The sequence below is a fragment of the Nicotiana sylvestris genome, chromosome 11 (assembly GCF_000393655.2).
Source record: "Nicotiana sylvestris chromosome 11, ASM39365v2, whole genome shotgun sequence".
NCBI classification, from domain to species: domain Eukaryota; kingdom Viridiplantae; phylum Streptophyta; class Magnoliopsida; order Solanales; family Solanaceae; genus Nicotiana; species Nicotiana sylvestris.
In genome coordinates, this window is record NC_091067.1 from 147,627,618 (window position 1) to 147,699,706 (window position 72,089).

The following is a 72,089-nucleotide window of genomic DNA, read 5'->3' on the forward strand; positions in this document are numbered from 1 at the left end:
AGAATACCTTGCCTTAGGGCTAAGCCCCTAAAGGTTCTGTTTTTGTAAAAATATTAAATATTTTGAAGGCTTTTGTCTAACTTGCGTTTTTGATCAAATGTTGCAGAACATTGATGAAATGAAGCAGAAGCTTATGTACACTAATCTTGAACTTGAAAATTTGAAGGTAGAGAAAAGTGAAGAAATGAGGAAGAACAAAGAATATGTGAAGCAATTAATGCAACTATTAAACATGGTTTGTCAAGAAAGAGATGAAGCAAAAGATCATCTTCAGAAACTACTCAACAACCTATCTCATGTTCAAGTTGATAATAGTCCTAATTTGAAGGCCAAAAAAGCAAACTCAAGCATTACTGAATCAAATAGCCTCTCTGAAACACACAATAATCGGTCACACAATTCATCCCTAGTCGACGCATTTAACGATGCAGTTTCTTCCCCTGAATTTTCCAACAACAACATGGCTGATTCAAATCCAGTAGCCTATGATTGCAACGTTCGATTCTCAGACAATTGTGTCCCAAAAGTTGATGAGGCCACATTGGTTATTGACAATCTTGTAAAGGGGAAAACTTTGCCACAGAAAGGGAAACTATTGAAGTCTGTTATTGAAGCAGGGCCACTTTTGCAAACACTTTTAGTTTCAGGACAACTTCCTCAATGGCGAAATCCGCCTCAACTTAAGTCATTTACTATTCCACCAGTTTCAATTAAAGGGTTTGAAGCTGAGATTGCAAATTTGAGCTATTCTGTTTCAAGATCATTGTGTTCTCAGATGTCATATGGTTCTCAACAGATGTTATCAACATCTATGTTAAACTTTGCTAATTCTGGTTTTGTTTCCTGTTTGGAAAATCAGAGAGTAATATCTGCTGGTGCAAATAGGGACAGTTTTGTACGCGCGGATAAGAGACAAAGATTGCTGCAGTGAAAGATGGATTGCCACGATTTTGAGTGGATATACTGATTTTGAACTATGTACTAGATTACTAGATTTCATTCAAACACCCGTCAGCTGGAAATTGCACAATATATATAAGGTCAAGTGGTATATATATATATTAGAGGTTGAATCTCTTTAACTTTTTGGCTTCTGATCTTTGCTTTTTGAATTTTTTCGCAAATTGAGACTAGTTAGATTTTAAATTTTATAGAGATTTAGTTCTCTTAAAATCTCGAAATAAATGATATATTAAAGAAGTAAATGTAATGTAGGCAACTACTTAATACTAATTAAATAAAATAATGGTGTATGTATCGTGATATAGTAAGAGGTTAATTAAGATTATAAGCGCTCAGTACCTTGACGGAACGGTAAGCTAAAGTCTTTGAGCTAGAAAGTTGTACGTATAAATAATGGTGTTGGGGTTCTACCAAAATCAATGTATCTCTGTTCTCTTATTTAATGTCTCTGTATACTTTGACCCAAATAATTAACCGTTCTTTCCACTCACTCTTTCACTGCATGCGTCGTATTCATCCTCCTCTGGTAGCATGAAAATTAAACCAGATAAATAAAACCCTAGTTTTGCCTAGAATTAATTAGCAACCTCTGCACATGTTTTTACATGTTCTTGGTCTTGCCTTGCGCATGTCAATAAATACCATCCTCTCATCCCATTAATGGCTTTGCTATATATGCGGATATACAAGTTTATACTGGAAATCAAACATTGTATAAACTCTGTAGAGTTAACGCCAAAAGTAGTCCATCTTCAGGAACATCAACACAGATAAATCTATGTTTTTGTATCTCACAAATATCATAATCACTCATTAGTATAAAAGACTTTAACCTTATATCTTCTTCCTTTACCACAAGACTTTTATAACGTTTTTGGAAAATTGCCAGGAAATCCGCGGCCGCTACTATTTGTGGAGTCTCTTCCCCTCCACTTTTCACCTTTAATTTATGCTAAGTGCTCTTTTAACACAATAGTAGAAGATAAACGTCCCCACAAGGTCTAGTCATACATAAGTCCATCTTTGACCACACCAAAATGTAAATAGCTTTCCTTTTCTTTTTTGCCGCCATACGCCTACTTGTGCACCAAACTCTCTCTAGCTAGTATCTATACCATCAATTTTCGATTGGACATTTCAGAAGGAGAAAAGTTCAGTGTCCTTCCATTAGCCAAATCAAAAGTGGCATTTCTCTAAAGTTTAATTAAATAGTTAATAAAATGGTTAAATCAAGTTAGTAGCACAAAATGCATGGATCTATTTTGTTTATTTTATTATTAGTTTAATGTTTTTTTTTCTTGAGCCAAGAATCTATCGGAAATAATTTCTCTATCCGAAACAATATAAAGATAAGGTTTGCGTATATTTCACCCTCGCGAGATCCCATTTGTGAAATCGTTGTTATTGTTATATTGTTGTATTCTTTGGGTTTTCATGGTCCAAATAGTGACTATTTTCTGATGCGTGAAAGCCGGTTGGCTTTTTATCCTTCAGTCTCTCCGGTGATTAAGTGGACAGGTAAAATCGTTACTCGTTAGGATACTAAAAGCAATTTGTGGACCATTGCTTCGATGGGCTCAAAAAAGCACTAATATAAAAGTCATGCAGACAAAGACTAGGATGTAGGGTTAGGTACTTAGCCATGTGTGAGTACTCCACTCATACTAGTCCATCCTTAATGATCTCTTTTAGGTTATGGTATATTTGTATACGTTCATGCATGTGCCTAGACTATTCTAGCTAGTTAAATTACACTAGCGCGTGGATGGATAGGGCGGGCGAAACGCAAAGTTTATGAATGTTTGAGCGGTTGAAAGAATTGGTCTCTTGAAACGTAAATGTTAAGCCAGTAATACTTTCAAATGCCATTTCTTCCCGTCTTCAAGACGATATAGCCATTTTGCTCTTGGTATATCTAGAGATGCAAATATATTCTTTAATATTAGTACATATATCTTTAATTCAAGGTGATGACGGCTCTACCTGAACTTTTAGAAGAATTAATCAAAATAGTTGATCACCTAATATCTTAAATTAAAAATAACCGGTAAATGTATAATATTTGTATAAATTATGTATAATATATATATGTATAATTGTGTATAATTAATGTATAATCTATATATATTAATTAAAAAGAATAAACATTGAATCTAATCTTGCTAGCTATTTCTATAACTATCCCAACTTTTTATCAAGATAAACGAGAGTAGTGTAGGCTAGGCATTAGGGATAAAAAGGCAAGAGGATATTTTGGTACTTTGCTACACATGTTCGTGCATGTGCGTAAAGCCAAATCTCTTTGTTTTCCTTTTCTTTCTTTTTTTGGGACTTCTAGATTTTTGTGAAAAGTTAAATTAGAACATCAAAATGGTTCGAAAACATCAATGAGAAACGAGTGTTGGTACATACTGCATGTATTTTGCTTCTTTGTTTTATTCGTTTGGTAAGCTTCAATACAAAGAGAAATTAACTTCCCCACCCACCAATGGTTGCTTCAAATACGTATTTCAGGGTCTTTCTTAGATAAAATTATTCATTTGGCATTACGACTGGTAATATATATAAAAAATCTAGTAAAAAAAATTATGAGGGAAAACTGCTATATACAATGGGAAAATTTTCTGAACAAAGCAACCGTGTTCGACCTTTTCTCAAGGAAATTGCATATTCACCTCATGTGTGGTTTTAGAGCCAACTATAGCTAGGCAAGTTGAGTTTTAATTTTCAATTGTCATGCCCTTAAAACTAGGAAGCATAAAGATTGTCAAAACTTGAAGAAGTAACTAAATAAAGACACGCTAACTTAAAACCGTAATTAAATAAGGATTTAAATTATATACAGAAACAAAATAAATTTTTTACAACGTTTATTATTGTAATTAATTACTCCCTTCATCCCAAATAGAGTGATGTAGTAAATTTGGGGAGTTAAACGAGTTGTTATTTGACTGCGATATTTTTATGTGCCTTTTAAATATTTTAAATTATTAATTCTTGTGATTTATAGTACTTTTATATAATTTTCAGATATGTACTAATTTTATATTGAAAAAACTTAAATATGATCAAAATTAAGAAATCTGACTCTCGAAATCTTTTTTTTTTTTTTTGGACGGATGGAGTAATTTATTTTGACGGTTTAAGGAGCTGATACACATTTAGTATACAAAATTTAAACTCCATTTCTAAATAATGTAATTGCTCTGATTTTTTTTGGACCACAAAATTTGTAATCTTGAAAAAAAAAAACTCCCTCCGGTCCATAATAAGTGATCATTTTATCTTTGGCGTACCCATTAAGGAAATATGAACTCCTAGAAAAAGAAATATATTTACTAAATTAAACTTAATTAATTATTACCTTGACACATTGAAATATATAAATAAAAGCAAATTCTGAAAAAATAAAATTAATTCCTTCTTGGTTATGTAAATGAACACTTGACAAAATAAAAAGATAAAATGGTCACTTATCGTGGATTGATAATACACTGACAAAGTACATAACCTAAACACATTATTAAATGGTGATCAACTTTTCCAGGAAACCTAGGCAGGTGAGTGAAAATAATACACCGTAATAAATAAATATATGATGCGTGTGTATGCGATTTAAATATCCAAGCACAGAACCATTAGATACATTGCATGGAGATAAACCAATAAAAAAGCCAAAGCAGCTTTTGTCCTTTAATGACATTACTAAATAATCACCTAAGTTTATGATGGGATAGATAAAATTTCTCTATCCTTTATTAAAGGTCTTAAGTTCGAATTTTTAGAAAAAATTCTGATAAAGAATGCTCCTTCTTTTAATGGGTCTTACGTCCTGTGAAACCAAATTTAATGGGGCCGCAATACGGATATTGAACGTACACCTGATGGAAGAAAAAAGGGACAAAGATTACTTTTAACTTGCGATCAAAATTATTTATATGTGGTAGCCTAAAAAATGTGTAAAATTTGTATATAACAAACAACTTCGTCTGCTTCTTAGCCAAAAGTGTAAAACCACGAGAACAAGAAAACAACACAGAAAATTTCTAAGTGTTAGAGAACCAACAGCTGGTCATGGTGCCACGTTTCATACACATCCATGCACCTAACAGTGTTAAAGATTGGATTAGGAGGATAATAAGACAAGATTAGGACGTAAAACAACGCAATCATAGAGAGAAATCTAACGGCTTAGACTTAAGATTGCATATGTTTGTTAATAATGACGGTGTTAATAGTATTGATTATTCCAATCTGGAATAAGTAATACAAATGTAACGTGATGATATGGAAAATATAATGAGTAGGGAAACTGCTTGTCGGGGATATAAAGAAAGAAATTTTCCTGCTTTTTCGTTTTGGGAGAATACCTCATCCATGTTCATTGTCTTTGTCAGAACCTGGTTTTATCCTTAATCTTGTTTATTTTAATTATAAGTTATTGTAATGTTTCCTTAGTTCATCAGATTCTATTTGTGATCAGACATAAAACTTTGTTTTTTGTCTTTTCTCCGTTTGTTCATCCGAATAATTAATGTTGTTTGCAGGTCGAGAATCAAGGTAGATGGTTAGTAGGTAGTCGATAGTATTAGTATTATTCTTGTATTTTTAGCATTACTTGTTGTTTCTTTCGCTTCGTTTTCTTAATATCTTGTTGTTATTACAGTACTGCTTTTCTTTTGGCCTTTTGTGAGTCGAGGGTTTATCGGAAACAACCTCTCTAGTCTCTACCTTCAAGATAGTGGGTAAGTCTACGCATCATTATCCTTCCCAACCCCACTTATGAAATTACACTGAATTTGTTGTTATTATTGTTTTTCTCCTATTATTCTCACAATTAACTTGGTCAATTCTGTGATCATCTAGACATATATGCCACTCCTAAGGTATTCTGCAAAAAATTTGCTCACAAAATATTTAGGAAAAATGATATTTTATAGCTGCTATCAAAATAATAATAGAAAAATATATATTTTTTGTAATTTATATATTTTTATATGCTATACGAAAAATATATTAAGTTTATACACTTTTGGGACTACCGGATGTAAACCACGGGCTAAAAGTGATGTTTACCCAAATATTTGGGTGAAATTAAAAAATAACCAAATTTACAAGTGGTTATTAAAAAATAGCCACAGTTTAAAAGTAATCGAAATTTAGTTACTTTTCATATAAAGATAAATCTGAACGAAAGCACTGTTCAAAATTCGGGAAATATTCCACCATAATATGCTGAAAGTTCATACATATGTGCTCCAATCTCCAGTATGTTATGTTGGAACTTTTCGTGTTGCGGCAAAATAGTGATTATTTGTCACGACCCGGAATTCCCACCCTCGGGAGTCGTGATGGCGCCTACTCGTAGAAGCTAGGCAAGCCACGAACTTAAAAATCTTTAACTCTTCTATTTTAATCTTTTTTTACAACTTATATTCACAAGTGATAAACATCTAAATGACAACGGAATATGAGATTTAAGCGAAAGTCTTAAATAAATATAAAACCAAAATGTTTCGAAAGTCAACACATGCCTCTACCCAGAAACTGGTGTCACAATATCCACAGACTACTAAGAGTACTATATACAATAGTTTGAAGGAAAAATAACACTATTTGTCTCGGATACATGAGATAACAGAACATAATAAAAGGTAGAGGAGACGCCAGGCCTGCAGACGCCTGCAAGGCTACCTCGGTGTCTCGGTGGACTGTAGGCTGGCTCCCCTACTGCTGCTGATCAAGTGCCGCTCCGGTATCTGCACAGAGTGCAGAGTGTAGTATCAGCATAACCGAACCCATGTGCTGGTAAGTGTCTGGCCTAACCCCGGCGAGGTAGTGACGAGGCTAGGACCAGACTCCAGATAAACCTGTGCAGTTATATAATATATGACGGAAAATAAACAGGAATGAGCAGTTTAAAATGGGAGGGGGTACATGCTTCGGGGAAACATATCAAGACCAACAAAAACTTAATAAAATATGAAAGGACAACTCAATATCTACAACGATACAATAACAATATTGTTGCGGCGCGCAACCCGACCCCTTATCATTTAACATTATTGCGGCGTGCAACACGATCCACATATATATAGTTGTTGCAGCGTGCAACCCGATCCAATATAATATCTGTTGCGGCGTGCAACCCGATCCAATATAATATCTGTTGCGGCGTGAAACCCGATCCAATATAATATCTATTGCGGCGTGCAACAAGATCCGATATAATAGCTGTTGCGACGCGCAACCCGTTCCAACTATACAGTCACCAATAATCATAATTAACCGTCTCGGCAAGAAATCAACAATAGACTACATTATCCCGGCAAGGGAACTCAGCAGTACAAGTATATACGTCCCGGAAAGGGAGAATCAGCTATAACCAATCTTAACTCAATTCCCACTCGTCTCAAATACCACAATTTCTCAATCATAAGTAGATTCCACGATAAACAAACTAAGTCTTTGCTCAATGTCAAGGATTTACTAACTATTTCAATCATAGTAACATTCAAGAATACAACAAGTATTAATTTAAGACTCACGGCCATGCTTGACACCAACGTATATATACTCGTCACCATGCCTATACGTCGTACTCAACAAGAAGCAAATAGCAAATAGGACTCAACTCCTAATCCCTCAAGCTAAGGTTAGACAGGACACTTACCTCGATGTCACAAACGTAATTCAAGCCTCAACTATCGCTTTACCTCTTGATTCCACCACCAACTCGCTCGTATCTAGCCACAAGTTACTTAATTATATTAATAAATGCTAAATTTTCCAAAGTTCTACCCAAAAGTTAAAATCGCCCCCGGGCCCACATGGTCAAAACCCGAGGTTCGAACCAAAACCCGATCACCCATTCCCCCACGAACTCAAATATATAATTTATTTTGAAATCACACCTCAAATCGAGGTCCAAATCCCCAATTTGAAAAACCTAAGTTCTACCCAAAACACTCAATTTACCCCATGAAAATTATTGATTTAAAGTTGAAATCATGTTAAAAGATGTTAATGATTGAAGAAAATTAGTTAAAAATGACTTACAATTGATTTGGAGAAGAAATGTTATTTGAAAAATCGCCTCTTATGTTTTTGGAGACTTAAAAATTGAAAAATAACTAAAAATCCTGTCTAAATATACTGCTCTCAGATGCCCTGTGCGGACCGCACAAAATCAACCGCGGCTGCACAAGCTTCCTGTATTTTGCAGTGATAGGTCTTAGTATTTTGGCCATACCTTTCTCTACAGATGTCCAAATTGTGATTTCTTTACCTTTCTGGAAACTAGACACGAAGGGCTACAACTTTCGATTTTGAATCATCTCAAAATTCCTTGTAGATCAAAAGATATAGGCTTCCGAAGTCGGACCAGTGAATCTGTTCTTCACCGCGGACGGCACAGAATCTAGTGCGGCCACACAGGCCCCTCCGCGGCCGTGGTCCATATCGTGCGGACCGCACTGGCCTGTTCAGAGGTCCTCCTCCCCTCTGGGCCTGCAACAGCTCTGTTGTTTAGGCCTAAGACACCCCGGAACCTACCCGAAACTCACCCGAGCCCTCGGAACTCCAAACCAAGTGTACACAAAACTTCAAAAACATCTTACGGATTTATTCATGTAATCAAATCATCAAAATAACATCATGGACATCAGATTAAATCTCAAGATCAATGAAATTTTCTCAAAACTTCTTTAAACATCATTTCTTTGCAATTTAAGTCTGAATCATGTCAAGTGACATCCATTTTTCACCAAATTCCACAGAAACGTCTTAAGTCATATATAAGACCTGTACCGGGTGCCAGAACCAAAATACGGGCCCAGTACCATCATGTTCTAATCAAATTTCATTTCAATTTCCTTGAATAATTTTAGAAAATAATTTTCTTTAAAAATTCATTTCTCAGGTTTGGGACCTCGGAATTTGATTCCGGGAATACGCCCAAGTCCCATATTTTCCTACGGACCCTTCGGGACCGTCAAATCATGGGTCCGAGTCCGTTTACCCAAAACATTGACCGAAGTCAAATTAACTCATTTCATAACCAAATTTTATCATTTTTCACAAAATTTCATATTTAAGCTTTCCGGCTACGCGATCGGACTACGCAAGCAAATTGAGGTGACTCTAAATGAGGTTTTCAAGTCTTCGAAAACACAAAATTTAATTTTCATCACATTCTCCACCTCTAAAACAATTGTTCGTCCTCGAACGGACAGAAGAAGGAAATACCTGAGTCGGGGAAAAGATGGGGATAACGGCTCCGCATATCAGACTCGGACTCCCAGGTCGATGCCTTAGAAGGCTGACCTCTCCACTGAACACGAACAGAAGGAAAATTCTTCGATCTCAATTGACAAACCTGCCGGTCTAGAATAGCCACCGGCTCCTCCTCATAAGATAAGTCCTTGTCCAACTGGATAATGCTGAAATCTAACACGTGGGATGGATCGTCGTGATACTTCCGAAGCATGGACACATGAAACACTGGGTGCACAGTTGATAAGCTCGGCGGCAATGCAAGTCTATAAGCCACCTCTCCTGCTCGATCAAGAATCTCAAACGGACCAATGAACCTAGGGCTAAGCTTGTACTTCTTCCCAAATCTCATCACGCTATTCATAGGCGATACCCGGAGCAATACCCGCTCACCGACCATAAAAGCCACATCTCGAACCTTGCGGTCTGCATAACTCTTTTGCCTGGACTGAGCTGTACGAAGCCTATCCTGAATAATCCTGACCTTATCCAAGGCCTCTTGACCAAATCTGTACCCAACAACCGAGCCTCTCCCGGCTCAAACCATCCAACCGGAGACCGACACCGTCTACAATATAACGTCTCATAAGGAGCCATCTGGATACTCAACTGGTAGCTGTGGTTTTAGGCAAACTCTGATAAAGGCAAAAACTGATCCTACGAGCCTCCAAAGTCAATGACACAAGCTCGAAGCATACCCTCCAAAATCTGAATAGTCCGCTCAGACTGCCCGTCCGTCTGAGGATGAAATGTTGTGCTCAACTCAATCTGTGTACCCAACCCTCGCTGAACTACTCTCCAGAAACACGAGGTAAACTGCGTACCTCGGTCCGAAATGATAGACACAGGCACACCATGAAGACGAACAATCTCCCGGATATAGATCTCAGCTAACCTCTCGGATGAATAGGATACTGCCACAGGATTGAAATGCGCTGACTTGGTCAGCCTATCAACAATGACCCATACTGCGTCGAACTTCTTCCGAGTCTGCGGGAGTCCAGTAACGAAGTCCATAGTGATCCGCTCCCACTTCCACTCGGGAAGCTCAATCCTCTAAAATAACCCACCAGGCCTCTGATGCTCGTACTTGACCTGCTGACAATTCAAACAATGAGCCATATATGCTACGATATCCTTCTTCATTCTCCGCCACCAATAATGTTGCCGCAAATCCTGATACATCTTTGCGGCGCCCGGATGAATAGAGTACCGGGAGCTATAGGCCTCCTCTAAAATCAACTCCAGAAGCCCATCCACATTTGGCACACACATTCGACCCTGCAATCTCAAAACTCCATCATTATCTAGGGTAACCTATTTGGCACCTCCGCACTGCACCGTATCTCTAAGGACAGACAAATGGGGATCATCATACTATCGATCACGGATATGCTCTAATAAAGAAGAACGAGTGAACGTGCAAGCTAATACCCGACTAGGCTCAGAAATATCCAACCTCATGAACCGATTGGACAAGGACGGAACATCCAAAGCAAGCGGCCTCTCACCAACCGGAATATAAGCAAGACTGCCCATACTGGCTGACTTCCTACTCAAGGCATCGGCCACCACATTGGCCTTTCTCGGATGATATAAGATGGTGATATCATAATATTTTAACAACTCCAACCACTTCCTCTGCCTCAAATTCATCTCCTTTTGTTTGAACAAATACTGAAGATTCTTGTGATCTGTGAACACCTCAAATGCCATGCCATACAGATAATGCCTCCAAATCTTCAACGCGTAAACAATAGTTGCTAACTCCAAATTATGAACCGGATAGTTCTTCTCATGAATCTTCAACTGCCACGAAGCATAGGCAATGACCTTGCCATCTTTCATCAATACTGCACCAAGTCCAATGCAAGATGCATCACAATAGACTGTATAAGGCCTTAAACCTGTGGGCAAAACCAATACTGGTGCCATAGTCAGAGTTGTCTTGAGCTCCTGAAAACTCGCCTCACACTCATCCGACCATCTAAACTAGGCACCCTTCTGGGTCAACCTGGTCATCGGGGCTGCAATGGATGAAAACCCCTCCATGAACCGACGATAATAGCCTGCTAACCCCAAGAAACTCCGAATCTCTATAGTTGATGCTGGTCTGGGCTAGTTCTTGACTGCCTCAATCTTTTTCGGATCAACCTGAATACCCTCTGCTAATACAACATGACCCAGAAATGCAACTGAACTCAACCAGAACTCACACTTCGAGAACTTAGCATATAACTGACTATCCCTCAGAGTTCGAAGAACCACTCTGAGATGCTGCTCGTGCTCCTCCTGGCTGCGGGAATATATCAAAATATCATTAATGAAGACTATCACGAACGAGTCCAAATAAGGCATGAACACTCGGTTCATCAATTCTATAAAAGCTGTTGGGGCATTCGTCAACCCGAATGACATCACCAAGAACTCATAATGCCCGTACCTAGTGCGGAAAGCTGTCTTAGGGACATCGGATGCCATAATCCTCAGCTGATAGTAGCCAGATCTTAAATCAATCTTTGAAAATACCTTGGCACCCTGAAGCTGATCAAACAAATCATTAATCCTCGGCAATGGATACTTATTCTTGATTGTAACCTTGTTCAACTTTCGGTAATCAATACACATCCTCATCGACCCATCTTTCTTCTTAATAAATAACACCGGTGCACCCCAAGGCGAAACACTGGGCCTAATGAAACCCTTCTCAAGCAAGTCTTGCAACTGTTCCTTCAACTTTTTCAACTCAGGTGGGGCCATACGATACGACGGGATAGAAATGGGCTGAGTGCCCGAAGTCAAATCAATGCAAAAAGTCAATATCGCTGTCGGGTGGCATACCTGGCAGATCTGAAGGGAATACCTCAAGGAACTTATGAACAATGGGCACAGAATCAATAGATGTAGCCTCAATACTAGAATCGCGAACATATGCCAAATAGGTCAAACACCCCTTCTCGACCATACGTCGAGCCTTCACATACGAGATAACACTGCGGGTAGAATGACCAGAAGTTCCTCTCCACTCTAAACGAGGCATACCCGGTAAAGCTAGGGTCACAGTCTTGGCATGACAGTCCAAGATAGCGTGATAAGGTGATAGGCAGTCCATCCCTAATATAACATCGAAATCAACCATGTCTAAAAGCAACAAATCTACACGAGTTTCAAGACCCTCAATCACCACAATACAAGAACGATGGACTCGATCAACTACAATAGAATCACCCACCGGTGTAGACACATAAACAGGAACACTCAATGAATCACTAGGCATAACCAGATACGGTACAAAATAAGATACATATGAGTAGGTGGACCCTAGATCAAATAACACAGAAGCATCTCTATCACAAACCAGAACCATACATGTAATAACTGCATCTAAAGCCTCAGCCTCGGGCTTGGCTGAAAGAGCATAACATCGGGGTTGGGCCCCACCACCCTGAACTACATCTCTAGGACGGCCTACAACTGGCTGGCCTCCACCTCTAGCATCCTGAGCTCCACTTCTAAATCCTCTACCTCCACCTCTAGCACCTCTACCCCTACCTCTAGCTGGCTGGGATGTCTGTGGAACACCTGGTGCTTGAACCATAGCACGGGAACCCTGCTGCTACGACTAAGTACCCACCAACCTCGGACAAGTCCTCTTGATATGACCATACTCACCACACTCATAGCATCCACCTAAGTGTTGTGGCTGAGGAAACTGAGACTGACCCTGGTGACTTGAATGACCACCCCGAAAACTCTAGAGCGGTGGTGCACTGATAGGAGCTGGTGATGCACTGTAGGACTGCTGATCAGAATACTGCATCTGCAGACCACGGCTACCTGAAGCGCCGTGAGAGACCTGAAGAGCTGACTGAAAAGGCCTAGGAGAATGGCCTTTACCATGTGAATCTCTTCCTCCAAACGAGGCAACATTGAATCTACCTGAATGACGGGGCCTCTTATCCGACCCATGACCACCTCCCTGCGACAGGACCAACTCCACTCTACGGGCCACATTGGCTGCCTCCTGAAAAGTGATCTCACTCACAGTTTCCCTAGCCATCTGAAGGCGAATCGGCTGAATAAGACCATCAATAAACCTCATCACCCTCTCTCTCGGAAGGAAGTATGACAAGAGCATGGCGAGCTAAGTCGATAAACTTGGTCTCATACTGGGTAACCGTCATGGAACCCTGCTGGAGGCACTCAAACTGCCTCCGATAAGCCTCTCGCTGAGTAATAGGGAGAAACTTCTCCAGAAATAGCTGTGTGAACTGCTCCCAATTCAAGGCTGGCGATCTGGATGGTCTAGCTAAGCAATAATCCCTCCACCAAGTCTTGGCGGATCCAGACAAGCGAAATGTAGCAAAATCAACCCCATTGGTCTCAACAATACCCATGTTCCTAAGAACCTCGTGGCAGCTGTCTAGATAATCCTGAGGATCCTCAGTAGATGCACCACTGAAAGTGGAAGTGAAGAGCTTGGTGAACCTATCCAGCCTCTATAAAGCATCGGCATACATATTTGCTCCATCGCCGGTCTGAGCTACCACACCCGGCTAAACTACTCCAACTGGCTAAAATGCTGAAGTCTGAATCTGAGGAACTACCTGCTCCGAAGTGCGAGTAGCAGGAGTCTGGGCCCCTCCTCCAGCCTGAGAGACGGCTGGTGCTACAGGAAGTAAGCCCGCTCGGGTGACACTCTCCATGAGGCCCACTAATCGGACAAGAGTATCCTGAAGGACTGGGGTAGCAATAAACCCCTCTGGGACCTAAGCTGAGCCCACCGGAGTTGCTGGGACCGGAACCTCGTCATCAAAGTCAACTTGAGCCTCCGCTACTGGGGTTGTTGCTCGGTGCTGAGCTCTACCCCTACCTCGGCCTCTAGCATGGCCTCGGCATCGCCCTCTTCCCCTCGTGGGAGCTGCTGTTGGGGGCTCGGGCTGCTGAGCGGTAGATGAGGAAGCGCGTATTCTCGCCATCTACGAAAGAACAGAGTAGAAATTCAATTAGCATTGAGAAACAGAACCGCACGACATAAAAGAACAAATGTGAAGTTTTTTCCTAACTCTGTAGCCTCTGGGGATAAATACAGACGTCTCCGTACCAATCCCTCAGACTCTACTGAGCTTGTCCGTGAATTTTGAGACCTATGCAACCTAGAGCTCTCATACCACCTTGTCACGACCCGGAATTACCACCATCGGGAGTCGTGATGGCGCATACACGTAGAAGCTAGGCAAGCCACGAACTTAGAAATCTTTAACTCTTCTATTTTAATCTTTTTTTTACAACTTATATTAACAAGTGATAAACATCTAAATGATAGCGAAATATGAGATTTAAGCGGAAGTCTTAAATAAATATAAAACTAAAATGTTTCGAAAGTCAACACATGCCTCTACCTACAAACTGGTGTCACAATATCCACGGACTACTAAGAGTACTGCATACAACAGTTTAAAGGAAAAATAACATTGTTTGTCTCGGATACATGAGATAATAGAACATAATAAAAGGTAGAGGAGACGTCGGGCCTGCGGACGCCTGCAAGGCTACCTCGGTGTTTCGGTAGACTGAAGGCTGGCTCCCCTACTGCTGTTGATTAAGTGCTGCTCCGGTATCTGCACCAGAGTGCAGAGTGTAGTATCAGCACAACTGACCCCATGTGCTGGTAAGTGTCTGGCCTAACCCCGGAGAGGTAGTGACGAGGCTAGGACCAGACTCCAGATAAACCTGTGCAGTTATATAATATATGGCGGAAAATAAACAGGAATGAGCAGTTTAAAATGGGAGGGGGTACATGCTTCGGGGAAACATATCAAGACCAACAGAAACTTAATAAAATATGAAAGGACAACTCAATATCTACAACGATACAATAACAATACTATTGCAGTGCGCAACCGACCCCTTATCATTTAACATTGTTACAGCGTGCAACCCGATCCACATATATATAGTTGTTGCAGCGTGCAACCCGATCCGATATAATATCTGTTGCGGCGCGCAACCCGTTCCAACTATACAGTCACCAATAATCATAAATAACCGTCCCGGCAAGGGATCAATAATAGACTACACTATCCCGGCTAGGTAACTTAGCAGTGCAAGTATATACGTCCCGAAAAGGGAGAATCAACTTAACCAATCTTAACTCAACTCCTACTCATCTCAAATACCACTATTTCTCAATCATAAGTAGATTCCACGATAAATAAACTAAGTCTTTGCTCAATATCAAGAATTTACTCACTATTTCAACCATAGTAACATTCAAGAATACAACAAGTATCAATTTAAGACTCACGGTCATGCTTGACACCAACGTATAGATACTCATCACCATGCCTATACGTCGTACTCAACAAGAAGCAAATAGCAAATAGGACTCAACTCCTAATCCCTCAAGCTAAGGTTAGACCGGACACTTACCTCGATGTCACGAACGTAATTCAAGCCTCAACTATCGCTTTACCTCTTTATTCCACCATCAACTCGCTCGTATCTAGCCAGAGTTACTTAATTATATTAATAAATGCTAAATGAATCAATTTGAATGCATGAAAATGAATTTTTCAAAGTTTTATCCAAAAGTCAAAATCGCCCCCGGGCCCACATGGTCAAAACCCGAGGTTCGAACCAAAACCCGATCACCCATTCCCCCACGAACTCAAATATATAATTTGTTATGAAATCGGACCTCAAATCGAGGTCCAAATCCCCAATTTGAAAAATTTAGGTTCTACCCAAAACACCCAATTTCCCCTATGAAAATCATTGATTTTAAGTTGAAATCATGTTAAAAGATGTTAATGATTGAAGAAAACTAGTTAAAAACGACTTACAATTGATTTGGAGAAGAAAGGTTGTTTGAAAAATCGACTCTTATGTTTTTGAGGTCTTAAAAATTGAAAAATAATTAAAAATCCCGTCTAAATATACTGCCCTCAGATGCCCTGTGCGGACCGCACAAAATCAACCGCGGCCGCACATGCTTCCTGTGTTCTGCAGTGATAGGTCTAAGTATTTAGGCCATAACTTTCTCTACAGATGTCCAAATTGTGATTTCTTTACCTTTCTGAAAACTAGACACGAAGGGCTACAACTTTCGTGTTTGAATCATCTCACATTCCCTTGTAGATCAAAAGATATAGGCTTCCGAAGTCGGACCAGTGAATCTGTTCTTCACCGCGGACCGCACAGAATCTAGTGCGGCCACACAGGCCCCTCCGCGGCCGTGGTCCATATCGTGCGGACCGCACTGGCCTGTTCAGAGGTCCTCCACCCCTCTGGGCCTGCAACAACTCTGTTTTTTAGGCCTAAGACACCCCGGAACCTACCCGAAACTCACCCTAGCCCTCGGAACTCCAAACCAAGTGTACACAAAACTTCAAAAACATCTTACGGATTTATTCGTGTAATCAAATCATCAAAATAACATCATGAACATCAAATTAAATCTCAAGATGAATGAAATTTTCTCAAAACTTCTTTAAAAATCATTTTTTTGCAATTTAAGTTCGAATCATGTCAAATGACATCTATTTTTCATCAAATTCCAAAGAAACGTCTTAAGTCATATATAAGACCTGTACTGGGCACCGGAACCAAAATACGGGCCCGATACCATCATGTTCTAATCAAATTTCATTTCAGATTTCCTTGAACAATTTCAGAAAATAATTTTCTTTAAAAATTCATTTCTCGGGCTTGAGACCTCGGAATTCGATTCTGGACATACGCCCAAGTCCCATATTTTCCTACGGACCCTCTAGGATCGTCAAACCACGGGTCCGGGTCCGTTTACCCAAAACGTTGACCGAAGTCAAATTAACTCATTTCATGACCAAATTTTATCATTTTTCACAGAATTTCATATTTAAGCTTTCCGGCTACGCGGCCGGACTACGCACGCAAATCGAGGTGACTCTAAATGAGGTTTTCAAGTCCTCGGAAACACAGAATTTAATTTAAAGTAAGTAATGATCTTTTGGGTCATCACATTATTTTTCAATAACTTTAAAAATGCTGACAATTTTTCAATTACCAGTCCTAAAACTGGTTATCCCGTGCTATTTTCATCAAATATTTTTGTCCAATCTCTCAATAACCTCACTCTTCTTAAAATGAAAAATCTTCCTTAACGTATCCACTGAGTTTTTGAACAAGTATTTCAGAAAATTTATCATCTTATATGTTTCTCTATATCAAAACATAAAACAAAACTGAGAATTCTTACATGCACACTAGGCCTATAGTGGCGTAATAGGTGAAAGTGCAGAAAGAAAAAAAGAAAATAAGGTTATTGTCAAAGTAAGAAGTGCGTCGAAAGCAAAGTTCTACAACAAAAAAGAAAGGATATGAATAATTCTGCTATGGGATTTACCAAATTAATATGGCTAATTATACTAGTAATTTTTTAATTTAACAGTAATGCTCATAGCATAAAACCGTGTGCCAGTTGTATAGGGATATGAGAAAAACTTTATCTAAGTGAATACAATGTAGAAAATACACTTCTGTATAAAGTCAACAGCAATTGAGTTTATTTCAGTTTCTTGGTCAATTCGAACACCGCCCCTTTGGATTATTATTTTATAATGATGAAAAAGTATATATACTTCTTATTCTTTTCCATACAAAACCTGCAAATATTTAATCATTTTTCAAATATACATCTATTACACAATACTAGTGCTTCTCACGAAAAAACTGAAACCTCCAGAAAAAGAAGTACATGATTATACAAGTCCCAAATTAAAAAACTTTAGTTATTTTTTTAAAAAAGATCTGGCTTTTAAATAGAAAAGAGGTTAAGTTCTATGAATGATGATGTAAAAAATAGTATATAGTTAGTGTATATAATTTAAATTCTATTAAAAAAGCACACAAATAAAAATACTATACTATCTCCTTGATCATACCAAAAGTTTGCATTTCAGGGATAAAAAGAGAGTTAACTAAGTGAGAGTTTGGATATAAGAATTGTAAAATTCTAAAAAAAGTAAGAAAAAATTTCAAGTAAAATTGGTATTTGAAAATTAGAATTGTATTTGGACATGAATATAATTTTGGGTTGTTTTTGAAGTTTTGTGAGTGATGAGTGAAAATTTTGAAAAACAGTTTTTTGAAGTTTTCAAATTTTCGAAAAATTCAAAAATTCATCTTTTAAGTGAAAATTAAAAATTTTATGACCAAACACTAATTTCAAAAAAAAAAGTCAAAAATTTTCGAAAAAAGTAAAAAAATTCTTAGTCCAAACGGGCTCTAAAATTCTTTGATGGAGGGGGTTAGGGGTACAGTTCTATTTTCACATCGGTAAAATGTAATAAAGGACATTCTTGCTTAACAAGTAAATAAAATTATTAAGAACCTAAATATGGAAATAGCAGTATGGCAGTAGTACGAGACCAAAAATTCCATTCTTGGATACCGAGTAAATTTAGAAAGAGCTAAATAAATGCCACGATTTCCTCGAAGCTTTACCTTTCTAAAATTTCACCAAAAAGTGCTCATATATTTGCTTAAATATAACACAATGCAACATTAAATTCGTATCCATATTTAATTTATACAACGAGCTTTGTATCTTCTTACATGTAGTATGTATAATACACTTGTACTTTCTATACATAGATTTGTATTGCCATCGGTTGTTTTGTTGCTTCATTTTTCTTGCTATTTTTATTGTTGGAACTGCTTCGTGTTTCTGTTTCTTTTCGATAGTTTATCCCTTTGTTGTGATATAAGATAAGTAGTAGGGGTCAATTTGTAATTAGAGAAAAGTTGTAATTAGTCGGTTAAAAGGGTAGTTAACACTGTTCTATAAAAGAACAGTGTACTCATATATGTTTGAGCTGCTGTAATGAGAAATCTTCTTCTTCCTTCTCTCTAGAACCTTCCTCCATTGTAGAGCATCTCATTGCATGTTTCAATTATTGAAGATTTACATAGAATCTGTGTAAATTGACATGGTATCAGAGCAACGAGACTGAGGACACGAGCTCCAACGAGAGGTTCCTGCGAGTCAGCTGAAGTTTGAAGAAATTTACCGGAGACGAAGCAGAATTTCAGATCGCCATGGCAGGAAATGAGGTAACCTCACTCGAACACAATCATCCTCTATTTCTTCAAGCAGCAGATGCACCAGGTCTAGTTTTAGTTCCAATTAAACTCACAGGGCCAGAAAATTATGCCCTGTGGAGTAGGGCAATGAAACTAGAACTTATGGGGAAAGGCAAGCTTGAATTTGTAGATGGAACATGTGTTAAAAGTTCGTATATAGGAGAATTAGTAGCACAATGGAAAAAATATGATGCGATTGTACTGTCCTGGATTGGAAGCACAGTCTCTAATGACTTGATGCCAAGCATAGTTTTTTTGCACCCAGTGCTAGGAAAGTATGGAGTGATTTTAAGGAGAAATTTGATAGATGTAGTTTAACTAGAATATATCATCTCTGGTCATAGATTGCTAGCCTTAAACAAGACACTGATTCTGTGATTACTTACTATACAAAGATGTCAGATCTATGGAGTGAATTAGATGTATTGGTACCTCTGCCTTCATGTGATTGTGAAGAATCAAGGTCTTCAGTAGAACATCTGAGAAATCAGAGACTTTTGACATTTCTCATAGGCCTAACTAAGAGCTACAACAATGTAAGAAGCAATGTTCTTCTCAAAAGACATGTTGTGACTGTAAACTAAGCTTATGCCATAGTGACATAGGAGGAGAGTCAACGAACACCAGGTGTAGTTGACACAAATAGAGATCCATTAACTATGCTTGCAGGAAAAGGACAGGTTTTTAAACCTAAGAAGTTTGGACTGATTTGTGAACGTTGTGGCTACAAGGGATATTTGAAGGAGAATTGTTACAAAATTGTTGGCTATCCAGCTGACTTTAAAAGCAAAAAGAAACCTCAGACATGAGGAAACAGATCTTTTGCCAATTCTGCAAGAACTGAAGAAACAGGAGGGACAAGAACTCATCCACAAGGGCATTTTCTCACTAAGGAACAATATCAGCAGCTTATAGGGCTTCTGAACAAGCAAGGAGGTGAAGAATGCTCTACAAATATGGCAGTATTATGACTTTATTATCCAATATTCCTCTAACTAGTTGGATAGTAGACTCTCGAGCAACTCATCATATTGCTCATGATAAGAATATAATGAGTGATATAAAACAGTTTGAAGGACATGGAGTTCAATTGACAATAGGAAATAAGGCAGAGATAATGTATATTGGAAAAGCTACTATTTTAGGAGGCAAATGTATAAAGGATGTACTGTATCTACCAGATTTCAAGTTTAATTTGTTGTCAGTTGCAAAACTCACTAGAGACCTCACTTGCACAGTGAAGTTCTTCCCTGATTTTTGTGTGTTGAAGGGACTTTACAGTGGCAAGGTATTGGGAATTGGTAGAGAATCTGATGGTCTATACATACTAAGGGAATATGCACAAGCAGCAGGCATAACAGTAGGAGCAGTAATAAAAGAAGAACAAACACAACTTTGGCACTACAGACTGGGACATGCATCATGGAATTCTATACAACATATATCATCTCTACAAGATAAGATATGTGCAGGACAATCAAGAAATTGTAGTGTTTGTCCTCTAGCTAAATAGAGTAGATTGCAATTTCCTAACTGTGTAAGTAAGTCTAAAGCAGCTTTCCAGCTAGTTCATTTAGATGTATGGGGTCTTTACAAGACACCTACATATGATAGAAAGTATTACTTTGTGACTATGGTTGATGACTTTACCATATACACATGGGTATGCTTGATACAATCTAAGTGTGAAGTGTGTGTTGTATTGAAAATTTTTATTGCAATTTGATACTGGCATCATGACAATTGAGATCAGATAATGGTACAGAATTTTTCAATGGCAAGTATAATGAATTGCTGGCTGAAAATGGAATCATACATGAAAGTAGTTGCTCAAATACTCCTCAACGAAATGGCATAGTTGAGAGAAAACATAGGCACATTCTAGATGTTGCTAGGACACTGAAATTTCACAGTGGAGTGCCTTTGAAATTCTAGTGTGAATGTGTTAGGACTGCTGTATACTTAATCAATAGGCTCCCAACACCAGTGTTGCAAGGCAGGACACCATATGTTATGCTCTATGGGAAGTCTGCTACCTTAGATCATTTAAGAGTGTTTGGATGTCAAAGTTTTGCTTGTAATCTTTCTAAGGGAGACAAATTTTCTCCTAGAGCAAAGAGAGCAGTGTTCATTGGATATTCTGAGACACAAAAAGGTTATAGACTATATGATCTTGATAATCATGTGGTCTTTGTTAGCAGGGATGTCAAGTTTCAGGAGTATGTTTTCCCTTTCAAACAGACTTCTAACAACCATGATGAAGAAGCATTGTTCTCAACATCTATTAAGCCTGTGTTTGATCTCAATCCCCCTTCCCAACATACACCATCTACCTCACAAGATGAGGAAGCCTTCTTTACACCCATCTTGACAGAACCTGAAGTAACATTAGAAGGTTCTAAGAATGTTGTTGTTAGTGAAGGCCAAGATACTCTTCCACAAGTGGAGGAACCAGATCCCCAAAATGATATGCTGATCAACTCACCTTCCTCTACTACCATACCTCCACCTGCTCCAGTTGTTGAAAACCCTAGACCTCATAGATAAACCAAGCAACCACTCTGGCTCAAAGACTATGTCACCACTAAACTACCAGGCAAATATATATATCCTATGTCCAATCATCTCTCTTATACTCAACTTTCAATTACATATCAGACATATCTTCAAGTTTTCTCTGCTTCAGTGGAGCCTACATCATACAAGGAAGCAACAGTAGATCCAGACTGGGTGCTTGCTATGCAACAGGAAATACAAGCTTTAGAAGACAATCATACATGGGAGATTATCAATCTTCCACCAGATAAACAGGTCATTGGATCCAAATGAGTGTACAAAATCAAGTATAAAGCCAATGGTGAGGTTAAAAGGTTTAAAGCTCGATTGGTAGCCAAAGGATACACACAACAGGAAGGCTTAGATTATCATGAAACTTTTTCTTCCTGTTGCTAAGATGGTGACTGTCAGAACTGTCATTATTGTTGCAGCATCTAAAGGCTGGCCTTTTTTCCAAATGGATGTCAACAATGCATTCCTCCAAGGGGACTTATGTGGAAAAGTCTACATGCAACTACCTCAGGTATTTCATAGTCAGGGGGAGTCTAAAGTAGGTAGACTGCTTAAATCCCTCTATGGCCTCAAGCAAGCCTCGAGACAATGGAACATCAAGTTATCACATGCACTATTACAAGCTGGTTTCACTCAGAGTCCTTATGATCATTCACTATTTACCAAAAGAGATAAGGCAAATATTGTCATTGTATTGGTATATATGGATGATCTTCTAATATCAGAAAGTAATAGTAGTTTGATTCAGGAAGCAAAGGAGACTCTATACAGCAATTTTAAGATGAAAGACTTAGGGGAATTCAGATACTTTCTGGGAATTGAAGTGATGAGATCCAACAAAGGCATTTTACTCAATCAGAGAAAATATGCCTTGCAACTGATCTCAGAAGTTGGACTAAGTGCTTGCAAGCCAATATCCACACCAATGGAACAAAATCACAAGCTTACCACAGTTAAATATGACAAACATGCTGGAAATATCAATGATGCAGAGTTGCAGGAAGCAGGCAGCTACCAAAAGCTAATTGGTAAACTATTGTATTTGACAATCACAAGGCCAGACATATCCTTTGATGTCCAAGTGTTGATCCAGTTCATGCAACATCCTAAAGAGTCACATATGGAGGCAGCTCTAAGGGTTGTCAAATATGTTAAAGGAAGGCCAGGTCTGGGAATTTTGCTAAAAGGTGAAGCTACTGATGAGCTCACAGCATACTGTGATTCAGATTGGGCAGCCTGCCCAAACACTAGGAGGTCAGTGACAGGTTATGTGGTGAAATTAGGTGATGCTCTATTGTCTTGGAAATCCAAAAAATAGTAAATTATTAGTAGAAGCTCTGTAGAAGCAGAATACAGAAGCACGGTAGCAGCTGTAGCAGAGCTCATATGGATGAAGGTCTATTGGAAGAATTGGGAAACAAAGTGAAGGAACCTATACATCCACATTGTGACAGTAAGGCAACATTACAAATTGCAGCAAATCCAATTTTTCACGAAAGAACAAAGCACATAGAAATCGACTGTCATTTTATAAAGGAAAAGATCAAGGAAGGAATGGTCACAACTAACTACATTCCCACAAAGCAACAGATGGCAGACCTAATGACCAAAGGACTTGCAGCAGCCCAGTACAAGTTGCTCTTGGACAAGCTAGGAGTGCTCGATGTATTCCACCCTCCAGCTTGAGGGGGAGTGTTGTGATATAAGATAAGTAGTAGGGGTCAATTTGTAATTAGAGAAAAGTTGTAATTAGTCGGTTAAAAGGGCAGTTAACACTGTTCTATAAAAGAACAATGTACTCATATATGTTTGAGCTGCTGTAATGAGAAATCTTCTTCTTCCTTCTCTCTAGAACCTTCCTCCATTGTAGAGCATCTCATTGCATGTTTCAATTACTGAAGATTTACATAGAATCTGTGTAAATTGACACCCTTATTGTATTTTTTTCACCTTCGTTGTGACTATGTTTTTTCTGAGCCCAAAGTCTATCGGAAATAACCCTCTATCTTCGCAAGGTAGAAGTAAAGTTTTGTATTGTTGTTGCAATGAGCTTTGTATTTAATAGTACTAGCTAGTGCAATTACTCTCCTTTTTATCAGCAGCGACGAAGCTTCAAGATAATACTTAACACTATTATTTGAATTGTGATTTTTTTATTTTCTCACAATAATTAAGACGAGCTATGGGTTCCATAACAAATTCAGAACTCATAAACTTTAAATCCTGCCTCCGCCTCTAGCGTTTCATAATAAGTATATTACTAGCAATTTGAAAAATACATTAATATATAGTGTAATAAAATGTAAACCGTCTGCTTATTTGCTTAAGGTAAGAAGAGACAAGGCGCTAAAAGAGTGGAACCCAATTCATATAGTAGAGGGAAGGAGAATTCTTTAGAGAAATGTTTGTTTTTTTATTATTATTATTCCAGTAATACTTTAATGGAAAGTCTTTAAGATTCCATAATAAACTTTTGTTACTATAATAGAGATTGGTTGCTCAATACTGGAGCTTCTTTTGTCTTTTTTGGTTAGCTTCCTTCTATATAAGACTTACAATCCATCTCTCCTAAAACTCCCCTTCCCCTCAAAAATTCTTTTCAAGATTTCATTTCTCCTTTTCCAATTCCTTCTTCTAAGTAATTGTGATTGCATTTGTGAGAGAGAAAATGGAAGAAATGGCTTCTTTATGGTGTTATCAAGAGGTGCTTCCTTCTTCATTTTCATTACAATTTCTCACTTCATGTCTATCTGTCGGTGGTACTGATATTGTCTCTTTTCGTCTTTTTTAGCCGAGGGTCTCTAATCCCTCGGGGTTTGCGTACACACTACCCTCCCCAGACCTCACCAATGAAATTTTACTGGGTCCTTGTTGTTGATGTTATTGTACTCATGTCATCTATGTACCATTTTATTCTGTTTATAACTTCACTTCAAAACTGAAAACTCATACTTTCCTCTTTCTGTGTGTGTGAAGAGTCTGAATGGGGCAGTCCATAAATAAGAAATATCTTGAAATGGATTTAGTGAATATCATTGTATTTTGCTAAAGCTCCAACTTATAAAAACAGTAAAGGGAAGCCCGGTGCACTAAACTTCCTATATGCACACGATCCGGGGAAGGGTTAGACCACGCCGGTCTATTATATGCCTTACCTTACATTTCTGCAAGAGCATGTTTTCACGGCTCGATTCTGTGACCTGTCACATAGCGATAACTTTACCGGTTACGCCAAGGCTTCCCTTATAAATCACATAACAACAACTTTATCGGTTACAAGTCTTCCTTTATAGAAACAGTAAATTTAAGTATTGAGTTTTCTTTTGCACAGTCAATGATCTTGTGCCTTTAGACTTTCTGTAGTTTTTGTTTGGTAAAAGTGGTGCAATCCCTTTTTCTCTAATTCGAAACAGGTTTTGCTTTGATTATTAGACCTTTTCACTGTTCAAGAAGCTATAAGCAAATCTAGAAATTTAATCATTGCAGGGCCCAATGCATCATTTTTTTCTTTAATATAGGTATCCAAGGGTGATCACATACTTTCTACTTAATTCTATATTTTAGTTTTAAAACTTTTGGATTTGACTGAGATGATTTCATCACCTTCCACATAGGCCCTTGTCTAAGATGTCATTATCACTAATAACTTTAAATTACTTATTCATGAAATGATTATGACCAGATAATTACAGTGAATGATTTCTTGATTTCTTTCAAAATCTTTGAATTAGTGATCTTTCATCATTAGCATGCCTATTAACAAAGTTCAAATATTTAAGACTTTTCTCTAACTTGGGTTTTGACCAAATATTGCAGACCATGGAAGAAATGAGACAGAAGCTAGTGTACAGTAATCTTGAACTTGAAAAGTTGAAAGTGGAAACAAGTGAAGAAATGAGGAAGAACAATGAATATGTGAAGCAATTGATCCAACTACTAAAGATGGTTTGTCAAGAAAGAGATGAAGCAAGAAATCAACTTCAGAAACTACTCAACAAAATAACTTCATCTCAGTTCCAAGTTGAGAGTCCTGTTGTTAAGGCAACAAAAGCAAATTCAAGCATAACTGAATCAAACAGCCTTTCTGAAACATACAATTATCAGTCACATTATTCATCCCCGGTCGAGTCGTTTCTTGATGTAGTTTCATCCCCTGAATTTTCCAACAACAACATGGATAATTCAAATGCAGTACCTTATATGAATCAGCCTTTGGATCAGGCCACATTGATTATTGAAAATCTTGTAAAGGGGAAACCTTTACCACAGAAAGGGAAACTATTGAAGTCTGTTATTGAAGCAGGGCCACCTCTACAGACACTTCTTGTAGCTGGATCACTTCCTCAATGGCGCAATCCGCCTCAGCTTAAGCCGTCTAATATTCCACCAGTTTCCATTAAAGGGTGTGAAGCTGACATTGCAAATCAGAATCTTGCTTCAAGAATATTGCATTCTCAACCTTATTTTGAGATGTCATGTGGTTCTTCACAAATGGTGTCAACATGTATGTTGAACTTTGCTAATTTTGCCTCTGGTTCTTGTTTGGAAAATCAGAGGTTGATATCTTCTGGTGCAAACATGAACAAATTTGTTGTCCTGGGAAAGAGACAAAGGTTGCAGTAAAACAAGTTGAAAGATGGATGCCTATGCTTCCAATTTTTGTACAAAGCAGATTGCTGAGTGTTTGTAAATGGGATATACTGATTTTGAGTTTGACAGTATGAGTTCTTTTTGGTTGATGAATTTCATATTTCCTTTGGCTTTTTATTATTACAGTTCTCTTTTCATTATTCAATAAACAATTACTATGAATGTGAATTTTGATTATGATTCAATCTAGGGGTGGCAATTTAATCGCAAACCCATTCAACCCGCCCAAGGTTGGGCGCTCACTGACCCGCCCATTGTTGAACTCAGCCCATCTTGATCCAAGCCATCTCAACCATCTAAAGTTAGGCTGATTTTTAGCCTAAATTGATCCATGAGCAACTTTGCTAAAACATCTTTAAAATAATTTTTTTTGTTTGATATATTATATATGACCATAAAAAATAAAAAAAGTCTTATTTTGTAATTAAACAATTCATTAAGAATATAACACATATTAGTTAAATTTGGTAAGAGTTGGGCGGGTTGGGCTATGACCCAAATCTTGGCCTGTCTTGACCCAGCCCATCTCAACCCAAGTAACTTTTGACCCGCCCATTTATTGATTCAGTCCACTTTGAACCGCCCAAAATCAACTCAACCCTCCCATTTGACAACCGTAGTTCAATCTAATATATTGATATATCAATCAAAACTTAATGTTTGTGGCTCCTTAAATGTGTAACTGAACCTTTTCCCTTTAGTTTTTGTTGTCTAGGAGAACATTTTATGTGTTTCAGAAAAAGAATTGCTTGTCATTTGCACCAAGTAAAAGACCCTCCACCAGTTGAACTCTGTCTAATGTAGACTGAACTATCATTTTAAAACTATTATGACAGCAAAATTCTGGATATAGTATTTGTCCAGTGAGCTGCCTGCAAGATGAAAGCATCTTAGTTTAGTGGTTGCAAAGAAAATGACAAACAAAAAATGTTATAAGTGTCTAGAATCCTTGGTATCAAAAAGAGACTCGCGGTACAGAAAGGCTCAATAGAATTTGATCAATCCTATTTTCCGTCCTTGAGACAGAGAAATGAACCAAGAATTCTCTTTTTTGATCGTCTACAACAACAACCACCATAACAAGCCCAGTGGAGTCTCACAAGTGGGGTATGGGGAGGATAATATGCACGCAAACCTTACCCCTACCCTTAGGAGGTAGAGAGGTTGTTTCCACTAGACCCTCGACTCTTTCTTTATCGTCTGGATAGTAGAAATTTGTAAACTCTTCTTGCAAATAAATAAACTTGCCAGAAAGTTGAGTGTGAGTGTTAAATTCTTGGATTCATCATCAACCTTGTTTGTCTATATTGATCTATAACTTTGATATGACCGTCAGTCCATGTCCTCAAAAGTTTTTCTAAACTTAGAATGCTCTCCAATAACAAAGTTTCTAGACTAAGCTCTCTCTCAAATTTGCTCATAGCAACTTGTCTTAAAAGCCATATCAATTCAATTCAAACAATTCTTTCCTGTTTTCTGTCCAAAAATTCAGAATATCATGTCTAGTCCAAATTCCTCTCCAGGCGTTGGACCTTCGCGTTGGGATCCACTGCTGATTGCCTCAGTTGGTGTAATTTGTTTGATACTTCTTCTATTTAGTTATTTGAAGATAATACAGACACATTGTTGTGGGTATCTGTCTGCGCGTTTGTACAGAAATCCAACTCAAAGGCGTCATATAAACGAGCAAATTCTTGACGATACTGATTCACAGATCCAGAGCCGCAGACTAGACTCCTATATTATGCATTCACTGCCAATCACTCAGTTCAAGAAGGACGACCAACAAACAACCAGACCAAATAATGCAGATTGTGCAGTTTGTTTAGGTGAATTTGTAGATGGTGAATGGCTGAAACACTTACCTTATTGCTCTCATGTTTTCCATGTCGCCTGTATTGACACTTGGTTTCAGATTCATTCAAGCTGCCCGCTATGCAGATCAAATGTATTTAGTGTCAAAATGCAACAAGGACATTCCATTTCTATGTACACATTACTGGAAACTCTGAGAAGGGAAGATTTCAATCGCGAAAGATCAGTGCACAATGAGGATATCCGGTTACAGATACTACAGAATCATTCTTCTAGAGATGTAGAAGGAAGTGCTGACTAGTGGTATTAACATTGTCTCACAACTAATTGGTATGTCTCTCAATCATTACAATGTCTATAGTAAGAGCTCCATAGCATGCTCTCTTCCTGTAGAGAGCTTTACGAACAAGAATTTGAGATATATAACATACTTTTTGGATCAGCAAAAATGGCTCACATGCACGAGACGAGGTTGATAAGAGGGAATGATAATCAGAATGTTTAGCCTAGTCACAAATTGTGGTAACAAAAGAATGATTTTGACCCTTAAACATCTTATTCAACCAAATAAGATTGAAGAGTTTATGTGATGTATGACATTTTTTTTCTTCCTTGTAAAGATGATATCTCCTTGAGATTTCTCTGATTCAATGATTTGGACAAGAGACTAACTATCCCTTTTGCTGAACAGTTTGAATTATCATTCCTAGGTAATGAGGAATTCTTGTAAGAACATAGATAATAAAGTTAGCAGATTGTATCATGACAAAGTAAAAGTTCATTCTTCACATTGCTTTCTCGTCGTCCATCAGTCCATGAAATTTATCGTCAGTGATAATATGTTTGCTTCATCCAATGGAACACAAATAACAAAAAGGGAACACTCAGTATAATAAAATACTGGTAATAGACGTTAGACAAGATAACTGACTTAATAAAACTATACCAATCAAATCAGAAACACAAATTACACCAAGCAAATTTTAACTGTGGTCAAAATTTTTTCTGTAGCTTGTAGCTCCATTGAGATGTACGTACTTGTTTCAGCTTATAGATTGGAACGCATATTTTCACTTCCTTGTACTGTCTTTTTCAGTTGGTTGAACATAGTGGGACTTGGAACTTGCAAAATCCCTCAAATAACAGATCTTTACACATTAAAAGATGAAATGAGATACAGAAAATTAAAGTTCAGAAGAAATTTTTTAGCTTTTGGATTTTGGATGTACATAGTTGTCTGGTTGGGGAACTAAATTAAAGAAAGCACAGCAGAACAGTCTATCTTTCAGAAGGTATTTTTGTATCATTGCTTGCGTTTTCTTTTCTGTAATTGGAATATACCTCAAATAATTAGTTGTCCAAAAAAAAATGTGAATCAAGTATGAAACAGATGAGAGAATCTCCCTTCTTGAAAGTAATCTGCTATTACTCAACTTTCTTTTCTTTCCTGGGGCGGATCTTGTTTCTTTAAACTTTGGTTGATGGACGCCTTAATTGGTCCCTGCACATCAGATCCATATATATGACTCATTTTTGTTCGTTTTGTTTCCAAATACTTCCTGTTTTCCTCTGTGAAGGGTGTCAAAACTGGTACTCGTCCAACGACAGCTAAACCATAGCCCTTTAGACCGGTAAATTTTGCTGGATTGTTAGTCATTAAGCGCATGGTACGAACTCCTATATCCCTCAACATCTGTTGCAATCAAATAAAGTTAAGTCATATTCTTCCATTTGTTAATAGATATACTCAATTATCAGTAGAAACTAGAAAATTAGTATACTTGATTGTCTGTCGAGGTTGGGAAATTGGGATAGATATGAGAAAATTATGTGACTAACCTGTGCACCAATGCCATATTCACGAGCATCTGCAGCAAAGCCGAGTTCTAAATTGGCTTCAACAGTATCATGACCTTGATCTTGCAAGTTATAGGCCTGAAGCTTGTTACCGAGGCCAATGCCTCTTCCTTCGTGGCCTCTGAGATAGATAACCACACCTCTACCAGCTTCCTCAATCAACTGCATTGCCAAATCCAGCTGATTACCACAATCACATCGTCTAGATCCAAATATGTCCCCCGTCAAACACTCCGAGTGTACCCTTACCAACACATCTTGACCATTCCCGATATCACCCTGTTGAAAACTTTTAAAGTTTAGAATTCCGGACGAATTATGCAATTTGTTTGAAGGATAAAATCACTAATTATATATGCTTTTGACCTTTACAACAGCTATATGTTCTGTTCCATCAAGCTTTGAACGGTAGCAGTAAGCCTCGAATAATCCCCATTTAGTTGGTAAACGTGACACTGCAGTTCTTTCGACAAGATTTTCCCTCTTTCTCCTATATCTGCAAGCAGTAAAACATGACATACAAAATTAGTAAGTTGGCTATTGTTGCTTTCTCATGCATAATTTAATGAGTACAAAATGAAGGCTGCACTTGGCAAATATGGAACCTGAAAATGCGGTCAAAGTTCTCAACACTAGTATGCAGAAATAACAGAATTGGGAAAAGAAAGAGGCTGCTGAAATGGAATGGACATATGTCAATGATTCACCTTACTAAATCAGTTATTGAGATAATAGGAATCTTGTGCGCCAAGGCCAAATTTTCCAAAATGGGCATGGTGGCTATTGAACCATCACTTTTATCAACTATAGTTGAAAGAGCAGAAACTGGTTGCAAGCCGGCTGACATTACTAAATCAACAGAAGCCTCAGTATGACCAAATCTTCTTAAGACCCCACCATTTCGATACTTGAGGGGGAAAACGTGCCCTGGCCTTCTGAAATCTTCAGGACTAGAAGTAGGAGATGACAATGCAAGCACAGTTTTAGCCCTATCTGAAGCCGATACACCAGTAGATGTTCCCACCTTTGCATCCTATGCATAATAAAACAAGGTACTTCAATGAGCAGAAATGTTATTTTAACATCACATTGTATTCGAATATCATGGAATTTATCAGCCATCTACTATCAGTAATTCGACAGTGGGAGTTTCAACTCCAGCCTGAGAATATAGCTTATAAAATTGTTACGGAATGACATAAATTACATAAATGATACAAATCTACTTCCTACTATATAAATGCAAGAGCTAAATTTGGCAAAACTTCAGTCTTTCTGTTAATATGTTGGCCACATTGACTGATATCGGTTGGCAATAAATTCATCGAAATTTTAGTAATTTTTTCAACCTTTAAGTACATTACAAACACTTTTAGCAATGGGGGAAGAGTCAAATTACCACTGTGATTGTGAAGGATGGAGCAGAAGAATCATCTTCTTTTTCAGGTGACATTAAAGGAAGCTTGAGTCTTTCAAGATCCTCTTCTTTCATTCCCACAGAAATAATGCCTGATCCATGTCTTACCATGAATGCAATTCCCTCTGCACTAGCAAAGGATGCTCCCATTACAAGGTTTCCTTCCACTTCCCCACTTTCATCATCTACAACAATCACAAACTGACACATTTTCACAATCATAAGTTTTACCAAATGAACATAAAAGTACAAGTTAAATTCATTAAAAAAAACTATTTTTTGTACTTTAGTGAATTTTACAACCATAATAGCAAAATCACAAAATTATTATTATTTTCATCATATTAAAGTGAATTTTAACCACTAAGATTTTGTATTCGTACGAATATTTACCATTACTTTTTTCATCCGTTCTCCATACGAGGATTTATCGGCAAGGCCGTGTACATCTTACCCTCCCCAGACCCCACTTATGAAAAATCAATGGGTTTGTTGTTGTTATTAAGTACTCCCTCCGTTCACTTTTACTTGTCCACTATGGACTTTGCACGCCCTTTAAGAAATAATAAATGAAATGCATAATTTACCATGATACCCATATTAATTGATGCATATTTTTAATGGATTTGAGAAAATGATTTGAAATGAGTAATAAATACTGTACGTATAACCGGAAAAGGGAAATTGCCTTCTCTTAATATGCTAAAAGTAATAAGTAAAAGCGAAAATCTATTTTTAGAATACCGAACAAGTAAAAGTGAACGGAGGGAATATATATAAATATGTAATTGCGAACCCAACAACTATGATTAGCGATTAGTTCGATGTCAGGTTCAGAATACATAAAACTTTAAAGTATAGCTCTGCCTATGTGTATAGTGGATAAATTTCAGTAACCATGCACACACGAAAAATGTAAAATTAACTCCAAAACTAATAGTCCATTCAACTAATTTTTCAAGAAATTCACGAAATTAAAGTCCAAAAATTGAAAGAAAAGAAAAAAACACCAACCTTTCCTTCACGTAATGCAGTAAGTGCCTCTTCAATTGAAGAATAACCGCTAGTGGGACAATCAGGATCACCCTCAGCTTCACTCACAAAGAAATCAATAGTTTCTGGTGTTATTTCAGCACTCAATGTTTCAAATGGAACTGAAGAATTCTGATCATTCAAACCATCAAATACAGAACCGTTTTGATTGCTTTCAAATGGGTTAATTTCAGCAGAACAGCATGTAGTAAATACTGTTCTTTTTCTGTATTGCCCAAATCCAACAATATTTTGACAAGTCCCAAAAAATTTTGAGCTGATGAAGATTCTTGGAAATGATGGATTTTTAAACACGATACAATCCATTAATGGAACAGATATTAGCTAGCAGAAAATATTGGAAGTTAACTGAATTGTAGTTTTACTGGTTTTTTTGGCTGACAATTTTGTAGTTGGATTCGGAGTTTGCAAAAGGCGCCATTTTAAGAGGGAAAAAAGAGCACCTCAAGTTTTCTCTCGTCTTATCCAATGACGTGAAACTAATAAAAGAGTCTGATTTTGAACGTAAGAGGACTTTGAACCACATGCATACAGCCAAATTGGATGTGCAATATCCTTATTCCCTGTCTTTTGACAAAACATTAAAAAAAAAATAGCAGTAGAGATGGTTCGAGAGCGACTTGAAAACTGCTGAGCCGGTTGATGAAATATAGTCCAACCACTTGGGACGAGATCCACAATGCTTACTGTGCCGAAGTTCGAGTAGATGAGGACGACCTCAACAGACCAACTCATCGTCTCATCTCGGTACAAGCCGAGTCCAAGAAAGAACGAAGAGATAACATCTGGAGGGATCACCCGGTCCCATGATCCAACAGGGAACGACACCAGCCGTACGTCAAGAGCCCCACCCCACCTTCTCTCCGCTATGAGAAGGCCCATCCAGGCCAAGAACAGGGACGCACCGGAACGAGAGAGGTATGCCCCCTTATTATCTGCTCACAATTTTTGTGTCACCTACAAAGATAGTCTACGCCCTGGAGAAACTAGAAACGAAGGTGAAGTGGCCACCAAAAATGAGGTTCAATCCGAACACCAGAAAATCCGACGCCCTCTGCGAGTTCCATCAGGAGCGCATTGTTGGGTTTTTAAGTATATTAATGCTTAAAAGAGGGTGAATGGGAAATGAAAGGAAAATAAAATATTTGAGTTTCATTTGACATTCCCTCCTTTTTTAAGGGACATTGTCTCATATTGGAAGAGGAAGAGGTTTTTAATGGATATATAAGCAATTGCTCTTCTTCTAGCTCTTAAAAAAGTTAAAAAGAAGGCAAGCCTCGCCCCGTTGTCGTCGCTCGGCTTTGGCTTCGGTCAATCGATTGATTAATTTTTTGGACCAAATTTGTTTGTTAATAGTAAAATATTAACAGAAATGTTATTAAATATCCGTTTTAATAACAGAATATTAATACTAAATCCAAGAATATTAATATTAAAATCCAACTGTTTTCATTTTTCCGTTTTCTATTTTTGTAACAGAAAATTAACTACCCTCTTCAATTTTCCCTCTTTATTGTTGAGTAAATAGCCATTTATGTTATGACATTTATGCTATGGCCGTTTTGCATAAACAGTCATTCTGAAGAGTTGCACATCTTCAGATTTCAACCCAACATTGACTATAAATACAAGTCCATTCTCTCAAATTTTTCATACGAATTTCTGAGTTATTCTCCTTTCTTCTGCATTATTTTTTTTAACTTCAAAGAAAACAAAAGTAAGGGTGATTTGCTACCGAACTTTGTATTTGCTGAAACATTGGAGTTTGAAGTACCACTACACCAGTGTGTAATTCGTTCTATCATAGGAGAAAATAATCTATAACCTTGGGTACTAGGAGGGGATTAAATTCCTTAAGGAAACACTATGAATTCAGTGGGCTCGAATTGATTTTTGTTTTGTGTGCATTTATGTTTATTTGTTATTTTATTTTCTCCAGAATTAGTTTTCAAATATAATTTACTAACAAGCTTAAGGAATTTAATCTTTTATTTTATGTATTTGCGTTATATTTATTTTTTTAGAGATTAAAACCTTTGTGGTTTTCTGCTCCATCGGAGATTAAAATCTGTGTGATTTTAACATTTGTTTGTGTCATTCTTTTACAAAAATGACGAATGACAGCGAAAACCAAACTGTTTCGATGGTAACTACCAATGCCTCAACGAGCCGAACAACACCGGCAGCATTGGCACCGGCGGAAAACCCCGAAAATTTTTCCGGGATTGATTTCAAGCGCTAGCAGCAAAAGATGTTCTTCTACTTGACTACTTTTGTCACGACCCCAAATACCCGGTCGTGATGGCGCCTATCACAATACTAGGCAAGCCAACCCAATCAAGTGTCCTCAGTAAATTTCTTTTAACAAAACATTTTTCTAACATTAACTAAGTCTCAATTTTTCATAAGAAATATTTAAATCACTGAAATGTGCGGAAAACAATTGTCGCGCCCCTTTTTCCTCCGTGGAGAAAGCCCGGGTTTCGACATTCATGGGGGTAATAACTTGTTTCCTTTTGGAATTTGGGTATTTGAAGAGTCTCCACCTAATGGATTATGGTGCGTTAGGGCACCTAGAGCGATTAACTCTTGGATTGGTTTGCATTATCAGAGATTTAGGGTAAGGGCTCGAAATAACCTTGAGGGGAAGGTGTTAGGCACCCCTCTTGGTCCATAACGATGGGTCCCGGCCGAACTTATACTTATGAACTAGTCCATCAACAAACAAATAGTTTTAAACACATAATTACAAATAAGAGCAGGTTTTGGACATTACATGACTCAAATAATGAAACAAATGAAAGGCTTAAACAAATTATGTACATATAGAAAAGTAAAGTTTAAGCAAAGGGAATTTGGGAAGGATGGGTCCTAGGTTGGTTAGCCTACAGGATCACTCTACGCAATGCTCGGTAAACACTTCTCAATGAGGGGCTACACGTGACATTAGCACGTAACCATCATATCCCTATCTACCCTTCCCACCCATTAACGGTTATTAAGCGAATGTTATTTAGCGATCTCTATGCGTGCTATTACCCGTCCCTGCTTAATGGCCCTGGAGGAAATTAGGAACTCTACCTATAGGCAGTTCTAGACAGACCCCTAAGGTTTAAAAGGAGAAAATACTAGGCGACAGGCAAGAACAAATAGGACTTTAGCAAATAAAGGCAGGAAAGAAGCAATTAGAGGCTCGGGTTTACCTCCACGTACAATGCATGTAAACAGCACGACTCAAACACAAACAAGGGCAGTATTATTAAACAGGATCCTAATATCAAGACACAGAAGATATGCAGTTTTATTTTATGAGCTCAGAAGCAGGGGCCCTAATCAGTTTGCCTACTGATTTTAAGCCTGTTAACCATTAAGCAGTAAACACAAAGAACAGTTTCCAGTTTTATAGAGGTTGATTACCTAAGGCTTGCCTAGGCGTAGGATAATGTACAACAGTTACCAGAATTATTAAAACAGTTTAGAAGTTATTTTACCTAAAACATGATGTTCTAAGTGTTGCAAAGATATACAGGGATTATGACCAGTTTTACTTAAACATGATAATCAAATGTGAGACTGTTTTATGTCTTTTTTCATGCATCAATAGTTTAACTAAGTGTGACTGAGCAAATATGAATGAGATCCTAAAACAGGGTATCTAATATGCAGAATGATTTATATGCAAAATTCCTGAAGCATGATTTCTAAATGCACAGAGAGTTACAACATTGTTAAGCATGATTTCCAGATGCATAGGACTAACAGTTTTGTGTTAATGCTGTTATTTAGCCTAAAGCAGGATTTCTAAGTGATAAAAATAATATCAAATGAGATGCTGAAGCAGTAAACCTAAAGCATGATATCTAATGCTTGACATGCTTTGAATGTGTTGGTCCTAGACATGGATTCTAATGCACATATAGGAAATGTAAACCTAAGGCATGGTTTCTACCCATTGATATTGATAACATATATAACTACCCTCCCCTTGTCACTAGTCAACCCCAATATTCGTTTACAATAATAATTACAAACCAATATTGAAATGAATTATATAGATAAAGAAAAATAAGAAGTTACACTATAGGGAGCCTGAAAATAGGCCCAGATTTCCAGAACCTCAAATTGCCAGATTGTTTCATAGCCTTTCTTATATCCGGGTGTGTTAGAGTCCCCTAAGGACCTCAAGGGATCCCGGACAGTGCTCACACCCAAATTTTACAACCATAACTGAGTAACTGCAGTGTGGAAGAGCCAGCTCCAATGCATCAGAGTTCAGAGGGATCTCATAGGGATCCCTAAGCAGTCATATATTGGAAGGGCAAGAACTTAAGGACCTAAGAGTAGTGTGAGAGTTCTTGACATAGTTTTGAAAAGATTTGAATGAAAACAGTGTTGAAAGAGACTCAATTGAAATAGTTTATATAATAAAGAGAGTCGCTCAGTAAAACAGTTTTTTGACAAGAGTTGTGGAATCAAATAAACAACAAACCTAACACAGAACCAAAACAGGTTCTGCAACATTCAAAGAACAGCCTTTACACATGGGTAATGGGAATTGGGGACATATAAAGCATATACAGTGAATACATAACAGACAGAAGTGCACATAGCTATAGAATCAGAAGAATTCTAGGGGATTTCATGGGATTAGGGTACAACATGAACTTCAGAATTAACACAGAACCAAGTAACTTAAGGTACAAATTGTTTTTCCAAAGAAAGGTTCATACTAAAACCAGTTAAACATAAAATGGAACAGAGTCACATTGAGACATACTACAAAAGGGGGGGAGGGTAACATTTCATAAGTATGCTGATCCTAATGGGGGTAGTACATAACATAACTAGATAGACAAGAAAGCATCTCAACTACAGGTTGCACAACAAAACCATAGATAGAAACATACTAGAAACAGGATGAACTGAAGTAGTAAAAGAAACATATTATTTTGAAATTTGAATTGAAATCATAACATACCGGTAAAGAAGATAGTAAACACAAAGTGGAGGATATGAGAGCACAATAATTAGCCTTGGCTCACAGCCGACTAATTCAAGACAGTAGCAAGTAGCAAAAAAAGAAAGTAGAAAGCTTTGAGTGTGAGAGATAGTTTTTTGAACCAATGTGTTCGTGTGTTTGTGTTAATGAGAGAGTATGTATATATAGTTTGAAACTAGGTAGAATAATTATGAAGACCCGGCCAGTCGTCTCATGAGTTACCACTCCGTTTTCCCCATTTCTGCTTCTTATTGCTTTGTCTATTGGTTCTATATATGATCGGGTTGGTTGGCTTGGGTTCGGAAAGGATTTGGTAAGGTTTGAGACACTTAGTCTCTTTTGAGGAAGCTTAAGTTGGAAAAGTTAATCGGATATTGACTTATGTGTTAGAGGGCTCGGATGTGAGTTCTGATGGGTCGGATAGCTTCGGGGGTTATTTGGGACTTAGGAGCGTGATCGGAATGTATTTTGGAGGTCTGGAGTAGATTTAGGCTTGAATTGGTGGAATTGGATTTTTGGCGTTTTCCGATTGATAGGTGGGGTTTTGATATAGGGGTCGGGATGGAATTCTGAAAGTTGTAGTAGTTCCGTTGTGTCATTTGGGATGTGTGTGCAAAATTTCAGGTCATTCAGACGTGATTTGGTTGGATTTTTGATCAAAAGCGTAATTCGGAAGATTTTGGAAACTTAGGCTTGAATCCGGAGTTTTGGTTGATTCGATGTTGTTTGAAGTGTTTTGAAGATTGGTATAAGTTTGAATAAGGTTTTGGGATATGTTGGTTCTTTTGGTTGAGGTCTCGGGGGCCTCGGGGTGATTTCAAATGGTTGACGGAGAGTTTGAGATTTTTGGTGAAGCTGCAAATTTTTTGCTTCTGGTGTTTCCACACCTGCGGATTGGGGACCACAGGTGCGATGCCGCAGATGCGATGAAGGGGGCCGTAGAAGCGAAAAGGAGCTATGGATCCAGAAACCGCAGAAGCGGTTGGATAACCGCACCTGCGCCATCGACGGATATTTGAGCTTTTTTCTGTGCATCGGTTGGATAACCGCATAACCGCAGAAGCGGTTGGATAACCGCATAAGGTTTCTGCGCCACCTGCGCCAGAAACCGCAGAAGCGGTTGGAGCTATTCGACGGATAGTGGATCGCAAATGCGAAAAATGGGGACTTAAGTGAGGACCGCAGATGCAGTGGTCTTGACCGTAGAAGCGGTACGGCTGAAGCGGGATTTTGGCCGTATATGCGAAATCCCTGGGCCAAAAGGTATAAATTGTTTCCTTCGCGATTTTTGAGCTATTTCACCATTTCTAAGTCGGCTTTGGAGCTTTTTGGACGATTTTGAAGAAGGATTTCAAGGGAACTTCATTGAGGTAAGGATTTTGGACCTAAAACTCGTTCCTATGGTATTATTTCACGGATTAGGGCTATAATTAATGGAATTTAAGGGTTAAAATTGGGGAAACTAGGGCTTGATATTGGAAACCTAGACTTGAGTATTTGAGGGACCATTTGTGGTCAGATTTTAGTACTTTTGATATATATGAACTCGTGAGGAGATAAGGAATCTAATGATGTGAATTTTATCGAATTTTGAGACATGAGTCCGGGGTCGGGTTTGGTAATTTCGGGATTTATGTTGCAAATTGATTATTTTTGCTTGGGCTTCGTCCCTTTAGAATATTTTGACGTCGTGATTATGATTTTGGATAGATTCGACGCGAGTAGAGGCTGATTCGAGGGGCAAAAGCGTCGCGGGCTAGAGATTTGACCGGATTGAGGTGAGTGATGATTGTAAATACTGTCCTGAGGGTATAAAACCCCGGATTGCACATCGTTGTACTATATTAAGGTGACGCACACGCTTGAAGATGAGCGTGGGGTCGTGCATTGTTGGGATTATGACTTGGTCCATCTTGAATGACTATTTTACCGCGTTTTGACTGATATATTTGCTATTATCATGTTTTGGGCTGAATGCCATATTTGGGCCTCGTGCCAACTATTTAAACCCTTAGGAGATTTTTATTGATATTTCTTCATTGTTTTGACTTTATACTTGAACTCAGTCATACTATATTCTATTATTTTCATAACTCAACCATGTTTACTCTATTTTTAACACTTAAATGATCTTTTAAATGATATTTTGGGTTGAGAATCATGTTTTACTATTGCCTGAGTGGCTTGTGAGGATTTTTACTGAGTAAGGATGAGGGCCTATGTTGTGAGGAAACACTAATTATGATTAGAGGCCGAGGGCCTGAGATTTGTACGCCACGAGGTGGCTTGTTGATATGAGGCCGAGAGCCTAGTGATGATGCCACAAGATGATTTGATATTGCGCCTGGGTCGTAAGGGGCTCCTCCAGGAGTCTGCACACCCCCGGTGAGCGCGGGTACCCATTGTGATGTGAGATATAGCCCGAGGGGCGGATTTCTTGATACTGTGCCCGAGGGACGATCCTTTATGTGTTTAATTCTCCTAATTGCCTGTCATTTACTTGCTTAATTGTTAAAAAGGCATTTTATGAAGTTTAAACTGAACTCAGCGATTTTATACATCTTTACTACTTCACCGTTTTTACTGGATTTTTACTGCTTCCTTATAGCCTATAATGTGCCTTACGTGATTTCTTACTTTCAATCTTTATTTATGATTATTACTCACTGAGTTGGAGTACTCACTTTACTCCCTGCACCCTGTGTACAGATTCAGGCGTTGTTGATCCTACTAGCGAGAGTTGAGAGCTCCCAGCAAATTTCAAAGTTCACGAGGTAGCTGCTTGGCGTCCGCAGTCCCGTGTTTCTCCCCCTTATCTCATTCTGTGTCCCTTAGTAGTGACTTTGTAATAGCTTGTAGACTTTTCAAACTTGTGTTAGAATTAATAGATGCCCATGACTGGTGACACTCCGGTATCGGGCTGTGTTGGGTTTTATTTTCGCAAACTGTAATGTTCATTGCTTACTTTTGGATTATTTATTACATTTTAGACTTAATTCTTATTGTTTAATTGTTTAAAACTGAATGGGATTGTGTCAGCTGACCTTGTCTTCACGAGAGGCGCCATCATGATCGGGTTCGGTTTTAGGGTCGTGACGAGTTGGTATCAGAGTCTAGGTTACATAGGTCTCACGAGTCATGAGCAGGTTTAGTAGAGTTTCGTGAATCGGTACGGACACGTTTGTATTTATCCTTGAGAGGCTGCAGAACCTTTAGGAAAAGCTTCATATTCTTGGAATTTTTGTCGTGCGAATTTGTTGATCCGAGTACTAAACTTATGTTATTCTATTCTCTCACAGATGGTGAAGACATGCGCTACCGGTCAAGATGGATGACCACTAGTACTACCAGCTGTGGCCACTAAAGGCCGAGGATGCGGTTATGGTCGCGGTAGGAGAAGAGGTGTGGCCCGCATAGCAGCTAGGGCAGCACCTACAGATCCACCAGCCGCCTTAGTTCCGGATTAGGTCCCAGTTGTGGATGCTCCAGCAGCACCAGCTCAGGCACCAGCTGTGCCGATTGTGATTCTGGGTCTTCAGGAGGCCTTGGCTCAGATTCTATCAGTTTGCACTGGCCTAGCTCAAGCGGTCTCAGTTACTGCAACTGCAGCTACTTAGCTGGGGGAGGCACTCAGACTCCCGCCGCTCGCACATCTGAGCAGGTCGTGGAGGGACTTCAGACATCAGGGGTGCATCCAGCCCAGCCGGTTACGGTTGCTCAGGACTATGTAGTTCCTGCCATGCCAGAGGACGAGCAGCGTAGGTTGGCGAGGTTTGGTAGACTTCAGCCTCCAACCTTCAGTGGTGCAGAGGGCGAGGATGCCCAGGGTTTCTTGGACAACTGTCAGAGGATGCTTCATACAGCGGGTATTCTGGAGACCAGCGGGGTCGCTTTCACTGCTTATCAATTTTCTGGAGTTGCCTTCACTTGGTGGGAGGCTTTTGAGAGGCGTAGGCCTGTTGGTACAACACCCCTTACCTGGAAACAGTTCTCTGTTCTCTTCTTGGAGAAGTATGTGTCGCAGTCTCACAGAGAGGAGCTACGTAGGCAGTTTGAGTGGTTGCATCAGGGAGAGATGACTATGACGCAGTGTGAGATGAGATTTTTTGAGTTAGCTCGCCATGCGATTTGGTTGGTTCTGACAGATAGAGAGAGGATTAGGAGGTTTGTTAATGGCCTCACTTATCAACTTCGTATTCTTATGACCAGGGAGAGGGTGACTGGTGCTACCTTTGAGGAGGTTGTAGACATTGCTCGTCAGATTGAGTCTATTCGTCGCTAGCAGCGAGAGGAGAGGGAGGCCAAGAGGCCTCGAGGATTTGGTAGTTATAGTGGTGCTCCTTCGAGAGGTCAGTTTCAGCACGACAGAGGCCGTCTATTCAGGCATGCTCAGCCAGCTCACCCAGGTTATCGTGGGGCGTCATCAGGTCATGGTTCTCATAGTTCTCATCAGGGCCAGTCATCACTTAGTGCCCTTCCAGCTCAGAGTTCGTCCCGAGCTCCATCAGTTCAGTGCTCTTCTATGCCAGGTGCATCTGCTAGTCACTCTGGTGCGAGGGGTTCCCTTCAGTCCCCTTCTCCAGCACCTGGGAGTTGTTATGAGTGTGGAGAGATGGGTCATATGTGGAGGCAGTGCCCTCGTCGTCTTACGGGTTTATCTCAGCAAAGGGGTCATTCATCGGCTTTAGCTCCAGTTACTTCACCACCACCCACCCAGCGAGCTAGGGGTGGAGGTTAGTCAGCTAGGGGTTGCCCTAGAGGGGGAGGTCGATCAGGTGGCAGTCAGGCCCGTTTCTATGTACTTCCAGCTAGACCCGATGCTATTGCTTCTGATGTTGTCATTACAGGTATTATTTCAGTTTTTCACAGAGATGCCTCTATATTATTTGATCCCGGTTCCACCTTTATTATGTGTCATCATACTTTGCTCGTTATTTAGGTACGCCCCGTAAGTCTCTTGTTTCACCTGTTCATGTATCTACCTCGGTGGGCGATGCTGTTATTGTAGACCGTGTGTACCAGTCGTGTGCGGTGACTATTGGTGGTTTGGAGACCCGAATGGATCTTTTATTATTGTGTATGGTGGATTTCAATGTCATTTTGGGCATGGATTGGCTATCTCCGTGTCGTGCTATTCTAGACTGTCATGCTAAGACAGTCATATTGGCTATATCAGGTGTGCCACGGATTGAGTGGCAAGGTTTGACTGATTATGCTCCCAGTAGGGTAATCTCATTCTTGAAGGCCCAGCGTATGGTTAGGAAGGGTTGTCTTTCGTATCTAGCCTTTGTGAGGGATGTCGGTGCAGAGACTCCCAACATTGATTTTGTTCCAGTTATGAGGGATTTTCCTGATGTGTTTCCTGTAGACTTGTCGGGCATGTCACCGGACGGGGATATTGATTTTGGTATTGACCTAGTGCCGGGCATTCAGCCCATTTTTATTCTACCGTATCGTATGGCACCAGCGGATTTGAAGGAGTTAAAGGAGCAACTTCAGGAACTCCTTGATAAGGGGTTCATTCGGCCTAGTGTGTCGCCTTGGGGTGCGCCGGTTCTATTTGTGAAGAAGAAGGATGGCACTATGAGGATGTGCATTGATTATAGGCAATTGAACAAGGTAACAATTAAGAACAAGTATCCTTTGCCTCGCATTGATGATTTATTCGACCAGCTTCAGGGAGCGAGAGTGTTCTCCAAGATTGATCTCCGTTCAGGTTCTCACCAGTTGAAGATCAGGGACTCAGATATTCTTAAGACAGCTTTCAAGACCCGATATGGTCATTATGAGTTCTTGGAGATGTTTTTTGGGCTGATAATGCCCCAGCAGCGTTCATGCATTTGATGAACAGCGTGTTCCGACCTTATCTCGACTCGTTTGTCATAGCCTTCATTGATGATATTCTGGTGTATTCGTGTAGTCAGAAGGAGCACGCGGAGCATTTGAGAGTTGTGTTGCAGAGATTGAGGGAGAAGAAGCTTTATGCAAAATTCTCCAAGTGTGAGTTTTGGCTTAGTTCAGTGGCTTTCTTAGGGCACTTGGTGTCCAGCGAGGGTATTCAGGTTGACCCGAAGAAGATAGAGGTAGTTTAGAGTTGGCCCAGACCATCCTCAGCCACAGAGATTCGTAGCTTTCTTGGTTTGGCGGGTTATTATCGCCAATTTGTTCAATGATTCTCGTCTTTCGCATAGCCCTTGACCAAGTTGACTCAGAAGGGTGCTTCATTTGTATGGTCGTATGAGTGTGAGGAGAGCTTTCAGAAGCTCAAGACATCCTTGACCACAGCTCCAGTGTTGGTTTTTCCATCAGCTTCAGGTTTATATACCGTGTATTGTGATGCTTCGAGAGTTGGTATTGGTTGTGTATTGATGCAGGAGGGTAGAGTTATTGTTTATGCTTCTCGTCAGTTGAATCCCCATGAGAAGAACTACCCCATTCACGATTTGGAGTTGGCTGCCATTGTTCATGCATTAAAGATTTAGAGGCATTATCTATATGGTGTGTCCTGTGAGGTGTTTACTGATCATCGTAGTCTCCAGCACTTGTTCAAGCAGAAGGATCTTAATTTGAGGCAGCGGAGATGGTTGGAGTTGCTAAATGATTATGATATCACTATATTGTACCATCCGGGAAAGGCCAATATGATGGCCGATGCTTTGAGCCGAAAGGCGGTGAGTATGGGGAGTTTGGCATATATTCTTGTTAGGGAGAGACCTCTTGCAGTTGATGTTCAGGCCTTGGCCAATCGGTTCGTGAGGTTAGATATTTCGGAGCCCAGTCAGGTATTGGCTTGTGTGGTTTCTCGGTCTTCCTTATATGATCGCATCAAAGAGCGCAATATGATGATCTGCATTTGCTTGTCCTTAAAGATAGAGTTCAACATGATGATGCCAGAGATGTGACCATTGGTAAAGATAGGATGTTGAGGATGCAGGGCTAGATATGTGTGCCTCATGTAGATGGGCTTCGGGAGTTGATTCTGGAGGAGGCACATAGCTCGCGATATTCCATTCATCTGGGTGCCGCGAAGATGTATCAGGATTTGAGGAAACATTATTGGTAGAGAAGAATGAAGAAGGACATTGTGGGATTTGCAGCTTGGTGTCTCAATTGTCAGCAGGTGAAATACGAGCATCAGAGACCGGGTGGCTTGCTTCAGCAGATGGATATTCCAGAGTGGAAGTGGGAGAGGATCACTATGGACTTTGTAGTTGGACTTCCATGGACTTTGAAAAAGTACGATGCTATTTGGGTGATTGTGGATTGGCTGACCAAGTCCGCGCCCTTCATTCATGTGTGTACTACCTATTCTTCAGAGCGGTTAGCAGAGATCTATATCCGCGAGATTGTTCATTTACATGGTGTCCCGGTTTCTATCATCTCAGATAGAGGCACTTAGTTTACTTCATAGTTGTGGAGGTCTGTGTAGCGAGAGTTGGGTACTCAGGTTGAGTTAAGCACAGCTTTTCACCCTCAGACGGATGGGCAATCCGAGCGCACTATTCATATATTGGAGGACATGTTGCGTGCTTGTGTCATTGATTTTAGAGTGTCATGGGATCAGTTTCTACTGCTTGCAGAGTTTGCTTATAACAACAACTACTAGTCGAGTATTCATATGTCTCGATATGAGGCTTTTTATGGGAGGCGGTGTCGATCTCCAGTTGGTTAGTTTGAGCCGGGCGAGGCTAGGCTATTGGGGACAGACTTGGTGTAGGATGCTTTAGAAAAGGTGAAAGTGATTCAGGAGAGGCTTCGTACAGCGCAGTTGAGACAGAAGAGTTATGCTGACAGGAAGGTTCGGGATGGGTCCTACATGGTTGGAAAGAAGGTTCTGTTGAAGGTTTCGCCCATGAAGGGTGTTATGAGATTTGGGAACAAGGGTAAATTGAGTCCTCGATTCATTGGGCCTTTTGAGGTGCTTCAGAGGATTGGGGAGGTGGCTTATGAGCTTGCTTTGCCACCCAGTTTGTCGAGTGTGCATCCGGTATTTCATGTTTCTATGCTCTGGAAGTATATTGGGGACCCGTCTCATGTTCTGGATTTCATCACGGTTCAGTTGGATGGTGATTTGACTTATGATGTGGAGCCTGCAGCTATTTTGGAGCGTCAGGTTCGAAAGTTGAGGTCAAAGGATATAGCTTCAATGAAACTGCAGTTGAGGGGTCAGCCCGTGGAGGAGGCTACCTGGGAGACCGAGCGGGAGATGCGAAGCAAATATCCTCACCTGTTTGAGGCTTCAGGTATGTTTCTGGACTCGTTCGAGGACGAACGTCTATTTAAGTTAGGGAGGAAGTGACGACCCGGCCAGTCGTCTCATGAGTTACCGCTCTGTTTCCCCCATTTCTTCTTCTTATTGCTTTGTCTATCGGTTCTATATGTGATCGGGTTGGTTGGCTCGTGTTCGGAAAGGATTTGGTAAGGTTTGAGACACTTAGTCTCTTTTGAGGAAGCTTAAGTTGGAAAAGTCAACCGGATGTTGACTTATGTATTAGAGGGCTCGAATGGAGTTTTGATGGTTCGGATAGCTTCGGAGGTGATTTGGGACATAGGATCGTGATCAGAATATGTTTTAGAGGTCCGGAGTAGATTTAGGCTTGAATTGGCGGAATTGGATTTTTGGCATTTTCTGGTTGATAGGTGGGGTTTTGATATAGGGGTCGCAATGGAATTCCGAGAGTTGCATTAGTTCTGTTGTGTCATTTGGGATGTGTATGCAAAATTTCAGGTCATTCGGATGTGGTTTGGTTGGGTTTTTGATCAAAAGCGTAATTCAGAAGATTTTGGAAAATTAGGCTTGAATCCGATGAGTTTTGGTTGATTAGATGTTATTTGAGGTGTTTTGAATATTGGTATAAGTTTGAATAAGGTTTTGGGATATGTTGGTGCTTTTGGTTGAGGTACCGGGGGCCTCGGGGTGATTTCGGATGGTTGACGGAGAGTTTGGGATTTTTGGTGAAGCTGCAAATTTTCTACTTCTGGTGTTTCCACACCTGTGGATTGGGGACCGCAAGTGCGATGCCGCAGATGCGATGATGGGGGGCGCAGAAGCGGAAAGGAGCTAGGGAGGCAGAAACCGCAGAAGCGGTTGGATAACCGCACCTGCGATGGAGCATGTGCGGATGGTGGATCACAGATGCAAAAAATAGGGACTTAAGTGAGGACAGCAAATGCGGTGGTCTTGACCACAAAAGCGGTACAGCTGAAGCGGGATTTCGGCCGCATATGCGAAATCCCTAGGCCAGAAGGCATAAATTGTTTCCTTCGCGATTTTTGAGCTATTTCACCATTTATAAGTCGGCTTTGGAGCTTTTTGGACGAGTTTGAAGAAGGATTTCAAGGGAACTTCATTGAGGTAAAGATTTTAGACCTAAAACTCATTCCTATGGTATTATTTCACGGATTAAGGGTATAATTAATGGAATTTAAGGGTTAAAATTGAGGAAACTAGGGCTTGGTATTGGAAACCTAGACTTGAGTATTTGAGGGACCATTTGTGGTCGGATTTTGGTACTTTTGATATGTATGAACTCGTGAGAAGATAAGGAATCTAATGATGTGAATTTTATCAAATTTCGAGACGTGGGCCCGGGGGTCGGGTTTTGGTAATTTCGGGATTTATGTTGCAAATTGATTATTTTCGCTTGGGCTTCGTCCCCTTAGCATATTTTGATGTCGTGATTCTGATTTTGGATAGATTCGACGTGAGTGGAGGCCGATTCGAGGGGTAAAGGCGTCGCGGGCTAGAGATTTGATCGAATTGAGGTGAGTAATGATTGTAAATACTGTCCTGAGGGTATGAAACCCCGGATTGCACATCATTGTGCTATATTGAGGTGATGCACACGCTTGAAGACGAGCGTGGGGTCGTGCATTATTGGGGATTATGACTTGGTCCGTCCCGAATGACTATTTTACCGCGTATTTGACTGAAATATATTTGTTATCATCATGTTTTGGGCTGAATGCCATATTTGGGCCTCGTGCCAACTATTTGAACTCTTAGGGGATTTTTATTGATATTTCTTCAGTGTTTTGACTTTATACTTGAACTCAGTCATGCTATATTCCATTATTTTCATAACTCAACCATGTTTACTCTATTTTTAACACTTAAATGATCTTTTAAATGATATTTTGGGCTGAGAATCATGTTTTACTATTGCTCGAGTGGCTTCTAAGGATTTTTACTGAGTAAGGCCGAGGGTCTATGTTGTGAGGAAACACTAATTATGATTAGAGGCTGAGGGCCTGAGATTTGTACGCCACGAGGTGGCTTGTTGATATGAGGCCGAGAGCCTAGTGATGATGCCACGAGATGGTTTGATATTGCGCTTGGGCCGTAAGGGGTCCCTCCAGGAGTCTGCACACCCCCAGTGAGCGCGGGTCCCATTGTGATATGAGATATAGCCCGAGGGGCTGGTATTGTTTCTGAGATATTGCCCGAGGGGCGGATTTGTTGATACTGTGCCCGAGGGGCGATCCTTTATGTGTTTAATTCTCCTAATTGCCTTTCATTTACTTGCTTAATTGTTAAAAGGCATTTTATGAAGTTTAAACTGAACTCAACGATTTTATACATCTTTACTACTTCACCGTTTTTACTGAATTTTTACTGCTTCCTTATAGCCTATAATGTGCCTTACGTGATTTCTTGCTTTCAGTCTTTATTTATGATTATTACTCACTGAGTTGGAGTACTCACTTTACTCCCTGCACCCTGTATGCAGATTCTGGGGTTGCTGATCCTGCTAGCAAGAGGTGAGAGCTCCCGGCAGATTTTTGGAGTTCACGAGGTAGCTGCTTGGCATCCGCAGTCCCGTATTTCTCTCCCTTATCTCATTTCTTGTCCCTTAGTAGTGACTTTGTAATAGCTTGTAGACTTTTCAGACTTGTGTTAGAATTAATAGATGCTCATGACTGGTGACACCCCGGTATCGGGCTATATTGGGTTTTATTTCCGCAAACTTTAATGTTCACTACTTACTTTTGGATTATTTACTACATTTTAGACTTAGTTCTTATTGTTTAATTGTTTAAAATTGAATAGGAATGTGTCGGCTGGCCTTGTCTTCACGAGAGACGCCATCATGACTGGGTCCGGTTTCGGGTCGTGACAATAATAAGGTAAGAATCAAAGCCAAGCAGTAATTATGGAGACTCAGAAACAATCAGGGTACAACATGGGATTAGGGTACATAATGAACTTCATAATTAACACATAACTAAGTAACTTAAGGTACAAATTGTTTTTGCCAAAGAAAGGTTCATACTAAAACCAGTTAAACATAAAATGGAACAGAGTCACATTGAGACATACTACAAAAGGGGGGTACCATTTCATAAGCATGCTGATCCTAATGGGGGTAGTACATAACATAACTAGATAGACAAGAAAGCATCTCAACTACAGGTTACACAACAAAACCATAGATAGAAACAAACTAGAAACAGGATGAACTGAAGTAGTAAAAGAAACATATTGTTTTTGAAACTTGAAATGAAATCAGAACATACTAGTAAAGAAGATAGTAAACACAATGTGGAGGATAGGAGAGCACAATAATTAGTCTTCGCTCACAGCCGGCTAATTCAAGACAGTAGCAAGTAGCAAGGAAAGAAAGCACAAAGCTTTGAGTGTGAGAGATAGTTTTTTGAACCAATGTGTTCGTGTGTCTGTGTTAATGAGAGAGTATGTATATATAGTTGGAAAATAGGTAGAATAATAAGGTAAGAATCAAAGTCAAGCAGTAATTATGGGGACTATGAACCAATCAGTATAAAATCAATGTAAGTACTCCTCAATTAAGGGAGTTAACTTCAAACGGTAAAGACAAATAAGGAAAGAGATCACATAAGACTGGAACATAGCACATAAGAAAATACTTTTAGGCATAGTAAGTATAGAACAAGTGATTAGGCTAGGTTCAGAAAATCTAATTAAGGAAAGTACTTAAGAATCGATTGACAGCATAGTCGACCAAAAAATAAGGCAAGAAAATATCTTAGAGGCTGAAAATCAGTAAGGAAATCATCACAAGAGATTAGTTAAAGGTATCAATTATAGGAAATTAGGGATTCAAACAGGAGTAGTACTGATTAAGGGGAGATTACCTCAAGTCTCTATGCATACACGGAATAAACACATAATAGGCAAGAAGAGGCAAAAAATCAGAAACCCTAATGAGCACAGTAGTAAAAATCACATAAAATCAGAGATTCAACTAGAAAAAATAGTAATAATTAGAGGAATTGACAAAATAAACATAATATAAGCGGAAGAAGCAAAAAATTAGAAACCCTAATGAACATAATAGGGTAAAATTACAGAAACTCAGAACGTTCATGAGAAACAAGCACGCATATAGATTAAATGAACAAATCATCAAGACAGACTCAGAACCCAAGATTAGGACCAAGGGACTTAGGGTTTTAACATAATAAATCAGATAAAAGGGGAAAAACATGAATAAACATTTAAACGTAGTAAAAATCATAGAATAATACGGAAAATCAGAAGGAAAAGTCATTTTGAATAGGGGTTAAGAAACCCTAGTTTGAAGATGAAAAGGCATTTTTTGAAAAATCGGAGAGATTCTTAAGAAAACAGTAAAAATAACTCAAAATATACTTAGATCTGTGGTAGATCTGAAGAGTCAAAAGGTGAGTTAGGGTTTCAGAGAGAGATAACCCAGAGATAAAGAGATTCTGAATTAGAAGCCATGGATTTAGCCAGAAAATATAAAGATCTTACTCGGACGACCAAGGGTGGTCTGAGAATGGCATGAAAAGGCCATGGGTGTGAGTTGAACAGCCTCTGGTCCCCTTGAAGACCTCAAGGTTGCAAGGATCCGGCATGTGAGGGAGCCATGGAGGCTAGGGATGGTGGTTAAGCCACCATTGTTACCGGCGAGCCAACGGCCGGTAAGAGGGGCTTAGGGTTTAGCAGAGAGAGCATGAGAGAGATGAGAGGATGTAACGGCGGAGCAGAAGAGTCAATGAGAGAATGGAAATGAGGGTTTGTGGGGTAGTCTTTTAGGTTAATTATGGTATGGGTGAATCTGGTCCGTTGATCAAAATTGATCAACGGTCCAGATTAAACAAGAAATTGGGTCGGGGGATTAATGGATTGGGCCTGGGATGTTTTAATTGGGTTTGGGGCCTGGTTTAATTAGGCTAAATTGAAATGAAAGTAGGTTATCCCCAATTAAATTAATTAAAATAATTTGTAAAAATCACTAATAATCACAAAAAATGAATTTCATGCATAGAAAATAATTTAAAATAATTATTTAGTATTTTAAAATACAAATGACTAAATTTTGGGTAAAGATGGTATAAAATTATAGCCAAAAGATGCCAATTTGGCTAATTATGAAATAATTCGGTTTAAATAGGACCATGAATAATAAATTAAATTAAGAAATGCTTTTGAAATCATTTGTAATGTTATTTTGTAATTATTTATTGGAAATAAAATGCTGGATAAATTAATAAAAATATAGGAAAATTATAGAAAAATACCAATTGTTATTAATGCATGATTTTGAAAGTATATATGCAATTCTAAAATATTTTGAGGAATATAGCTGCCCCTCTTTACCCGAAAAGGATGAAAGAGTTTTCGGGTAAAGAAGTGATGGCCAATTTTGACCGGGCGGGAAAATAGAGGCTGGACTCCAGTCTTTGAGTTGCCTACATATCTCTGGTCTTACAGGAATCAGGCCATGTGTAGTTCTAGATTCATCGGCGAAGTGTACCGATAAAGTCATTTCAAGAACGGACGCAACATCTCGGGCTGGGTGAGTGAACGGTTTACGGGAATGGTTAGGTTTGATATAGCTGGGAGAACTGGAGCGGGATCGCTCCTACTGGGATAGACGTTGCTCGCTGGGTTAACTGCAAATAAGAATACCCCGCAAGTGTATATTGTGCATAAATTCAAACATGATGCAGGTTCCCGTTGGACTATGAAAGTTGTCTTCGGACGGTTAGGGATGACGTCCTCAGACCATGATGTCCTGGGCCATGAATTGTTTGACAAGAGATTTGCAGGCCATAAAATGATGTTCTCGGGCAATGAGGATAGTGCCTCTGAACTATGACACCTTTGAATAATGATATGAAAATTTGAGGGATCCTTAGGCCATGGCATGGTGTCTTCTGGCTATGAGAATGACTCCTTCGGATAGATTGGTGATATTTCAGCCTAGGATATGCAATAATATGATGTTAATAAGACAAGGCTTAGTCTTGTGAAATGGAGGGCAGAGCTTAGCCCGATCGAAAAGCAAATAGATAGTGCTAGAAATAGAGCAAAATTTGTGCGAAAAGGGACAATGCTTAGTCCCATGCGAATATGGAGGCAGGGATTAGCCTCATGCAGATATGGAGGCAGGGATTAGCCTCATGCAAATAGGGAGGCAGGGATTATCCTCATGCAAATATGGAGGCAAGGATTAGCCTCATGCAAATATGAAGGCGAGGATTAGCCTCATGCGAATGTGGAGGCAAAGATTAACCTCATGCAAATAGGGAGGCAAGGATTAGCCTCATGCAAATAGGGAGGTAAGGATTAGCCTCATGCAAATAGGGAGGCAGGGATTAGCCTAATCAGATATGGAGGCAAGGATTAGCCTCATGCAAGTAGGGAGGCAGGGATTAGCATCATGCAAATATGGAGGCAATGATTAGCCTCATGCAAATATAGAGGCAAGGATTAGCCTCATGCAGATAGGGAGGCATGGATTAGCCTCTTGTAGGTAAGGAGGCAAGGATTAGCCTCATGCAAGTATGGAGGCAAGGATTAGCCTCATGCAGAGAGCAAGTAGCAAATAAGAGTAGTATATGTCTTAGCTGGAGATATACTCGGTGTATGATGGCCTAATTGATAGTAATCTTGCTACGTGCATATATTTGCGGATGTTATCGTTATGCCAGATGTGCTTGCGTTCAAAGAAAAATTGTAAGTTTTGTGAAGGGAGGTTGGTTCGTGCTTCGTCTGCCGGCCTTGCTTTGCTCCATTCTGAAAGCCTTTTCGAGTTCCCCTAGATAACACTTGATTGTTACGGAAATAAAGTTTTCGAAAAATATGCAATCATTGATAAAAATAGAGTTATTTCAGAAATATATTGATACATTTAGATGAACTAGTGAATGTAACACATCTCAAAGGCATTGCAGATCTCTTATATTGGAATTTTGAGGTTCCTCCTCAAAATGCTGCCCTAGTTTGGTAGATGATCTTTTGACTGTTTGCGGATAATAGGCCTTGTTAAATCTTCTTCGGAATTTTGAGAATCCTTCTACCCTAGTTTCTTAACCAATTTCTGATTTTCTTGCATGCGCTGGCGTCGGCTGGACTTGCTCCGGAATTTTGAAGGTCCTCCTTAAAATTCTGCCCCAGTTTCTGATCTTAGGGGGAAATGGAAATTTTATTATGATATGATTGAACCCATAAGGCTGCCTACGTATCCCCTCTTAAATGGTAAATGGGTCAAGCGTAGTTCAATTAAATCAAATGAGGAAATGTAAACAATCAAAGCATAGTATCTCTTGACTGCGTCTGAATTGATTGGTTTTGGCCAGATTTCTCTATCCATTTCTGCAAGTATGAGTGCTCCTCCTGTCAACACCCTGTGAACCATGTACGAACCTTGCCAGTTGGGAGAGAATTTCCATTTGGCTTCATCTTGATGTGGGAAGATCTTCTTCAGCACCAACTGAACTGGTGCAAACTGCCTCGGTTTGACCCTTTTGTTAAAAGCTCTGGACATTCTATTCTGATAAAGTTGGTCGTGACACATTGTGTTCATACTCTTTCCATTGATAAGGGCCAATTGTTCATAGTGATTCCTTATCCACTCTGCATCACTGAGTTCGACTTCCTATATGATTTTTAAAGAAAGAATCTCTAATTCGGCTGGGATGACAGCCTCGGTACCATAAACCAACATGTAGGGGGTTGCCCCGGTTAATGTGCTAACCGTAGTTCGATATCCTAACAAAGCAAAAGGTAGCTTCTCATTCCATTATTTGTGGTTCTCTACCATTTTCCTTAGTATCTTCTTGATATTTTTGTTGGCGGCTTCTACGGTTCCATTCATCTGAGGTCTGTAGGCTGTGGAATTCTTGTGCTTGATTTTGAAAGTTTCACACATAGCTTTCATTAGATCACTATTGAGATTGGCGGAATTATCAGTAACAATGGATTCGGGAACACCAAATCGGCAAACAATTCGATCCTTGACAAACTCTGCGACGACTTTCTTAGTTACAGATTTGTAGGACGCAGCCTCTACCCATTTTGTAAAGTAATCAATGGCTACCAGAATAAACCTATGTCCGTTTGAAGCAGTAGGCTCAATCGGACCAATAACATCCATTCCCCAAGCGGCGAATGGCCAAGATGAGATTGTTGCATTTAGCTTGTTTGGCGGCACTTTTATCATGTTGGCATGCACCTAGCATTGAAAGCATTTGCAGACATACTGGATGCAATTTGTCTCCATGGTCATCCAAAAGTAACCGGCCCTAAGTATCTTCTTAGCCAAGACGAAACCATTCATGTGCGGGCCACAGGTCTTGGCATGTTCATCCTCAAGTAGCTTAGCAGCTTCCTTTGCATCGACACATCTTAGTAAACCCAAATCAGGAGTTATTCTATACAAGTTCCCTCTGTTGTGGAAGAAGTGATTTGACAATCTCCAGAGGGTGCGGTTTTTATTATGATTTGCATGCTCCAGATATTCTCCTTTTAATAAGTACTCCTTGATGTCATAGAACCAAGACTTTCCGTCTGTTTCTTCTTTAACATGAGCACAATATGCTGGTTGATTATGTATTTTCACCGAAATGGGATTAATATAATTCTTATTTGGATGTTGTATCATAGATGACAAGATGGCCAATGCGTCGGCAAACTCATTATGAATTCTGGGCACATGTCAGAATTCTATCTTCGTAAACCTCTTTCTCAATTCCTGCACATGGTGCAGATATGGCAATATCTTGGAATTCTTGGTGGCCCACTCTCCTTATACTTGGTGCACGAGCAAATATGAATCACCGATCACCAACAACTCCTGGATGTTCATGTGGACTGCCATGTTGAGTCCTAGTATGCAGGCTTCATACTTTGTCATGTTGTTGGTGTAGGGAAATCTGAGTTTAGTAGATACTGGATAATGCTGACCCGTTTCTGATACCAAGACTGCCCCAATGCCTACTCCTTTGAAATTTTCGGCTCCATCAAAGGACATCTTCCAACCATCGTATGCTTCGATAATGTTTTCTTTCTCCTATGAATGATACTTCTTCATCAGGAAAATACATTTTCAAGGGTTTGTATTCCCCTCCCACCGGATTTTCAACAAGGTGATCTGCCAATGCTTGTCCCTTGACCGCTTTTTAAGTTACGTAGAAGATGTCAAACTCACTTAACAGTATTTTTATTTGGCCAACTTTCCAATCGGTGGGTTTTTGGAGTATATACTTCAGAGGGTCCATCCTGGATATGAGGTATGTAGTGTAGGCACAGAAGTAATGCCTCAATTTCTGAGCTATCCAGGTCAAAGCACAACAAGTGCGTTCAAGCAGAGAGTATCGTGCTTCATAAGGTGTGAACTTCTTACTCAAGTAATATATGGCTTGCTCTTTTCTTCCCGTCTCATCATGGTGTCCCAAAACACATCCGAAAGCTCCATCTAATACGGATAGATAGAGTAGCAAAGGTCGTCCTGGTTCTGGCGGGACCAGAATTGGTGGTGTGGACATGTACTCCTTGATCTTGTCAAAAGCTTTCTGACAATCCACATCCAGCTTGTTTCGGCATCCTTTCTTAGCATCTTGAAGATGGGTTCACATATGACTGTGGATTGTGTTATGAAGCGGCTGGTATAGTTGAGACGTCCTAGGAAGCTCATCACGTTCTTTTTGCTCTTAGATGGCGGTAACTCCTGAATAGCCTTGACTTTAGATGAATCTAGCTTGATCCCTCGACGGCTGACAAGTCCCAATAATTTTCTTGCGGGAACCCCGAATGCACACTTTGCGGGGTTCAGTTTCAAGTTGTACCTCCTTAGTATGTCAAAGAACTTTCTCAGGTCTGCTATGTGATCTGCAGCCCTTTTGGATTTGATAATGACATCGTCCACATACACCTCTATTTCTTTATGGATCATGTCATGGAAGATGGTTGTCATGGCTCTCATGTTAGTGGCCCCAGCATTCTTCAGACCGAATGGCATCATCTTGTAACAGTATACACCTCACGGTGTGATGAAAGTTGTCTTCTCTGCATCTTCTTCATCCATCCAAATCTGGTGATAACCCACGAAGCAATCTACAAAGGATTAGAGTTCATGCTTGGCGCAATTATCGATCAGGATGTGTATATTTGGCAGTGGGAAGTCGTCCTTGGGACTTGCTCTATTTAAATCCCGATAGTCAACACATACTCTGATCTTCCCATCCTTCTTTGGAACTGGCACAATATTATCTAGACAGGTTGGGTACTCAACCACCCTGAGAACTTTGGCTTTGATCTGCTTGGTAACTTCCTCCTTGATTTTTAGGCTCATGTCTGGTTTGAACTTTCGGAGTTTCTGCTTGACTGGCGGATTAGTGGGCAGCTTGTAAGCTACTATGGACGTGCTCAAACTGGTCATGTCATCATATGACCATGCGAAAATATCCTCATACTCTTTTAGGAAGCGAATGTGCTCTTCTTTCTCTATTGGTGACAAGTGAATGCTGATGCGAGTCTCCTTAACGGCCTCAGCATCTCCCAAATTTACTGCCTCGGTCTCGTCCAGATTGGACTTAGGCTTATTCTCAAAATTTTCAACCTCCCTAACAATTTCCTCAGGTACCTCATCTTCTTGATTTGAATCACTATTCTCATATTGCGGTTGCCTCATTACATGTCACAGTCACTAGTTCATCAGGAAAAGTAATAATAACACCAAGGACTCGGCGGGCTCGGGATGGCATGGCGGTCCAGTTCCTAAAAACAGGTCCTTTCTTTATGGATTGAATAGTGAGGCCTTCTTCTTCCTCCTCCTCAATTATGGCACTGAAGTTCATGTCTTTATCTTCCAAGAACAAATTCGTCAACCCAGCTAGTGCTTCCTCTTCTGCAATCCCCCATATCGTATCAGCTTGGTGAAAAACTTGTTCCAAACGTGGCACCGGTTGCTCGAGAGGATAGTACGGTCCACGCCATGGAGGGACCAATTCCTATACTATTTCCATGTGTACTGGTATCCGATCCCAAAGGTGGTACCATGATTTTTCAGCTGTATCGGTTTAGTGATACCTTGAAGGTTTTTTCCAAATCCTTTGTCGGGTTCATATCCAGACCAGGCTAATATACTTTTTATTTTACTACTCCACTATTTATCTTTCTCGATGGCATTGACCCGTTCAATATGATGATAGGTTTCCCCTCCTAGCCTTTTTCTATGCCCAATGGTCGAGATGGTTTGACTAGTGTAAATGGGGTCACTCCCATCTCCGTGAATGATCACCTCCTGACGATTCCATTCGAACTTCATAGCTTGATGTAGTGTGAAAGGCACGACTCCAGTGGCATGGATCCATGGCCGGCCCAACAGAAGATTATATGAGGCTGGTATGTTAAGCACCTGAAACTCGACGTCGAACCAAGTTGGCCTCATTTGTAAGCAAAGGTTTATTTCCTCGATTGTGGCCCTTTGGGACCCATTGAAAGCTTTCACGTTCATGTTTCCTACCCGTATTTCATGAAAACCTTTGTCCAACCTTTTCAAAGTGTCCAACGGACAAATATTAAGGCTCGAACCTCCATCAACCAAGACCCTGGCAATGAATTTGTCTTCAAATTGCACTGTAATGTGCAATTCTCGATTGTGATTCAACCCTTCAGGCTGTAGCTCATCTTCATGGAAAATGATCTTATGACTTTCTAGGACTTTCCCTACCATATTAGCCATTTCTCCGCCAGTGATATTATTGGGTACATAAGCCTCACTCAGAACTTTCATTAAAACGTTCTTATGTGCCTCTGAATTTTGCAGCATTGACAGGATGGATATCTGAGTTGGGGTTTGGTTCAGATGGTCAACGAAGAAATACTCCTTTGCCTGTACTTTTCTCCATAGGTCATCTGGCCCTGTCTCAATAACGGGCTGCCTGGTAGTGGCATCCTTGCTTGATCCTCCCAAGTGTTCAGGTGTATAGACTCTTCTAGTCCTAGTCATCCCTTGTGCAACATCAAATTCTTCTACCTTGGCCTTCCCTTTTCACCAAGCCTCGGCAACATAATCCCAAGGTATTGCTTTTGAGTTGAATAGAGGTGTGGTTGATACCATCATAGTGAAAGGTGTGACAACTTCTACTTCAAATGGAGTGGGGGTGGCCGCGGGCGGAGCCACCTCTACCTCGAATAGAACTGATGCAGTCACCTCAACCCTGATTGGTGACTGAGTTTGTACCATGATAGTCGTAAGTGTGACTGCAACTTTAAAGTCATCACCTTCTCGAATAAGCCCAATCGACCCCTCAGGGTCCCATTCTTCGTTCGTCTCTATCATATGTACTCCACCACCTCTATGATTAGGGAGAGGGTTATCACCGACATTAAGTGCGGCTTCCTTTTCCTGTATGACCTTGTTATCAATTAGTGTTTGGATCTTATCCTTCAATGTTCGGCACTCAGCAGTAGTGTGCCCCTTCATACCAGAATGGTACGCACAAGTTTTGTTTGGATTGACCCATTGGGAGGGATTTTCTAATGCCACAGCGGGAACATGAGTGATGTATCCCACGACTTTCAACCTCTCATACAACTGGTCGATGGGTTCAGCAATGACGGTATATTGTTTGGGTGACTTGCGGTCGAAGTTGGGTCTTAGTCTTGGATAATTTTGGTGAGTTGGATATGATTGGAAGTGGGACGGTTGGGAGTTACAGGTGTGATAGATAGTGGCTGGTTGGGAATGTTTGGGAGATGAGGGTTGATATGTGGGCGGTGGTGCTTGGTATATGGGCGGAGGTGTTTGATATATGGGTGGAGGTATTTGATATGCGGGCGGAGGTATTTGATAGATAAGTGGAGATTTCGGGCCCTGAGCCACCATTACTATTCCAATATCTCTCTTCTTTGATATGCCGCCTGACTGTAATGCCTTATTTGTGGCCTATAGTGTCTCAAAATTCGTTACCATCCCGCTCTTGATTCCTTCCTCGATCCTTTCTCCAAGTTTGATGATATTAGAGAATTTATGATTTTCGATAACCATCAATCTTTCGTAATATTGTGGATCATGTGCTTTGACGGAGAATTTGTTCATCTATCGTTCGTCCAAAGATGGCCTGACCTGGCCGCTTCCGACCTCCAATGAGTAGCATACTCACGAAAGATCTCAGTAGGTTTCTTTTTAAGATTCTGAATGTATAAAATATCTGGTGTGTTCTCTGTATTGAACCTGAACCGATCTATGAAATCCGATGCCATACCTACCCAATTGGACCGTTTCTTGGGATCTTGGCTGATATACCAGGACAAAGCATCCCCAGTAAGACTCCTCATAAAGAGCTTCATCCGGATCTTTTTCATCTTTCCCGACCCCGACAATCTTGTCACAATAGGTCCTTAGATGAACCCTGGGATCACTTGTGCCATCGAACATCTCAAACTTGGGAGGTTTGTACCCCTCTGGCAGTTCTACAGCTGGCTGTATGCATAGGTCTTCATAGTTCAAACCTTCTATTCCTTTGTCGCCTTCAATACCCTGAACTCGGCTTGTTAACTTCTTGAGCTCTTCAGCCATATTTTTAATGAGCAGGTCCTTCTCGGAGGATTCTGGTGTATAGTAGATTGGTTTGGTAGAGTGAGGTATAGTTTCTACGTATATAGGGTTACTTTGATGGGTGCCAGATACTTGGGTATAGTGATGGTCATTGGTGGAGTTTTGGGGATCGGGAATAGGTTGTGGTGTGTTTTGGGGAGTGTGGTAAGTGGTGGTTGGTGGGTATTGAATTGGTTGATGGTGATATTGTGGCGGAGTTGGTATTGGCAGCGGATTGAGATTTTGGGGCGGAGTTGTATATTGATTCGGTGCGGGAGGATTTTGTAGATGTGTATTTTGGGAGGTGTCGGGTTCTTTGTGTTCTGTTGGTTGATGTCGGGGACATTTAGGGTGAGTGACAAATTTGCCAAGTTGCGAACCTGCTTAAGTTCTCTTTGTAATTCCAGTATCATTTGTTCAGTATCAAGACTAGATTATTTGGGGCCGGAGTACTACGGCCATCTGAGGTTTCTATGTTCTCAACATTCTCCTTTCGGATACCACTTAAGTCGTCCATTTTTGCTTTTCCTCTACCTTTTGTATTGCTTGGAGGAGGAGGAGGTGGAGGGCCTCTAGATCTGGTATGATACGCTGATGAGGCTAGTATGAGTGAACCAACCAAAGGGGATGGGAATAATCAAAAAAATAAGAAAAAAAAAACAAAAAGGTAACAAGTCAGTGAGGATTCTGAAATGTTTGTAGTATTTAAACACATATTGTGGAAATGTAAATTTGTGTCGTACTTTGGGAACCTCATTGTGCCCGAGGTAATCCTAGCGACAAATAAATTTGGAGAACTTTTAATGCCAATAAATGCTTCATTTCATAATATAAAAAATAGACAAATCCCAAAACGACACTAAGATAATAAAAATAAGTCACTACCGGCACTTGGCCTTATTACATTTAGGAAAGCAAATAAATCTAGTCTATTTGGTCCCAGAAGGACCTTCTTCAGGCTGAATGCTCTTGTCGATCAAATCCTCCAGTTTGCGTAGGTTCGTCAGTAAGAATGCCTTTGCCAAATGTCCTCCTTCGTTTCCCTCAGCGTTGTGGCAGTCGGTGACTCTCTTCCTCATTTTTCTTCCAATTCTAACAGACTGTATTCAAGATATTCTAGCTTTTCGCTAGATTTGGATGCCCACTCTTTCCATTCATTGATTTGGTAACTTGATGGAAGACTCCTCCACCATTCTAGTAAGAGTGAGGGTGTGCTAACCATACTGAAGCGGGGACCTCGTTCCTCATTTCTGCAAAACAAAAGGGTTAGGCCTTTCCCCCCACCAGACTCGACTATTTATACATTTATGGTTAGCATATTGGCATTTAGTTCTCCAAATTAATGCACAGACTATGGTTGCATCCGTTGGGATTATGGAAACCCCGGTGGACTTTGGATAAGGCTCATCTTAAAGGATCATTATGTGGACAACATAATTAATCCGATTAGGTTTGACTATAATGCATGCACAATTTTGATCAGAGTAAGGTTACTATGGGATTTTAGACTGGTACACTCAAGCGGACAACTTGAGAGGGAAAAACACGGAACTGTCGACTGCACCGTTGATTGAATAGTTTTACCGCAAATAAGCCTTTCCGAATTTAATGGTAATAAATAGGAAGAGCGCAACCACTCATTAAGCGTTGTTATAGGATTTGATACGCACGAGTGGAATATGATGTGGAGCATGATTTATGCAGCAATTAATAGCATGTAGTCAGGTATTTGCACGTAAGGAAAAATAAATATAGTATTTAAATAATTGAAATACAGTTATGGAAAAGGAAAACAAAGAGACAAGTCAGTTTCAGGGATAAAGAATCATAAATGCTTCAAAGAAAACAGACAATTAAATTCAAATAAGGGGGAAGGGTACGGGATAAAGCATGCTTGGACTAATATATAAAGAATAAGTTCGTTATGGTAAGAGCCTAAAGGTATCCCCAGCAGAGTCGTCATGTTGTCGCGCCCCTTTTTTTTCCTTCGCGGAGAAAGTCCGGGTTCCGACATTCATGGGGGTAATAACTCATTTCCTTTTGGGATTTGGGATTTGGGTATTTGAAGAGTTGCCACCTAATGAATTATGGTGCGTTAGGGCACCCAGAGCGATTAACTCTTGGATTGGTTTGCATTACTAGAGATTTAGGGTAAGGACTCGAAATAACCTTGAGGGGAAGGTGTTAGGCACTCCTTTTTGTCCACAACAGTGGGTCCTGGCCGAACTTATACTTATGAACTAGTCCATCAATAAAAAATAGTTTTAAACACATAATTACAAATAAGAGTAGGTTTCGGACATTACATGACTCAAATAATGAGACAAAGGAAAGGCTTAAACAAATTGTATACATATAGAAAAGTAAAGTTTAAGCAAAGGGAATTTGGTAAGGAGGGGTCCTAGGTTGGTTAGCATATAGGATCATCCCACGCAATGCCTGGTAAACACTCCTCAATGAAGGGTTACACGTGACATTAGCGCGTAGTCATCATATCCCTATCTACCATTCACATCCCTTAGCGGTTATTAAGCAAATGTTATTTAGCAATATCTATGCGTGCTGTTACCCGTCCCTGCTTAATGGTCCTGGAGGAAATTAGGACATCTACCTATAGGCAATTCTAGACAGACCCCTAAGGTTTAAAAGGATAAAATACTAGGCGACAAGCAAGAACAAATAGGACTTTAGCAAATAAAGGCAGGAAAGAAGCAATTAGAGGCTCAGGTTTACCTCCGCAGATAATGCATGTAAACAGCACGACTCAAACACAAACAATGTCAGTATTATTAAACAAGATCCTAATATCAAGACACCGAAGATATGCAATTTTATTTTATGAGCTCAGAAGCAGGGGCCCTAATCAGTTTGCCTACTGATTTTAAGCATGTTAATCTTTAAGCAGTAAACACAAAGAACAATTTCCAGTTTTAAAAAGGTTGATTACCTAAGGCCTGCCTAGTGTAGGATAATTCACAACAGTTACTAGAATTATTAAAACAGTTTAGAAGTTATTTTACCTAAAGCATGTTGTTCTAAGTGTTGCAAAGATATACAGGGATTATGACCAGTTTTACTTAAACAGGATAATCAAACGTGAGACTGTTTTATGTCTTTTTTCATGCATCAATAGTTTAACTAGGTGTGACTGAGCGAGTATGAACGAGATCCTAAAACATGGTATGTAATATGCAGAAATAAAATGCAGAATGAATTATATGCAAAATTCCTGAAGCATGATTTCTAAATGCACAGAGAGTTACAGCACTGTTAAGCATGATTTCCAGATGCATATGAGTAACAATTTTATGTTAGTGTTGTTATTTAGCCTAAAGCAGGATTTATAAGTGATAAAAATAATGTCAAATGAGATGCTGAAGCAGTAAACCTAAAACATGATATCTAATGCATGACATATTTTGAATATGTTGGTCTTAGACATGGATTCTAATGCGCATATAGGAAATGTAAACCTAAGGCATGGTTTCTACCCATTGATATTGATAACATATATAACTACCCTCCCTTTTTCACTAGCCAACCCAATATTCGTTTACAATAATTATTACAAATCAATATTGAGTTGAATTACATAGATAAACAAAAATAAGAAATTACACTATAAGGAGCCTGAAAACAGGCCCAGATTTCCAGAACCTCAAATGCCTAGATTGTTTCATAACCTTTCTTATATCTGGGTGTGTCAGAGTTTCCTAAGGACCTCAATGAATCCTGGGCAGTGCTCACACCTATATTTCACAACCATAATGGAGTAAGTACAGTATGGAAGAGCCACCTCTAAGGCATCAGAGTTCAGAGGGATCTCATAGGGATCCCTAAGCAGTCACACATTGGAGGGGCCAGAACTTAAGGACCTAAGAGTAGTGTGAGAGTGTTTGATATAGTTTTGAAAACGTTTGAATGAAAACAATGTTGAAAGAGACTCAATTGAAATAGTTTTGTATAATAAAGAGAGTTGCTCAGTAAAACAGTTTTTTGACAAGAGTTATGGAATCAAATAAACAACAGACCCAACACAGAACCAAAACAGGTTCTACAACATTCAAAGAACAACCTTTACACAGGGGCAATGTGAATTGGGGACATATAAAGCATATGCAGTGAACACATAACAGACAGAAGTGCACATAACTACAGAATGAGAAGTATTCTAGGGGGTTCATGGGATTAGGGTACAGCATGAACTTCATAATTAACACAAAACTAAGTAACTTAAGGTACAAATTGTTTTGCCAAAGAAAGGTTCATACTAAAACCAGTTAAACATAAAATGGAACAAAGTTACATTGAGACATACTACAAAAGGGGGGGTAACATTTCATAAGCATGCTGATCCTAATGGGGTTAGTACATAACATAACTAGATAGACAAGAAAGCATCTCAACTACAGGTTGCACAATAAAACCATAGATAGAAACATACTAGAAGCAGGATGAACTGAAGTAGTAAAAGAAACATATTGATTTTTAAACTTGAATTGAAATCAGAACATACCAATAAAGAAGATAGTAAACACAAAATGGAGGATAGGAGAGCACAATAATTATCCTTGGCTCACAGCCAGCTAATTCAAGACAGTAGCGAGTAGCAAGGAAAGAAAGCACAAAGCTTTGAGTGTGAGAGATAGTTTTTTGAACTAATGTATTCGTGTGTTTGTGTTAATGAGAGAGTATGTATATATAGCTTGAAACTAGGTAGAATAATAAGGTAAGAATCAAAGTCAAGAAGTAATTATAGAGACTATGAATCAATCAGTATAAAATCAATGTAAGTACTCCTCAATTAAGGGAGTTAACTTCAAACGGTAAAGACAAATAAGGAAAGAGATCACATAAGACTAGAACATAGCACAAAAGGAAATATTTTCAGGCATAGTAAGTATAGAACAAATAATTAGTCTAGGTTTAGAAAATCTAATTAAAGAAAGTACTTAAGAATCGATTGACAACATAGTTGACCAAAATATAAGGCAAGAAAATATCTTGGAGGTTGAAAAACAGTAAGGAAATCATCACAAGAAATTAGTGAAAAGTATCAATTACAGGAAATTAGGTATTCAAACAGGAGTAGTACTGATTAAGGGGAGATTATCTCAAGTCTCTATGCATACCCGGAATAAACACATAATAGGCAAGAAGAGGCAAAAAAATCAGAAACCCTAATGGGCACAATGGTAAAAATCACATAGAATCAGGGATTCAACTAGAAAAAAAAGTAATAATTAAAGGAATTGACAGAATAAACATAATATAAGCGGAAGAAGCAAAAATTAGAAACCCTAATGAACATAATAGGGTAAAATTATAGAAACTCAGAACGTTCATGAGAAACAAGCACGCATATAGATTAAACGAACAAATCATCAAAGGCAGACTCAGAACCTAGGATTAGGACCAAGGGACTTAGGGTTTTAACATAATAAATCAGATAAAATGGAAATACATGAATAAAAATTTAAACGTAGTAAAAATCATAGAATAATACGGAAAATCAGAAGGAAAAGTCATATTGAAAAGGGGTTAAGAAACCCTAGTTTGAAGACGAAAAGGCGTTTTTTGAAAAATCGGAGAGATTCTTAAGAAAATAGTAAAGATAACTCAAAATATACTCATATCTGTGGTAGATCTGAAGAGTCAAGAGATGAGTTAGAGTTTTAGAGAGAGATAACCCAGAGATAAAGAGATTCCGACTTAGAAGCCATGGATCTAGCCGGAAAATATAAAGATCTTACTCGGACGGTCAAGGATGGTCTGAGAACGGCATGAAAAGGCCATGTGTGTGAGTTGAACAACCTCCGGTCCCATTTAGGACCTCAAGGTAGCAAGGATCCGGCATGTGAGGGATCCATGGAGGCAAGGGATGATGGTTGAGTCACCATTGTTACCGGCGAGCCAACGGCCGGTGAGAAGAGCTTAGGGTTTAGCAAAGAGAGCTTGAGAGAGATGAGAGGATGTAACGGCGGAGCAGAAGAGAGAATGAGAGAATGGGAATGAGGATTTGAGGGGTAGTCTTTTAGGTTAATTATGGTATGGGTGAATCTGGTCCGTTGATCAAAATTGATCAACGGTCCAGATTAAACAAGAAATTGGGTCGGGAGATTAATGGATTGGGCCTAGGATGTTTGGACTGTTTTAGTTGGGTTTGGGGTCTGGTTTAATTAGGCTAGAATTGAAATGAAAGTAGGCTATACCCAATTAAATTAATTAAAATAATTTGTAAAAATAGCTAATAATCACAAAAAATAAATTTCATGCATAGAAAATAATTTAAAATGATTATTTAGTATTTTAAAATACAATGACTAAATTTTAGGTAAAGATGGTATAAAATTATATGATTGGGCTATAATTGCAAAGTTATTGCAATTATAGCCAAAAGATGCCAATTTGGCTAATTATTAAATAATTTGGTTTAAATAGGACCATGAATAATAAATTAAATCAAGAAATGCTTTTGAAATCATTTGTAATGCCATTTTGTAATTATTTATTGGAAATAAAATGCTGGGTAAATTAATAAAAATATAGAAAAATTATGGAAAAATACCAATTGCTATTAATGCATGATTTTTAAGGTATATATGCAATTTTAAAATATTTTGGGGAAATATTGGGTATCAACAATAAAACATCAAATCAACACAGCCCAACAATCTGATGTCACGAGTTTAGAGCCTCTAAATACAACTAGTCCGACTATCTATTACATAACAAATCTAAAAATGCGGAAAAACAAGGATAGGAAGGAGGAAAGCAGGGTTGCGAACGCCATGCAGCTACCTTGTAGTCTCTGATAAGCTCTGATAATGTTGGGGACCCTCACTCTGCCGCTCGGGCACCTGGATCTGTACACAAGGTGCAGGGAGTAACGTGAGTACGCCAACTCAGTAAGTAACTAAAGAAAATAAGGTCTGAGTGCAGTGACGAGCAGTTAAAAATCATATATAAGAGTATATAACAGAATATCAAATCAAACTCAACAGTTTGAAAGCCAATTACTTTGTAAAAACTTCAGTTTCAGTTGAAATACTTCGAAATCATTTACTTAGCAGTTTTCAACAGAGGCTCATTATAAAAGAAGAGTGAAATCAGAAAAATATCATCAATGGGCCCCTCGGGAAAGGTATCAGTCATGAATATAGCCTCTCGGTCAAGCCTCTCGGTCACTCCTGACTCAATTCTCGTCATATAGTACTCACACTCAGCACTCAGACTCAATAACATCTCATAATAGTAATAATCATAATAACCGCTATGACGTGCAGCCCGATCCATAGTTTATGGTCGACTACGTTCACTAGGGGGTGTACAGACTCCGGAGGGGCTCCTACAGCCCAAGCGTCATAGCTGCGGCGCGCAGCCCGATCAAATATATATATCGTTGCGGCGTGCAGCCCGATCCATATAAGTATCGGTGTGACGTGCAACCCCATCCATAATATATATACATACAATATTGATGCGGTCTGCAGCCCGACCCATAATATATATAGATATAAAATCCTCACCATTAGGTCCTCAACCTCTCTCAATTATTAACCTCAAAGCCATTCGGGCATAACAGTGGAAATTAGGGAAACTCAGCCCAAACAGTGTTCACATTTTTAAGAAGTAGAGTGATAAAACCCAGGTTTAAACAATTAATAGGTAAAACATGACTAAGGATATGCTTTCAAATAAATAGAGTGAGGAAAACAGTAAAAATGCCCATATGGGTCTCAACAGGTCGACACAAGGCCCCAAACACGGCATACATCCCATAATATAGTATCAATCTCTAAAATAAGTGATATCATAAGATTTCAAATCAAATACGCGGCTTAATAGTCGCTACGGGACGGACCGAGTCATAATTCCTATTGGTGCACGCCCACACGCTCGTCACCTAGCATGTGCATCACCTCATTTATCAAACAATACGAAATACCGGGGTTTGTACCCTCAGTTCCAGATTTACAATGGTTACTTACCTCAAATCGGATGAAATACTACTCCGCGACGCCCTTGCCTCTCGACTCGGCCTCCACTCGCACCGAATCTATCCAAAATCAGAATCATAACTTCAAAATACGCTAAGGGAACAAAGCCCATGCTAAAATAATCAAATTACAACAAAATTCGAAAAATTGACCAAAACTAGACCCCTAGGCCCACATCTCGGAATCCGATAAAATTTGTTTCAATGAAATCCTTATCACTCCACGAGTTCATTCATATCAAAAGTATTAAAAGACAACCCTTCCCAACCATCCGCTGGGCTTTCTGAAATGAAATCACCCTACTGGGGACAAAATTAGTGGAACCCCGCCACTCAATGCGTGGCACACCCGTCATAGCCAACGTCACGGTCTTAGCGTGACAGTCCAATATAGCATGACACGGAGATAGCCAATATATGCCCAATATAACATCGAAATCCACCATACATAACAAAAAAAGATCCACACGGGTCTCCAAACCCCCAATAGTCATCACACACGACCGGTACACACGGTCCACAACAACAGTATCGCCCATCGGAGTAGATACACAAACAAGTAAAACAAGAGACTCACGGGGCGTATCCAAATAACGAGCAAAGTATGATGACACATAAGAATAAGTGGAACCGGGATCAAATAATACAGAGGCATCTTTGTGGCAGACTGAGACAATACCTGTAATTACAACAACTGAAGCAACAACATTTGGTCAAGCTGGGAGTGTATAGAAACGATCCTGACCACCACCTGATCGACCTCCCCCTCTGGGGCGGCCCCTAGCTGACTGACCCCCACCCCTAGCTGCCTGAGCGGGTGGTAAAGTGACTGGAGCTGAAGTCGAGGGTTGACCCCTCTGCTGAGACGACCCCTCAAGAAGACGAGGGCACTGCCTCCTCATATGCCCAAACTCTCCACACTCATAACAACTCCCCGGTGCTGGAGATGGGGACTAAAGGGAACCCCTAGCACTAGAATGACCAGTAGAAAGACCTGACATGGAAGAACCCTGAACTGATGGAGAACGGGGCAAACTCTGGGCTGGAAGAGCACTGAGTAATGAATGGCCCTGATGAGAACTGTGAGAACCATGACCCGATGATTCCCCACGATAACCTGGGCGAGCTGACTGAGCCTGCCTGAATGGACGGCCTTTGTCGTGCTGAAACTGACCCCTTGAACGAGCAATACCCAAACTACCAGATCCCCGAGGCCTCTTGGCCTCTCTCTCCTCTCGCTCTTGGAGATGAACCAACTCAATCTTGCGGGCGATGTCAACAACCTCGTCAAAAGTAGCACCTGGCACCCTCTCTCTAGTCATGAGAATCCAAAGATGATATGTGATGCTATCAACAAACCTCCTGATCCTCTCTCGATCTGTGGGAACCAACCAGACCGCATGATAAGCTAACTCAAAGAACCGCATCTCATACTGTGTCACAGTCATATCTCCCTAATGCAACTGCTCGAACTACCTTCGTAGCTCCTCTTTACAGGACTGTGGCACATACTTCTCCAAAAAGAGAACAGAGAATTGCTGCCAGGTAAGGGGCACTGCACCAACAGGCCTACGCCTCTCATAAGCCTCCCATCAAGTAAAGACAGCTCCAAAAAACTTAAAAGTAGTAAATGCTACACCACTGGTCTCTAGAATACCCGTTGTGCGAAGAATCCTCTTACACTTGTCCAAGAAACTCTAGGCATCCTCGCCCTCAGTACCACTGAAAGTTGGAGGCTGAAATCTACCAAATCTCTCCAATCGACGCTGCTCGTCATCAGGCATAAATGGCACCACATACTCCTGAGCTGGTGCAACCGGCTGGGCTGGAGGTGCCCCCGGTGTCTGAAGTCCCTGCACAACCTGCTCAGGTGTGCGAGCAACGAGAGTCTGAGTGCCTCCACCGGCCTGAGAAGTAGTTGCGGCCGTAGTAATTGAGATCGCCTGAGCCAAACCAGTGCACACTGATAGAATCTGAGCTAGAGCCTCTTAAAGGCCTGGAATCACAATAGGCACAGTAGGTGCCTGAGCTGGTGCTGCTGGAGCATCCACAACTGGGACCTGATCCTGAACTGGGGCGGCTGATGGATTTGTAGGTGCTGCCCTAACTGCTGTGTGGGCTACACCCGTGCCCCTACCACGGCCTCAACCACGTCCTCGACCTCTAGTTGCCCCAGCTGGCGGTACTAGTGGTCGTCCATCCTGACCGGTAGCACACGTCCTCACCATCTATGAGAGAATGGAATAACAAAAGTTTAGTACTCAGATCAACAGACTCGCATGACAAAAGATTCAAGAATATGAAGTTTTTACTAAAGGCTCTGCAGCCTCCCGACGATGAATACAGACGTCTTCGTACTGATCCGCGAGACTATACTAAGCCGGTTCATGACTCGCGAGACCTATGTAACCTAGGCTCTGATACCAACTTGTCACGACCCCAAATACCCGATTTTGATGGAGCCTATCATAATACTAGGCAAGCCAACCCAATCAAGTATCCTCAGTAAATTTCTTTTAACAAAACATTTTTCTAACATTAATTAAGTCTCAATTTTTCATAAGAAATATTTAAATCACTGAAATGTGCGTAAAACAGTAAAACATCAAACCAACACAGCCCAACAATCTGGTGTCATGAGTCTAGAGCCTCTAAATACAACTAGTCTGACTGTCTATTATATAACAAATCTAAAAATGCGGAAAACAAGGTTAGGAAGGAGGAAAGCAGGGTTGCGGATGCCATGCAGCTACCTTGCAGTCTCCGGTAAGCTCTGATAATGCTGGGGACCCTCACTCTGCCACTCGGGTACCTGGATCTGCACACAAGGTGTAGAGAGTAACGTGAGTACGCTAACTCAGTAAGTAACTAAAGTAAATAAGGTTTGAGTGCAATGACGAGCAATTAAAAATCATATATAAGAGTATACAACAGAGTATCAAATCAAATTCAACAGTTTGAAAGCCAATTACTTCGTAAAAACTTTAGTTTCAAATGAAATACTTCGAAATCATTTACTTAGCAGTTTTCAACAGAGGCTCATTATAAAAGAAGAGTGAAATCAGCAAAAATATCATAAATGGGCTCATCGGGCAAGGTGTCACTCATGAATATAGCCTCTCGGTCACTCGTGACTCAACTCTCGTCACACACTACTCACACTCAGCACTCAGGCTCTATAACATCTCATAATAGTAATAATCATAATAACCGTTACGGCATCCAGCCCGATCCACAGTTTATAGTCGACTACGCTCACTGGAGGTGTACAGACTCCGGAAGAGCTCCTACAGCCCAAGCGTCATATCGCTGCGATGCACAGTCCGATCCAATATATATATCGTTGTGGCGTGCAGTCCGATCCATAATATGTATACATATAATATTGTTGCGGCGTGCAGCCCGACCCATAATATATATATATATATATATATATATATATATATATATATATATATATATATATATATATATATAAAAATAATCCTCACCATTAGGTCCTCAACCTCTCTCAGTCATTAACCTCACAACCACTCAGGCATAACGGTGGAAATCAGGAAAACTCAGCCTAAACAGTTTTCACATTTTTAAGAAGTAGAGTGATAAAACCCAAGTTTAAACAATTAATACGTAAAACATGACTAAGGATATGCTTTCAAATAAATAGAGTGAGGAAAACAGAAAAAATGCCTCTAAGGGTCTCAACAGGTTGGCACAAGGCCTCAAACATGGCATACAGCCCATAATATAGTATCAATCTCTAAAATAAGTGATATCATAAGATTTCAAATCAAATACGCGGCTTAATAGTCGCTACGAGATGGACTGAGTCACAATCCCTACCGATGCACGCCACATGCTCGTCACCTAGCATGTGCGTCACCTCATTTATCAAAATAATACGAAATACCGGGGTTTGTACCCTCAGTTCCAGATTTAAAATGGTTACTTACCTCAAACCGGATGAAATACTAATCCGCGATGCCTTTTCCTCTCAACTCGGCCTCCACTCACGCCGAATCTATCCAAAATCAGAATCATAACATCAAAATATGCTAAGGGAACGAAGCCCATGCGAAAATAATCAAATTACAACAAAATTCCCGAAATTGACCAAAACCCGATCCCCGGGCCCATATCTCGGAATCCGATAAAATTTACATCAATGAAATCCTTATCACTCCACGAGTTCATTCATATCAAAAGTACCAAAATCCGACCACAAATGGCCCCTCAAACCCTCACTCAAAGGTCTCCAACACCAAGCCCTAATTCCCAATTTTTAACCCTTAATTTCCATTAATTTCAAGCCAAATCAGTGAAATAACACTATAGGAACGAGTTTAGGATCCAAAAACCTTACCTCTATGAAATCCCTTTTCAAATAGCTCCCTCAAGTTCAAACTCGCATGCAAATGGTGAAGAATAGCTCAAAAATCGTGAAGGATGAAATATATACTTTCTGACCCAGGGATTCCGCACCTGTGGTCCTATTTCTGCTTCTGCGCTCCAACCAACCGCATATGCGGTTTTCACTTA

The 72,089-nt window shown here is 39.7% G+C and overlaps 4 protein-coding genes across 4 annotated transcripts in view; 3 read left to right on the forward strand and 1 right to left on the reverse strand.

Annotated features, from left to right (window-relative positions):
- The window catches only part of LOC104234633 (uncharacterized), a 1,487-nt gene extending 403 nt beyond the window's left edge, over nt 1-1,084 (forward strand). Inside the window, exon 2 of the mRNA XM_009788228.2 lies at nt 107-1,084. Within this exon, the coding sequence (XP_009786530.1) occupies nt 107-931 (825 nt within the window). The 3' untranslated portion in view covers nt 932-1,084. The remainder of the gene's footprint in view (nt 1-106) is intronic.
- A 23,416-nt stretch (nt 1,085-24,500) lies between these two features.
- Nucleotides 24,501-26,669, forward strand: LOC104234634 (uncharacterized). The gene is made up of 2 exons (XM_009788229.2): nt 24,501-24,634; nt 25,747-26,669. The coding sequence occupies exons 1-2, from the start codon at nt 24,599-24,601 to the stop codon at nt 26,551-26,553; spliced, it is 843 nt and encodes a 280-aa protein (XP_009786531.1). The 5' UTR covers nt 24,501-24,598; the 3' UTR covers nt 26,554-26,669.
- A 1,409-nt stretch (nt 26,670-28,078) lies between these two features.
- LOC104234636 (RING-H2 finger protein ATL60-like) lies at nt 28,079-28,696 on the forward strand. The gene has a single exon (XM_070162097.1). The coding sequence runs from the start codon at nt 28,079-28,081 to the stop codon at nt 28,694-28,696; it is 618 nt and encodes a 205-aa protein (XP_070018198.1).
- An 883-nt stretch (nt 28,697-29,579) lies between these two features.
- On the reverse strand, nt 29,580-33,196 carry LOC104234637 (monofunctional riboflavin biosynthesis protein RIBA 3, chloroplastic). The gene is made up of 6 exons (XM_009788231.2): nt 32,684-33,196; nt 31,652-31,870; nt 30,960-31,285; nt 30,619-30,748; nt 30,235-30,531; nt 29,580-30,088 (listed from the first exon to the last, which is right to left on the reverse strand). Exons 1-6 carry the CDS (start codon nt 33,026-33,028, stop codon nt 29,825-29,827), a joined length of 1,581 nt encoding a protein of 526 aa, XP_009786533.1. The 5' UTR covers nt 33,029-33,196; the 3' UTR covers nt 29,580-29,824.
- Nucleotides 33,197-72,089: the final 38,893 nt, after the last annotated feature.

Excerpts from the sequence above, each read along its gene's own strand:
- LOC104234634 (XM_009788229.2), top strand. The coding sequence starts at position 24,599 with ATGGAAGAAATGGCTTCTTTATGGTGTTATCAAGAG. Across the intron at positions 24,635-25,746 it reads CTTTATGGTGTTATCAAGAG|ACCATGGAAGAAATGAGACA; the intron begins GTGCTTCCTTCT and ends CAAATATTGCAG.
- LOC104234636 (XM_070162097.1), top strand. The coding sequence starts at position 28,079 with ATGTCTAGTCCAAATTCCTCTCCAGGCGTTGGACCTTCGCGTTGGGAT.
- LOC104234637 (XM_009788231.2), bottom strand. The coding sequence starts at position 33,028 with ATGGATTGTATCGTGTTTAAAAATCCATCATTTCCAAGAATCTTCATC. Across the intron at positions 30,749-30,959 it reads TCAATAACTGATTTAGTAAG|ATATAGGAGAAAGAGGGAAA; the intron begins GTGAATCATTGA and ends TACTGCTTGCAG. Across the intron at positions 30,532-30,618 it reads AACATATAGCTGTTGTAAAG|GGTGATATCGGGAATGGTCA; the intron begins GTCAAAAGCATA and ends AGTTTTCAACAG.